The sequence below is a fragment of the Elephas maximus genome, chromosome 1 (genome assembly GCF_024166365.1).
Source record: "Elephas maximus indicus isolate mEleMax1 chromosome 1, mEleMax1 primary haplotype, whole genome shotgun sequence".
NCBI classification, from domain to species: Eukaryota; Metazoa; Chordata; class Mammalia; order Proboscidea; family Elephantidae; genus Elephas; species Elephas maximus.
Window position 1 is genome coordinate 56,392,967 of NC_064819.1, and position 72,089 is coordinate 56,465,055.

The following is a 72,089-nucleotide window of genomic DNA, read 5'->3' on the forward strand; positions in this document are numbered from 1 at the left end:
TCAAGTCTAAGAATCACTTCTCCCCAGCTCTGTGATGGCAGTGCATCAATCAAGAATGCTTGTGTTGGTTGGGGTCCTCTGAGAAGCAGACACCAAGATAGAACTAGCCATGAAAGACATTTATTGGAGGAAATACCTGTGAAGGATAAAGGAAGAGGGTAAAGGAGTAGATAGGGAGATCCCTTAGACCCTGATGCAGGTCTGACACCTGTGAAGGAGAAGAGAAAGGAAAGAGGTTTGGACTGGAGAGTCTCAGATTCCACTGCAGTTGCAAGAAAGTTTCAGCCAGTAAATGGGAGTCTTTGAGTCAAAGTCGCCTGTGGGAGAAGCCTGATATCTCTGAATAGTGGCATCTGTGCTTATCCATTGGGGATGAGCAGTTTTCAGGAAGAGTGGTCTTTGAGAATGTGGAGGTTGAACTAGAGGACAGCAGCTGGGACTGTCATCCAGTTATGTTCCCAGTAGCAGATGTGTGTAGCACACAGCTGCACAATGCTTTCTTTCTTCCTTTTTTTTTTTTTAATTGTGCTTTAAGTGAAAGTTTACGATTCGAGTCAGTTTCTTATACAAAAACTTAAACACACATTGTTATGTGACCCTAGTTGCTCTCCCTACAATGTGATGGCACATTGCTTCTCTCCACCCTGTATTTCCCATGTCTGTTCAACCAGCTCCTGTCCCTCTCTGCCTCCAGACAGGAGCTGCCCACATAGTCTCATGTTTCTACTTGAGCTAAGAAACACTCTCCTCACCAGTATCGTTTTATGTCTTATAGCCCAGTCTAATCTTTGTCTGAAGAGTTGACTTTGGGAATGGTTTTAGTTTGGGGCTAAAAGAGAGTCTGGGGGCCATGACCTCTGGGGTCCCTCCAATCTCAGTCAGACCATTAAGTCTGGCCTTTTTACTAGAATTGGAGGTCTGCATCCCACTGTTCTCTTGCTCCATCAAGGATTCTTTGTTGTGTTCCCTGTCAGGGCAGTCATTGGTGGTAGCTGGGCACCATCTAGATCTGCCAGTCTCAGGCTGATGGTGTCTCTGGTTTATGTGGCCCTTTCTGTCTCTTTGGCTCCTATTTTCCTTGTGTTCTTCATTCTCCTTTGCTCCAGGTGACTTGAGACCAATTGATGCATCTTAGATGTCCACTTGCCAGCTTTTAAGACCCCAGATGCCATTCACCAAACTGGGATTCAGAAAGTTTTCTTAATATGCTTTGTTATGCCAAATGACCTAGACGCTTCCTGAAACCATGGTCCCTAGACCCCCACCCCTGCTACTCTGTCCCTTGAAGTGTTTGGTTGTATTCGGGAAACTTCAAAGCTTTTGGGTTAGTCCAGTTGTGGGACTTCCCCTGCATTGTGTGTTGTCTTTCCTTTCACCTAAAATAATTCTTGTCTACTCTCTAATTAGTGAATACCTCTCTCCCTCCCTCCCCACCCTCATAACCATCAGAGAATGTTTTCTTCTGTGTTTGAATGTTTTCTTGCATTGTTATAATAGTAGTCTCATACAATATTTGTCCTTTTGTGACTGACTAATTTCACTTAGTGTAATGCCTTCCAGATTCCTTCATGTTATGAGGTATTTCACAGATTCATCGTTGTTCTTTATCATTACGTAGTATTCCATTGTGTGAATATACCATAATTTGTTTATCCATTCATCCATTGATGGGCACCTTGGTTTGTTTCCCTCTTTTTGCTATTGTAAACTGTGCTGCAATGAACGTGGGTGTGCATATATCTGTTTGTGTAAGGGCTTTTATTTCTCTAGGATATATTCCAAGGAGTGGGATTGCTGTATCGTATGGTAGTTCTATTTCTACCTTTTTAAGGAAGCAACAAATCGATTTCCAAAGTGGCTGTACCATTTTACATTCCCACCAGCAGTGTATAAGTGTTCCGTTCTCTCCACAACTTCTCGAACATTTATTATTATATGTTTTTGGATTAATGCCAGCCTTGTTGGGGTGAGATGAAATCTCATTGTAGTTTTGATTTGCATTTCTCTAATGGCTAATGATTTTGAGTATTTCCTCATGTATCTGCTAGCCACCTGAGTGTCTTCTTTGGTGAAATGCCTATTCATATCTTTGCCCATTTTTAATCAGGTTATTTTTTTGTTTGTTGAGGTTTTGCAGTATCTTGTAGATCTGAGATTAGATGCTGATTGGATTTGTCATAGCGAAAATTTTTTTTTTCCCAGTCTGTAGATTGCTTTTTTTTTTTTTTTTACTCTTTTGGTGAAGTCTTTGGATGAGCATAAGTGTTTGACTTTTCGGAGCTTCCAGTTATCTAGTTTCTCTTCTGGTGTTTGTGTATTGTTAGTAATGTTTTGTATACTGTTTATGCCATGTATTAGGGCTCCTAGCATTGTCCCTATTTCTTCTTCCATGATCTTTATCTTTTTAGATTTTATATTTAGGTCTTGATTCATTTTGAGTTAGTTTTTGTGCATGGTGTGAGGTATGGATCTTGTTTCATTTTTTTGCAGATGGATATCCAATTTTGCCAGCACCATTTGTTAAAGAGACTGTCTTTTCACCATTTAACAGACTTTGGGTATTTGTCAAATTTTTTTTTTTTTTTTTTTTCATAGGTGGATGAATTTAAGTCTGGATTCTCAATTCTGTTCCATTGGTCTATGTATCTGTTGTTGTACCAGAGCCAGGCTGTTTTGACTACCTGGGGCAGTATAATAGGTTCTAAAATCAGGTAGTGTTATTTCTCCCACTTTGTTCCTCTTTTTCAGTAATGCTTTACTTACCCAGGGCCTCTTCCCTTTCCATATGAAGTTGGTAATTTGTTTCTCCATCTCATTAAAAAATGCCATTGGAATTGGATCAGGATTGCATTGTATCTATAGATCCCTTTGGGTAGAATACACTTTTTCACAATGTTGAGTCTTCTTGTCCATGGGCAAGGTATGTTTTTCCATACACAATGCTTTTAACTGCAAACAACAGAAAATTCAAGTAATAATCATATAAATCAAGAGTTGACAATCTTTTCCTACAAAGAGGCAGCTGGTAAATCTTTATGCCTTTGTGGGCCATACAACCCTATTGCACAAGAGCCACCATAGGTATTATGTAAACATGGACGTGTGACTGTCTTCCAATAGCACTTTATCTACAAAAACAGGCAGGAGGCTAGCCTTGATCAGTGGGCCATAGTTTGCCAACACCTAGTTTAAATGAATAAGATGATATTTTTCTTACATGCCATGAGGTCTAGAAGTAAGAGATTGCTGGCGGTGCTTCAGTGGTACAAAATGACAAGACTTTCTCCATCCTTTTGCTCATTTATCCTCAGAATTTTTTTTTTTTTTAAAGATAAGAATGAGGAGGAAGGAGTAGCTCAAGGGACTACTTCTCTGAGGCCTGCCTGTTATATAAGGAAGCAAAATATTTTTAAGAAATCCCCAACATTAATTAATTAATTTTTATAGATTGAGTCGTATCCCCCAAAAGATATGTTGAAGTCCTAACCTCTAGTGCCTGAGAACATGACCTTATGTGGAAATAGAGTCTTTGTAGATGTTATCAGTTAAGTTAACATAAGGTAATACTGAATAAAACCCCAAACCAAACCTGCTGTCGTGGAGTCGATTCCAACTCACAGCGATCCTATAGGACAGAGTAGAACTGCCCCATAGGGCTTCCAAGGAGTGTCTGGTAAATTCAAACTGCTAACCTTTTGGTTAGCAACCATAGGGTAGGGTGGCTCCTAATCACATCTGAGTGGTGTCCTTATAAAAGAGGAGAAGAGATAGATGCAGAGAGAAGAAAGCTGTATGACAAACGAGTTATTTTGTATCTGCAAACCAAAAGAAACTTAAGGCTACCAGAAACTAGGAGAGACAAGAAAGGATATACCCCTTGAGACTTCCGAGGGAGCATGGCCCTGCCTACACCCTGAATCCAGACTTTCGGCCTCCAGAACTGTGAGGCAATACATTTCTTATAAACTACCAAATTTGTGGTACTTGATTAGGTAGCCCTAGGAAACTAACACATTAACTACGTAAATATTTACTGAGCACCTATTGTATGCCAAGACTCTGGTGGTGTAGTGATTAAGAGCTACAGCTGCTAACCAAAAGGTGGGCAGTTTGAATCCACCAGGTGCTCCTTGGAAACTCTATGGGGCAGTTCTACTCTGTCCTATAGGGCCGCTATGAGTCAGAATTGGCAAGACAGCAATGGGTTTGGGTTTTTTTTATTTTTATTTTTATTTTTATTGAGCACCTATTGTGTGCCAAAACCTTGGTGCTGTCGTGGTTAAGAGCCATGGCTGCTGATCAAAAAGTAGGCAGTTCGAATCTACCAGGCACTCCTTGGAAACTCCATGGGGCAGTTCTACTCTGTCTTATAGGGTTGCTATGAGTAGGAATCAACTCGATGGCAATGGGTTTGGTTTTTGGTTTTTGGTTTTGGTTATTGTATGCCAGGAAAATATTCTAGGTGTCCCTGGAGTTAACACAGCAGAATGAAGTCCTTGTCCTAATAGAGCTGATATTCTAGTGAGGGAAGACAGACAATAACCAAGATAAATAAGTAAAACAGGCAGTACAAGATGATGACAGATGCTATAGACAAAATAAAGCCAGGAAGAAGGTAGGATGTTCCAGCCGGAAGGGGTGGGGAGAGGCTGTATTTCAATAAGGTGAGTCAGAAAAGCTTCACCAAGACTGTGACATTTGAATAAAGCCAAGAAGGTGTTAAGCGAACAAACTATGTAAACAAATTAGGGAAGAACTTTCCAGAGAGAGGGAGGCTATCAATTGCAAAGGGCTGATGCAAGGAGATCAGTGTGGCTAGGGCAGAGTGAACAGGCGGTAGAGGATAAGTAAGACCAGAGCTCCTGGAGGTAACGGGCCAGGTTGTGTAGAGCATTCTGGGCTTCTGTGATGAGTTTGTCTTCTACTCTGATTGCAATGAGAAGCTGTGGGATCGTTGTAAATAGAGGAAGAACGTGGTTTGATTTGCATTTTAACAGAACCACTCTTAGTGTTGGGTTGAGACTGTACTGAAGTGGGTGTGGGTAGAATGGAAGCAAGGAGGCCCTTTAGGAGATTGGGGATATTGGTGGCTCAGTGGTAGAATTCTCACCTTCCATGTGGGAGACCTGGGTTCAATGCTCAGCCAGTTCACCTCATGCACAGCCACTACCCATCTGTCGATGGAGGCTTTCATGGTGCAGTGATGCTGAACAGCTTTCAGCAGAGCTTCCAGACTAAGACTAGGAGAAAGGCCTGGAGATCTACTTCTGAAAATCAGCTAATGAAACTTCTATGGATCACAAAGGTTCAATCTGCAACCAATCATGGGGATGGTGCTGGACTGGGCAGTATTTTTTTCCATTATACATGTGGTCATCGTAAGTCATGGGCCAACTTGACAGCAGCTAACAACAAACAAGAGATACTGGTGACTTGGACCAGGATAGCAGCAGCAGGGGTAATGAGAAGTGGTTGAGCTAGCAGAATCCTAGGATTGACTGGGTATGGAATGTGAGAAAAAGAAGAGTTTGGGGGCCTGTACCCCTGGAACAATAGAGTTGCCATTTACTTATAAGGCAAAGATCAAAACAGGGCAGATTTACCCAGGAGGCCAAGAGGGCAGATTTGGACATGCCAGGTTAAGGTTCTTAATAGCTACTTAAATGAAGATGTTGAGCTGACAATTGGCTATATGTCTTGATTTAGACCAGAAGTCCAGGCCGTAGGTATACATTTGGGAATCCTTTGCATATGCTCATAGAACATCACCTAGAACTTTGTCACATGGCCAGGCTGCCCCTAGGTGCAAAGCAGGCAGAGACACCAAATGTTTGCCTCTTCAGCTTCCGTAGAGAAAGGCAACAAGAAAGAGGGGGTTGACAGTGTTTGTTAGGTCATTCAGCCTGCAACGTCTATACTTAATTTCTCCTCCTTCTTCACTGGTAGAATAAGGAGAATGAAACCTACTTTACATGATTATGGTGAAAATTACACGAGGTAAGCTATAGAAAGCTCCTGGCATATAATAAAACCAAAACCAAACCTTCTGCTGTTAAGGCGATTCCGACCCCATGTGTTACAGAATAGAATTGCTCCACAGGGTTTTCTTGGCTGTAATCTTTATGGAAGCAGATTGCCGGAACTTTCTTCCATGGCATTGCTGGGTGGGTTCAAAGTGCCAACGTTTAGGCTAGTAGCTGAGAGCAAACTTTTCACGCTACCCAGAGCCTGGCACATAGTAGGTTTTCAAAAATATGAGTTCCCCTTCCTTCCCTTTTGGTCATGGGAAGTCATTAAGTCAGTCTAAAAATACTTCTCTGTGCACTTCATCATTTAACAAAACAGTGACAATGCTATTTTTACCATCACTACTGTGTCGGAAGACAGGGCCTTTTTCTTTTTCCCTGAAGTCACAGCTTTTCCAAAGCTGGCCTGATCAAACCAAGTGATTTTCTTCTCAGTCATTCTTTCTTCTCACGTTCACATTTCAGTCTCAGTGAGTAATAATGGTGGAAGGATTTACAGATTCCTGGTAATCATTAACAATCCCAAGCGAGGTTTAGCTCTCCTCCAGCTGCACCCCCCAGTGGGGACTTCATTGCAGACTACTTGGGAAGGGTGGTCACAAAGTCCAGAGAAGCCCAAAGTCAAACTGAAGGTGTCTGGTTAAAGGCCAGGTGGAGGAGCAAAGTCAAAGAGAACCAAGTGGCCATCAGCAGAAATATAACTCTAAAGAAGTTATTCTCCAGAAAAAAGAGACCCCACTCCCAAATCTGGCAGGCAGCTATGTGGAAGCACCCTTAACCCTTTCCCAGCCTTATCAGTTGACTTGATGTTTACTTTCCACTCTTCCCTCCCAATGCCTGGAGAAGACATGTGTGTGTTTATACCTGTCCAGGGTGGCCATTAGCCTTGACTCTTAGAGAATATTATTTTATCATTCATTGTAATGTAATATCCTTAAGCCATTTAAAATGCATTTGTGTTTCTAGACTTGGTGGTAGCCCTGTATGTACATATGATATACATGTGTGTGTATGTATGTCTGTAATATCACACATATATTAAACACACACACACACTTACACACACATATACACATAAACACACATACACACACATATACATATATAAACACTACGTACACATATACACAATACACACATACATATATACATGTATATACAACTACATATGCATAGACACATATATACACATACATACACACATGCTAAAACCAAAAAAAAAAACATTGCCATGGAGTTGCTTCTGACTCATAACAATTCTATAGGATATAGTAGAACTGCCCCCATAGGGCTTCCAAGGAGTGGCTGGTGGATTCAAACTGCTGGCCTCTAGGTTAGCAGCCATAACTCTAACCACTGTGCCACCAGGGCTCCACACATGCACCACACATACAGAATTCTGAGATGCTGTCCAATTTGTGCTTGAAGCTTCCTCCTCTCGGTAGAAATACCAGACCCCAAAGTGCCCCAGGTGGCTTCCCTGTAACTGCCGGTCTTATGTTCCTCTGCTCTGCCAGAGGCTTGTTGTTGGGATTAGTTAATGTTTGCAAAATGCTTTGAAGGACAGGCTACCTTAACCTGCTCACCTGGCGTGCCTGTTAAGTAAGAGAGAAACGGAGGCGCTCTGCTCCTGGGGGAAACTTCACCTGTGGGCCTATCAGCAGAATCTCAAAGCAAAGAAGCCTCTTCTTGGTCCGGGGGACAGAATGGGGCCTCGTGTTTTTGTTTCCTGAAATTCCTTTAGCAACCAGCAGTAGGGACCCAGTAGGGGTTTCTTACAGGACAGGCTTCTGTCTAGGATGAAGAAGCAGGGATCCAGCCAAAATCCAGGAAGAGACTCACACTCCTGGGTTAAAGATAAACTGACAAGGTATTTTAAGACCTAGCGGTTGGTCCAGTGGGAACAAGAGATAAATTACAGGCCTGGGGATTAAGGTAACTTCATCTCTTACTAGTTTCCTTAGGAAACTATAAATGACATGAAAATTGGCAACAGTTGTAGACTTGAAAAGAGATTGTCAAGAAAATCTTGACTTTCCTTTTTTAAAAGTGAAATCATCCCAGAGGACTGAGAGAGAATGATAGTTCTAAATGAATAAGTAAGAATGAGTAAGTCAGTCAGTCAGTCTTTGCTGTGTAGTCAAAATCAAGGGCGTTGTATTCTTTATTATCATCCATACTTGACTCATTTGGGTGACTTCTCGGCTTGTCCGTTACAGATTGGTCAATTTTTTTAAGCAAGTGAAACAATTTTATTTATTTTTTATTGTGCTTTAGGTGAAAGTTTATAGAGCAAATTAGCTTCTCCTTAAACAGTTAATACACAATTGTTTTGTGACATTGGTTACTAGTCCAGCAATGTGTCAGCACTCTCCCCTTCTCTGCCCCAGGTTCCCTGTGTCCATTCCTCCAGTTTTCCTGTCCCTTCCTGCCTTCTTGGCTTTGATTTTGGGCTGGCGTGCCCATTAATCTCCCATGCATGACTTGAACTATGAAGCCCGTTCCTCATGTGTGTTATTATTGGCCCTATCCAAAAAAACCAAACCCATCGCCATCGAGTCAATTCCAACTCGTAGTGACCCTACAGCGACACTATAGAACAGAGTAGAACTGCCCCATAGAGTTTCCAAGGAGTGCCTGGTGGATTCAAACTGCAGACCTTTTGGTTACCAGCAGTAGCACTTAACTACTACACCATCAGGGTTTCCTGTTGGCCCTATAGACCTCTGGCTACCATGAGACCGAGTCAACTTGGTGGCAACTGGTTAACTGGTTGGAGGGAGATGGAGGTCAAGGGAACGTTAGGAGATAAAGGACTTTACAGCATGTTTGCACACCAGTGGAATTACCCAACAGAGGAGGAGGAATGATGGTATGAGAGGGAGGGCTCATTCCTGGAGGGATGTCTTTCAGGTAACAAGTGAGGATGTAATGCATGAGTGTTGGCCTCAGTTAGCAGTGAAGACAGCTTATCCATACCAACCGGAGAGAAGCACCGATGCCTGCATCTGGATAGATGTCATGTGGGAGAATGTGAAATTTTTCTTCTAATTTTTCCTTCACCTTCTTCTCCTTTTTCCTCTTCTTCTAACTGAAATAGGAAACCAGTTATCCGGTTGATGGTTCAGTGGTAGAATTCTCATCTTCCATGCAGGAGACTCTGGTTGATTCCTGGTCAATGTGCCCCATGCGCAGCCATCACCCATCTGTCAGCGGAGGTTTGCATGTTACCATGATGCTGAGCAGGTTTCAGTGGCGCTTCCAGACTAAGATGGGCTAAGAAGAAAGTCTTGGAGATGTGCTTCCGAAAAACAGCCAGTGAAAACCCTAAGGACCACAACAGTCCAATTTCCAGCTGCTCATGGGGGTGGTGCAGGACTGGGCAGCGTTTTGTTCTGCTGTGTATGGAGTCAACAGCAGCTAACAATGACAACAAGGGGGAGGGATTGAAAGTTTCAGGAGAGAGAAAGTGAAAAACAGTCATCCCGAAGAGTGGGCTTGGGGTGAACCCTGGGCATATAGAATGACTACCTGGCAACGGTAGGTCTATTTGAGGTCTGTGGTCATGAGTTTAAAGTGAGACCAGGCAGCATATTAACGTGTTATTCTTCAGTCTCTTTCAGCTGCCCGGGTGCAGGTGTGGAATTGGCCAGGACTTGCACTTCACCAGTTGGACTCGTGGTTGTGTGTCATGTATGCATGTACAGAATAATGCTCCCAAAGAATATGCTGCTTCCCTGGTATTAGTCAATTCAGATTAGGTTTCTATATCCCTATTTTCAAAGGCATTTATATTTTGTGAAGTGACATATATTCACATCTTCTTCAGTCCATTTGATTCATCAACTCTGTTTTAACCTGGAACTTAACTAAGCATTTTCATGTCCCTTGAAACATGGTGCCCTTACTTAGTGCCTAAACCCTAGAAGAAAGTCCCTAGGTGGCTTGAACGGTTTGCACTTGACTACTAACCTAAAGGCTGGCAGTTGGAACCCACCCAGCAGCACCAGGAAAGAAAGGTCTGGCGATCTGCTTCCATAAAGATTAAATTACAGCCACGAAAACCCTATGGAGCACAGTTCTACTCTGACACACATGGGGTCATCCCTGCGTCTGAATTGATTCAGTGGTAATGGGTTTGGTGTTTTGGTTTAAATCCTAGAATGGGCAGCTCCCACCTGGAAATCTGTTTATCCTGATGACTCAGTAGTTTGTTGCAAAGCTAAGAGGGTAAATGCAGCTATTTCTGGGGCTTACACTATCTGATCTATGCCAGGGTTTTGCTTGTTTTATACTCACAATCGGAACTTCTTGTTTGTACCACAAGGTTGAGGACGTCCTTAAAGGCAGATAAGTGTCACCCAAATTTCCTTTCCTGTCCCTTCCTAAGTGTTGACTTACATGATTACCCCAGCTGCATGACTGTCTTATGACTGTCTTTACCAGGAACAGCACCATTGGAAAGAGGCCTCAAGAGCTTACCGCCCCATCACAGAGGAAATGAACCAGCTTTATTCTCTTGAAAATCTTTTGCAACCTCCTGTGGTGAGTGGAGGGGTTGCTCTGTGCATTCTCAGTTCTCCCTGGGTGCTGGGCCACTCTTGAGCAATTGGAAGCTGACTGTGCCTGTGGTCACTAAATCATCCTGGACATGGGGCTTGTGTTGCGTTCCCCAACGTACACATTGTTCGCTGAGTACTTCTTCTGATGCACAGGTGCAGAAGTTACCCAGGGGGCTTCCCCACGGGCCCGTACCATGCACATCTTTGGCTTGATCACATCCTGTACCTTCTTCACACCTCCCCTCCCCAAGTCTCCCCTGATAATGCCAGGGAAGGGACATTCTGTTCCGAGCTCATTAGTTAAGAATGTGGCCAGACTGCCCTGAAGGGGATTTTCTCTGGTGTGGGTTCTCCCCAGCTTTGGAGGAAATCTGAAAATCATGCTGTCTTTGCACTGAATCCAGCTCAGGATTGCATTTCTTCACCTGGGTCCAGCCACTGGTAGATGACTCTTTATAACCAGCAGCAGCAGCAGCGGCTATCATTGAGTCCGTTCCAATTCACGGCAACCTCACGTGTGTCAGAGTTGAACTGTGCTCCATAGGGTTTCAATAGCCGATTTTTTGCCAGTAGATAGCTAGGCCTTTCTTCTGAGGCACCCCTGGGTAGACTCAAACCTCCAACCTTTTAGCTAGCAGCTGAGAACATTAACAGTTAGTACCACCCGGGGACTCCACCATCTCTTACAAATCTAGTGAATTCGCAAACACGCTAAACTTAATAGCTAGCCATCACATGGAACAGTTGGATTGCCCTCTGGAATAGTTGGCCTTGAATTCATTCTTTCAAATGCTTCAGGGTTTGGCTCCATCTTTCTAATGTGCTGAGTCAGAGGAGGGTAACGTTCCTGGCTGCCTAAAGCTTCTCTGTGGGAATCTTTGGGAAATCTAAAGGGTAAAATATTCAATTAACAAATATTTACTGAGTGCCTGCTCTGTGCCGAATGCTGATCTTTAAACAAATGATTCTCAAATTCTGCTGCGTTTTAGAATCCTCTGAGGAGCTTTAAAGCATTTGAATTCCAAAGTTATAGCCTCTATCAATAAAATCTCTGGGGATGGAATCCAGGCATCAGGATTTTTTTGGAAAAAAAACCCAGTGCCGCCGAGTCGATTCCAACTCATAGCGACCCTATAGGACAGAGTAGAACTGCCCCATAGAGTTTCCAAGGAGCACCTGGCGGATTCGAACTGCCGACCCTTTGGTTAGCAGCCCTAGCACTTAACCTCAGGAATTCCAATGTACAGTCAAGGTTGGAATCAGGGCTTTTGACATGCTCCTCAAGCTTTAATGTGAACATGAGTCACCTGGGGAGCTTGTCAAAATGCAGATTTTGACTTACTAGGTATAGCGTGGGACCTGAGAATCTGCATTTCTGTAAAACTCCCAGGAAATGCTAATGCCGCTGGTCTGTAGAACATACCTTACGTACCAAAAAAAAAAAAAAAAAACCCCATTGCTGCTGAGTTGATTCTGATTCATAGAGACCCTATAGAACAAAGTAGAACTGCTTCATAGGGTTTCCAAGGCTGCAATCTTTATGCAAGCAGACTGCTAAGTCTTTCTCCCGTGGGGCGGCTGGTGGGTTCGAACCGTGGACCCTCAGTTAACAGCTGAGTGCTTCACTGCTGCGCCACCAGGGCTCCTTCAGCTAGAAAAGGCTAAGATAGATAGTTTGTTTTTTAATTCCAGGAAAATTTTAAGCCAGAGGAAAACAAAACAAAACAAATGGTAATAAAGACCTTTGGGGATAAAACTAAAGTACATACAGTACATTTTTCAGAACCCATTAAAGATCTGGCCACTCACTTCACAAATTCAGAGGCCTCACCACCTACTTGGTGGATTTGAACTGCCTACCTTTTGATTAGCAGCCAAGCTCTTAACCACTGCACCACCAGGGCTCCATACCTTGAGTGTAGCAAACCATAAAGGTCTTTTAATCCTTGATGCCACCACCTGTCTGTTTGTTGTCCTGTGGTGGCTTGTATGTTGCTAAGATGCTGGAAGCTATGCCACCAGTGTTTCAAATACCAGCAGGGTCACCCATAGTGGACAGATTTCAGCAGAACTTTCAGATTAAGACAGGCTAGGAAGAAAGGCCTAGTGGTTTACTTCTGAAAATTAGCCAATGAAAACCTGAGGAGATCACAAAGAAAATTGTCTGACTTGCTTGCTTTGGAGACATCATCAGGAGGGATCAATTGGTAGAGGAGGACATCACGTTTGGTGAAATAGAGGGCCAGTGAGGATGAAAGAATCTCTCAGTGAAATGGATTGGCACAGTAGCCATAATGATGGACTCAAACATGGTGGATATTGTGACAATGACACAGGACCCAGCAACATTGGCCATAAGGTCACTGTGAGTCAAAGTCAACTTGGAGCAGCTATCTCTAATCCTTGATATGTTGAATTTTCCTGCCCCAAAGCCTTCATACATGCCCTTCATTTTCCCTGAAACCACTTCCAGGAACTCCCCAGTAATAATGCCTTCTCATTGTTCCATCCTCCAGGTGTCTCTTGACCACCTGGTATAAAGTAATCTCCACCCTTTTTCTCTATAATTCTCTATCACGATACTCTGTTTGCTTACTTTCTAGAATCATCCCAACTAATGAGTTGTTGTTCATTTCCTTGTTCTCTCAATGGTCTCTCCCACTAGTGTAAGGGCTGAGAGGTCAGGAGCCATGTTTATCTTGTTCTAGCTAAGTTATACTTAGCACCTAGCAGAATGTCTCACACATAGAAGAATGTGATAGATATTTGTTGAAAGAATGATAATAGGGGAACCCGGCCAGTTTGATCCCTTTTTTTTTAATTTCAGGTGAGACAAGAAGCAGAAGTGAGAATGATCCAAAAGCTTCCATGAGATAGAAGACAGTATCGTAGAGCATGTCTTACCTGGCTCTTTCCTAAAATGAACTTTGACCGAAGAAGTCATATCTAGCTCAAGAAACTCAGGTCCTTTCCTAAAAATAGAGCTTGGGGACGAACACTAAGAAAATCTACTTCATTGCTCAGGAAAGTGACTCTATTCCCACAAATGGATGAATCATTAGTTCACTGGTATTATCTTTTCAGGCACTGCAGTTCACTGAGATAGTACCCAAGGTAAATAATCAACAGAGAAATGCCACAAATGTCTCAGAAATTTGGAGCTGGTTCATTACTAACCTAATACTGTATCAGAGGCCTTACTATGCCAAGGGCAGCATCTGGTCTGCTGTCAAATCTGGGACTTGGATGGCAAACACACCAAGAATCAATCTTAACTCTTCATTTTAAGTTTAATTCATGAGAACACAAACCTAAGAAAATAGCATGGATTTTCCATGGTTGGTGCAGAGGATCATAGCTAAAACCAAGGCTGTGTGTTCTCCTGATAAAGGAAAATGGAGAGGTCAGCAGAGGTGGTCTCGTGGGGGCTAAGAGAAAAGGTACAACATTTAAAAGCCCAGAATGGGACAAAAGGTGGTGCAATTGTTCCCCCTAGTTTTGAGAAAACTAAGGCTCAGAAGGGCTAATTGACTGCCTGAAGTTACCCAGCAACCTGGGGCTTGGGAAGTAGGGTAGAAGAGTAAGACCAGAGCACCATGTATCCCCCATCCAAAGCCTCCATCTACTCAGAACTCAGGGTCCCTGTTTCTAAATTCAGTACAATTGATTTATGTATCAGGTCGCCTTTAATTTGTCTAAATGGGGTCTGACAGAGTTTTAAGCCTGTTTCAGGCATATACATTCTGAGGGTAATGAATTTCTGTGTTTCCATAAGTGTTTATTTGTTTTATTCAGTTTGAAGAATATGCTATTACCACTGAGCTTCTCCTTGGAGCTGAGAAAGTCTATGTCTTAGGCTGGGTTCTCTAAAGAAGCAAAACCAGTGAAGTGCATATGCCATAAATATATATAGAGAGAGAGAGATTTATCTCAAGGAAATGGCTGGCATGGTTGTAGAGGCTGGCAAGTCCCAAGTCCATGGGTCAGACGTCAGGGTGGAGACTTCTCCTGGCTTGGGTAGCTGCAGGGGCTGCGAACACAAGATCAGCAGGTCAGATGGCAGGCCACTGGCAGGCTGATGAATCCCAAGATCGGCATGCAATACAGCAGGTCCCTGGCTCAAGCCCCAAGAACTGGAGTTCAGATGATGATGAGCTGGATGCAGGATCCAGAGCAAGTGCTCTAGCTTTGCCAGAACATCCATATATATATATTGGATGCAGGCGACACCCCTGAGGAAACTGTCTTTAGAACTGATTGGCTGATCACATCAAATCACATCATGTAGGATGACTACATCATTGCACGACTACCAAACCACTGAAGATCATGGTCCAGCCAAGTTGACACACAACCTTAGCCATCACAGACTACAAAGCTGTGCACGTCAGTATGTGTGTAATAGTGATGCCACCTTTTCCAAATTATAAAACAGTAAACAGGGAAATGGCCAGAAGGCCTTGGCATGGTATTTAGGGACAGGACATATAAACTTGGTGGCACTGTTTGAACCAGTGCCATGGCATTTAACCTGATTAAATGTGTAAAATGGAACTTTTAGTGAGATTATCCATCTCGCATTCACATTCCCAAGGTCTGGAAATAACTTATGATGCCTAGACCTGAAATATTCTGTGTGAATAAAGCCTCTAAAAATCTTTAAAGCAGAAAGATCAATCAGTTTAAGTTGACGAGTACCGAGGGAAGTGTCATTATTTATTTTTCTGCTTATTCAGTTCTAATCCTGGGAGACAAAGATGAAATCCAAGCTTTTGGGGGCTCCAGTATAATCTTGGAGGACAAGGAGTTGGATCTGCTTACAATATCTCCCATTGCAAGTGAAGCTGAAAACACTATCTTGAGAGATCTCAGAAGTCACAGAATCTAAGCACAGGATTCTATCTGGCTAATCTTCTCAACTGACGTAGCTATTCCTTGGAGAGTATTCCCATGTGCTCAGTGAAGAATGGAGAGCTCAAATCTTTGGGAAAAGTTGTTCTTCATTGGTTTTAATTTTAAAAACCTGGAGTATATGAAGAAGAACATGGCATCAGAATTGGAGGAAGACTCATTAACAACCTGCAATATGCAGATAACACATCTTTGCTTGTGGAAAGCAAAGAGGACTTAAAGCAGTTACCGATGAAGATCAGAGACTAAAGCTTTCAGTATGGATTATATCTCAACATAAAAAAAAAAAAATCCTCACAAATAGACCAATGCGCCACTTCATAAATGGAGAGGATATTGAAGTTGTCAAGGATTTCATTTTACTTGGATCCACAGTCAATGCCCACGGAAGCAGCAGTCAAGAAATCAAAGGATGTATTGCAGTGGGCGAATCTACTGCAAAAGATCTCTTTAAAGTGTTAAAAAGCAAAAACGTCACTTTGAGGACTAAGTTGCACCTGACCCAAGCCATGGTATATTCATTCACTTCATATGCGTGCGAAAGCTGGACAGTGAATATGGAATACCAGAGAAGAATTGATGCTCTTGAATTATAGTGTTGACAAAGAATATTGAGTATACCAAGGACTGCCAGAAAAATGAACGAACCTGTCTTGGAAGAAGTACAGCCAGAATGCTCCTTAGATGGGAGGATGGTGAAACTTCATATCATGTACTTTGGACATATTATCAGGAGGGACCAGTCCCTGGAGAAGGACATCATGCTTAGTAAAGTAGAAGGTCAGCAAAAAAGAAGACCGTAACGAGATGGATTGACACAGTGGCTGTGCCATTTCAACATTTTTGACACAGTACCTGTGTCAGTGGGCTCAAACACAGCAACGATTGTGAGGATGGGACAGAACTGAGCAGTGTTTCATTCTGTTGTGCTTAGGGTTGCTATGAGTTGGAACTGACTCAATGGCACATGACAACAACAACAACGACAATTGTAAAATAGGTCTTCCTTAATTTGAATCTAGGCAGCACAAGCAATTTGTGATTGGCCACTAGTCTAAAGGTTGGTGATTCAAACCTACCCAGCAGCACCACAGAAGAAACACCAGGTGATACACTTCTGTAAATATTACAACCAAGAAAACGTTACGGAAAACAGGTCTACTGTGTAACACTTGGGGTCTCAATGAGTCAGAATTGACTTGATGGAAACGTTTTTTTTACTGTCACTCTAACCTGTACATATTTTTGCTTAGTTTTCTCTTCTAAAGCAGTATTTATAAAATTAATCCTTCTTCTGGCCATTTTAGATTCTTTATAGAAATAAACAGTTTAGATTTAAGCTTAAAAAACAAACAAACTTTGCCAACAGTTTGCAGACACTTGGACATAGATATTAAGATCTCATTTAGTGTTATCTTTGATACTTGGAATACAAGTGACTTTTTTTTATTGTGGTAAGTGTATATACAACAAGACATGTGCCATGTCAACATTCTTGTAGAATTCAGCAACATTGATTATGTTCATTACGTTGTGTTGCCATCACCACTATCCCTTTTTGTGTGACCATCACCACTATCCCTTTCTAAAATTACCCATCTCCTTAAACAGAAGCTCACAGCCTCCAATCACTCCCCCTTTTCCCCCTCCCCTTCATCCCTGGTAACCACTAATAAACTTTTTTTTTTTAATTGTCTTTAGGTGAAAGTTTCCAGAATAAATTAGTTTCTCATTCAAAAATTTGTAACATTTTTTTTCTTGACATTGGTTGCAGTCCCTGCAATGTGTTAGCACTCTCTGACCTTTTCCATTCTGGGTTCCCTGTTTCCATTCGTTCAGTGTTCCTGTCCCTTCTTGCTTACTTGTCTTTGCTTTTGGGCAGGTGTTACCCATTTGGTCTCGTACATTTGATTGAACTAAGAAGCACATTGCTCACGTGTGTTATTGTTTGCTTTATAGGCCTGTTGAATCTTTGGCTGAAAGGTGAACTTTGGGAGTGGCTTCAGTTCTGAGTTAGCAGGGTGTCCGGGGCCCATAGCTTCAGCTGTTCCTCCAGTCTCTGTCAGACCAGTAAGCCTGGTCTTTTGCGAATTTGAATTTTTTTCTACATCTTTCTCCACTCTGTCTAGAACCCTCTATTGTGATCCCGTCAGAGTAGTTGGTTTTGGTAGCCAGACGCCAACTAGTTCTTCTTGGCTCAGCCTGGCGGAGGCTGCGGTTCATGTGGTCCATTAGTCCTTTGGACTACTATTTCCCTTGTATCTTTGGCTTTCTTCATTTCGCTTTGCTCTAGACCAGATGAAACCAATAGATGTATCTTCGATGGCTGCTAGCAAGCTTTTAAGACCCCAGATGTTATTCTCTAAAGTAGAATGCAGAACATTTTCTTTAGGAATTCTGAAGCCATTGACCTACAAGCCCCCCAAGACCATGGTTCCCAGTTATGCCCCCTTTGTCCTCTGTTGTTTATAAGAATATATATGTTTTACGTACAAATATATATGTAAAAATATCCACAGCCTAATCTATATGTATAGGAGCCCTGGTGGCACAGTGGTTAAGAGCTAGTCTACTAACCAAAAGGTCGGCAGTTCGGATCCACCAACCTCTCCTTGGAAAACCTATGGGGCAATTCTATTCTGTTCTATAGGGTCATTATGAGTCAGAATCGACTCGACAGCAGTGGGTTTGGTTTTGGTTTAACCTATACATGTACATGGGATACTCATATGCACCATTCTTCCCCTATACAGCGTACACATATGCCTATGTGTCTGCTTGTAAGTTATTATTTGTTTTTACAGGGCTGTATATGTTACAGTATTTACTTTGGTTGCCTCTTTTTATTTATCTATTTATTTTTCCTTGTGTTTCTCTAAGTGTCTTCCTTCGCCTTGGTGAAGTTTTGCTGACTTCCCCTATATTGTATATTGTCTTTCCCTTCACCAAGCCTAACACTCATCTATTATTAATTAGTGATTTCCCCTCCTCACCCTTCCCCTCCCTTGTAACCATCAAAGATTGTTTCTTTCTCTGTGTAAACCTTTTTCTGGAGTCTTTATAATAGTGGTCTCATGCAATATTTGTCCTTTTGTGATTGATTTATTTCACTCAGCATAGTGCCCTCCAGATTCATCCACGTCATGAGATGTTTCACAAATTCATCATTGTTCTTTACTGCTGCATACCGTTATGGATTTAACTGTGTTCCCCAAAATATGTGTCAACTTGTCAACTCAAAATGGATCAAAGACCTAAATATGAAATCTAAAATGATAAAGATCATGGAAGAAAAAATAGGGACAACATTAGGAGCCCTAATACATGGCATAAACAGTATAGAAAACGTTATAAAGAACGTAGAGGAAAAACTAGATAACTGGGAGCTCCTAAAAATCAAACACTTAGGCTCATCCAAAGACTTCACCAAAAGAGTAAAAAGACTACCTACCGACTGGGAAAAAGTTTTTAGCTATGACATTTTTGATCAGCGCCTGATCTCAAAAATCTACATAGTACTGCAAAAACTCAACTGCAAAAAGAAAATAGATATGAATAGACACTTCACTAAAGAAGACATTCAGGTAGCTAACAGGTATATGAGGAAATGTTCACAGTCATTAGACATTAGAGAAATGCAGAGCAAAACTACAGTGAGATTTCATCTCACTCCAACAAGGCTGGCGTTAATCCAAAAACACAAAATAATAAATGTGTTAGAGAAGCTGTGGAGAGATTAAAACACTTCTACACTGCTGATGGGAATGTCAAATAGTACAATCACTTTGGAAATCGATTTGCTTCCTTAAAAAGGTAGAAATAGAACTACCATACGATCCAGCAATCCCACTCCTTGGATTATATCCTAGAGAAATAAGAGCCTTTACACAAACAGGTATATGCACACCCATGTTTATTGCAGCACTGTTTACAATAGCAAAAACATGGCAGCAACCAAGGTGCCCATCAACGGATGAATGGATAAATAAATTATGGTATATTCACACAATGGAATACTATCAGTAAAGAACAGTGAGGAATCTGTGAAACATTTCATAACATGGAGGAACCTGGAAGGCATTATGCTGAGTGAAATTAGTCAGTTGCAAAAGGACAAATATTGTATAAGACCACTATTATAAGAACTTGAGAAACAGTTTAAACTGAGAAGAAAACATTCTTTTGTGGCTACGAGAGGGGGGAGGGAGGGAAGGTGGAAGAGGGGTATTCACTAATTAGATAGTAGATACGAACAACTTTAGGTGAAGGGAAAGACAGCGCACAGTACAGGGGAGGTCAGCATAATTGGACTAAGCCAAAAGCAAAGAAGTTTTCTGAATAAACTGAATGCTTCGAAGGCCAGAGTAGCAGGGACAGGGGTCTGGGGACCATGGTTTCAGGGGACATCTAAGTCAATTGGCATAATAAAATCTATTAGCAAAACATTCTGCATCCCACTTTGAAGAGTGGTGTCTGGGGTCTTAAACGCTAGCAAGCAGCCATCTAAGATGCATCAATTGGTCTCAACCCACCTGGATCAAAGGAGAATGAAGAACACCAAGGACACAAGGTGATTACGAGCCCAAGAGACAGAAAGGGCCACATGAACCAGTGACTACATCATCCTGAGACCAGAAGAACTAGATGGTGCCCGGCTACAACCGATGAGGGCCCTAACAGGGAACACAAAAGAGAACCCCTGAAGGAGCAGGAGATCAGTGGGATGCAGACCCCAAATTCTCATAAGACCAGACTCAATGGTCTGACTGAGACTGGAAGGATCCCGGTGTTCATGGCCCCCAGACCTTCCTTTGGCCCAGGACAGGAACCATTCCTGAAGCCAACTCTTCAGACATGGATTGGACTGGACAATGGGTTGGAGAGGGATGCTGGTGAGGAGTGAGCTTCTTGGATCAGGTGGACACTTGAGACTATGTTTGCATCTCCTGCCTGGAGGGGAGATGAGAGGGTAGAGGGGGTTAGAAGCTGGCGAAAAGGAGACAAAAAAAGAGAATGGAGGGAGAGAGCAGGCTGTCTCATTAGGGGGAGAGTAATTGGGAATGTGTAGCAAGGTGTACATGGGTTTTTGTGTGAGAGACTGACTTGATTTGTAAACTTTCACTTAAAGCACAATAAAAACTGTTTAAAAAAAAAAAGATTAGGTTGTGTTTTAAGTCATTCTTTTGAGATATAAAAGACAGAAGCAAGCAGAGACACATGGGGACCTCATACCACCAAGAAAGTAGTGCCAGAAGTAGAGTCTGCCCTTTGGACCCAGAATTTCTGTGCTGCGAATCTCCTAGACCAGGGGAAAATTGATGACAAGGACATTCTTCTGGAGCCAACAGAGACAGAAAGACTTCCCCTGGAGTTGATGCCCTGAATTTGGACTTCTAGCCTACTAGACTGTGAGAGCATAAACTTCTGTTTGTTGAAGCCATCCGCTTGTGGTATTTCTGTTATAGCAGCACTAGATAACTAAGATGCATATTATTTCATAGTGTTATGTACCATAATTTGCTTATCTATTCATCTGTTCATGAGTACTTAAGTTGTTTCTATCTTTTTGGTATTGTGAGTAATGATTCAATGAACATGGGTGTGCATATGTCTCTTTGTGCGATGGCTCTTATTTCTCTAGGATATATTCCTAGGAGTGGGATTGCTGGATCATGTGATATTTTTATGTCTAGCTTTTTAAGGTGGTGCTATATCGTTTTCCATAGTGGTTGTATGTTCCCACCAGCACTGCATTAGAGCTCTAATATCCCCACAACCTTGTCAGCATTTATTTTTCTGAAATTTTGGTCAGTGCCATTATTGCAGGGGTGAGATGGTATCTCATTGTGGTTTTGATTTGTATCTCTTTTTTTTTTTAATAGGTAATGGAAACCATGGTGGTGTAGTGGTTAAGTGCTGCGGCTGCTAACCAAAGTGTGGGCAGTTCGAATCCTCCAGGTGCTCCTTGGAAGTTCTATGGGGCGGTTCTACTCTGTCCTACAGGATCGCTATGAGTCGGAATCGACTCGACAGCACTGGATGGGAACAGGTAATGACTGTGAGCATCTTTTCATGTATTTGTTGGTCGTCCAAATGTCCTCTTTGATGAAGTGTCTGTTCATGTCCTTTGCTCATTTCGTGATTGAATTGCTTGTCTTTTTATTGTTGAATTGCTGAAGTTTTCTGTATATTATAGAGATTAAACCTTTATCAGATATGTCATTGCCAAAGATTTTTTCCCAGCCTGTACGTTCTCTTTTTACTGTCTTGGAAAAGTTTTTTCATGAGCGTAAGTATTTAATTTTTAGGAAGTCCCAGTTATCTAGTTTATCTCTGGAGTTTGCACATTTTTAGTTATGCTTCACGTTCCATTTATGCCATAAATTAGGGTCCCTAGTGTTGGAGCTCAAGTACCTTCTTAAGCACAGTGGTTAAGAGCTAGGCTATTAACCAAAAGATCAGCAGTTCAAATTCACCAGCTGCTCCTTGGAACCCTATGGGGCAATTCTCATCTGTCCTATAGGGTTGCTATGAGTTAGAGTTGATTCAATGGCAATGGGTTTGGTTTGGTTTTTAGTGTTGACCTTATGTTTTCTTTCATGAACTTTGTAGTTTTAGCTTTTAAATTCAGATCTTTTATCCATTTTGAGTTAGTTTTTTGTATGGGGTAAAATATGGATCCTGTACCATTTTTCTGCAAATGGAAATATAATTTTGCCAATATCATTTGTTGAAGAGACTATCTCTTCGTCACTTGATGGACTTTGATCCTTTGTTGAAGATCAGGTGTCCATAGGTGGATGGGTTTGTTTCTGGGTTCTCAATTCTGTTGCATTGGTCTATGTGCCTATCGCTGTACCAGTTCCAGGCTGTTTTGACTACCATGGCTGTATAGTAGGGTCTGAGATCAGGTAGAGTGAGGTCTCCTACTTTGTTCTTTTTCAGTAATGTTTTACTTTTTCCTTTATGTATAAAGTTAATGATTAACTTTTTCATCTCATTAAAGAATGTTGCTAGAATTAGGATTGAGATTGCTTTGTATCTATAGATTGTTTTGGGTAGTATTGACATTTTTATTTTCCTGTCCATGAGCATGGTATGTTTTTCCATTTATGAAAGTCTTTTTTGGTTTCTAGTAGTAGTGTTTTGTAGTTTTCTTTGATGTTTCTAGTTAGGTTTATTCCTAAGTGTTTATCTTTTGGGGGCCTGTTGTAAATGGTATTGTTCTTCTGATTTCCTTTTTGGAGTTCTCTTTGTTAGTGTAGAGGAATCCAGCTGATTTTTGTATGTTGATCTTATACCCTGCCACTTTGCTGAATCCTTCTATTAGTTCCAGTAGCTTTCTTGTGGATTCTTTGGAATTTTCTATGTATAGGATCACATTGTCTGTGAGTGGGGATAGTTTTACTTCTTCTTTACCAGTTTGGATGCTGTTTATTTCCCTTTCTTGTACAATGTTGAATAAGAGTGGCAATAAAGGGCATCTTTGTCTGGCTCCCATTCTCAGGGGGAATGCTTTCAGTCTCTCTCCACTGAGAATAATGTTGGCTGTTGGTTTTGTGTATGTGCCCTTAATTATGTTGAGGGATTTCCCTTCTACTCCTATTTTGGTGAGAATTTTTATCAGGAATGGGTGTTGGACTTTATCAAATGCCTTTTCTATGTTGATTGAAATGATCATGTGATTCTTTTCCTTTGTTTTATTTATGTGGTGGATTATGTTGATTGATTTTCTAATGTTGAACCATCCTTACATACCTGGTATGAATCCCACTTGGTCATGATGCATTATTTTTTTGGTACGCTATTGAACTCTATTGGCTAGAATTTTTCTGAGAATTGAGAATGTTTGTGTCAATGTTCATGACGGATATTGGTCTATAATTTTCTTCTTTTGTCATGTCTTTGCCTGGCTTTGTTATAAGAGTTATACTGGCTTCAAAGATTTAATTTGGGAGTATTACTTCCTTTTCTATGTTTGGAATAATTTGAGTAGTATTGGTGTGAACTCTTCTCTGCATGTTGGGTAGAATTCTCCAATGAAACCATCACAGGCCACGACATTTTTTTGTTAGTAACTTTTTAATGACCTCTTCAATTTCTTCCGTTGTTATGTGTCTGTTCAGATTTTATACCTCAGTTTGTGTTAGTTTAAGTAGGTACTGTGTTTCTAGGAATTTATTTTCTCCAGGTTTTCAAATTTGTTGGAGTATAATCTTTCATAGTATTTTGTCATGATCCTTTTTGTTTCATTTGGTTCTGTTGTGATGTCACCCATCTCATTTCTTACTTGGGTCATTTGCATTTTCTTTTGTCAGTTTGGCAAGTGGTATGTCAACTTTATTCATCCTTTTTTCAAAGAACCAGCTTCTAATCTTGTTGATTGTTTCAACTGTTTTTCTGTTTTGTTTATTTCTGCGCTAATCTTTATTATTTTCTTTCTTCAGGCAGCGGTAGGCTTTTGCTGCTCTTTTTCTATTTGTTCAAATTGTAAGGTTAATGTATTAATTGTGGCCTTTCTTCTTTTTTGATATGTGTATTTATTGCTATAAATTGACTTCTGTGCACTGCTTTTGCTGTGTCCCAAATGTATTGGTATGTTGCATCTTCATTCTCTTTTGAGTCTAGGATTTTTTTTTTTTCTTCTATTACGCAGTGGCTTTTAAGCCTGGCATTGTTCAGTGTCCAAGCATTTGATTTTTTCCTTGTTCTTCTTATTAATGATTTCTAATTTTATAGTGTTGTGATCTGAGACGATGCTGTGTATTTTGATATTTTTTAATTTATTGAGGCTTGCTTTTTGGCCTAAGATATGATCTGTTCTAGAGAATGATCCGTGTGTGCTGGAGAAGAATGTATACTGCACTGTTGTAGGGTGAAGTGTTCTGCATATGTCTATGATGTCAAATCGGTTGATCGTGTTATTCAGATCTTCTGTATCTTTGTTGAATTTCTTTCTAGTCCTGTCCATTGTCAAAAGTGGTATGTTAAAATTTCCTACTGTTATTGTAGAACTGTCTATTTCTCTTTTCATTTCTGTTAGGGTTTGTTTTATGTATCTTGGAGCTCTGTCTTTGGGTGTGTAGATGTTTGTTATGGTTATGTCTCACGGTGGATTGATCCCTTAATCATTGTATAAGGTCTTTCCTTGTGTATTATGATAGAGTTTGATTGAAAGTCTATTTTATCAGAGATTCATATTGCCACTCCTGCTGTTTTTTGATTACTGTTTGCTTGATGTATTTTTTTCCATCCTTTGATTTTTAACCTCTTTATGCCTTTTAATCTAAGGTGTATTTTTGTAGGCAACATATCGATGGATCTTTTTAAAAAAAAGTTTATTGTGTTTTAAATGAAAGTTTAGACTGCAAATTCGTTTCTTACTCAAAAAAATTATACACAACTTGTTTTGTGACATTGGTTGCAATCCCACAATGCATCAATGCTCACCCTTTTTCCCTTTACAGTCTGGGATCCCCATGTCCATTCATTCTGTTTTCCTTTCCCTTCCTGCTTTCTTATTTTTGATTTGGGGCAGGTGTTGCCCATGTGGTCTTGTATGCTTGATAGAGCTAAGGAGCACATTCCTCACTTGTGTTATTATTTGTTTTATAGGCCTGTCTAATCTTTGGCTGAAAGGTGAACTTCGGGAGTGGCTTCAGTTCTGAGTTACCAGGGTGTCTGGGGACCCTAGTCTCAGGTGTTCCTCTGGTCCCTGTCATACCAGAAAGTCTTGTCTTTTTTTTGTCAGTTTGAATTTTGTGCTACATTTTTCTCCTGCTCTGTCCAGAATCCTCTATTATGATCCCTGTCAGAGCAGTCAGTGGTGGTAGCTAGACACCAACTAATTCTTCTGGGCTCAGGCTGATAGAAGCTGTGATTCATGTGGTCCATTAGTCCTTTGGACTACTATTTTCCTTGTGTCTTTGGTTTTATTCATTTTCCCTTGCTCTGAACATGATGGGACCAATAGATGTATTTTAGATGGCTGCTTGCAAGCTTTTAAGACCCCAGACATTACTCATCATAGTAGGACATAGGACATTTTCTTTATGAACTATGTAATGCCAATTGATCTCGATGTTCCCCAAGACCATGGTCCCCAGCCCTCAGCCCCAGTAACTCAGGCCCTTGGTCAAATTGTGCTGACTTCCCCTATATTGTGTGTTGTCTTTCCCTTCACCAAAATTAACACTTGTCTGCTATATAGTTAGTGATTTTCCCTCCCCTTCTCTTATATGCATCAAAGTTTTTTTTTTTTTTTCTGTGTGTAAACTCTTCTGAATTTTTAAATAGTGGTCTCATACAATACTTGCCCTTTTGTGATTGACTTATTTACTCAGCATAATGCTCTCCAGATTCATCCATGTTCTGAGATGTTTCATGATGCATTGTTGTTCTTTATCGTTGCATGGTATTCCATTGTGTGTGTGTACCATAATTTTTTATCCATTCACCTGTTGATGGGCACTTAGATTGTTTCCATCTTTTTGCTATTATGAACAACGTTGCAATGAACATGGGTGTGCATATGTCTATTCATGTGATAGCTCTTATTTCTTTAGGATATATTCCTAGCAGTGGGATAGCTGGATAGTAGGGTATTTCTATATCTAGCTTTTTACGGAGGTGCCATATTGGTTTCCATAGTGGTTATACTTTTTCACATTCCCACCAGCAGTGCATAAGTGTTCCAACTTCCCTGCAACCTGGGTCATGTTTTTTTAAATCCATTCTGCCACTCTCTGTTTCTTGACTGGTGCATTTAACCTGTTTATATTCCATATGATTATTGATAGATATGAATTTACTGCTGTCATTTTGGTATGCTTTTTTTTAGTGGTGTTGATAGTTTCTTTGTTCTACTCAGTTTTCTGTGCTGGGTTCTCTTTGTTCATGGATTGCCTTTTCATTTCCTTCATATTTTTTATTCTGTGTTTACCGAATCCTTTTTATTTTCTTCTTTATTTTGGTGTCTTAGGTTTGTTAATTTCATTTGTGGTTAATGTGAGGTTTACCTTTATCATCCTATGTTTAAAACAGCCTGTTATTTTTAGATATTGCCTTGACTTCCTCTCCATATGGAAGTTCTGTAACTAATACCATTCACCTCCCTTTCTGTTTTGAAGTTGTAATCTATTTCAGATTTACATCTCTGATTCCCTGTTTTTGGTTCTGTAGCTTTATTTTACTTTTGAGATTTCTCTATCGAGATTGGCATCTTGGCGTTGTGGCTGTGTGGCTTACTCTCAGGTTGTTCTCTGCTGCCATTGGTTCTCTATCTGAACGACTCCATTTGATATTTCTTGTAAGGATGGCCTTGTTTTTTACAAATTCCCTTAAATGCTTTTAATCTGAGAATGTCCTAATTTTGCCATTGTATTTGAGAGGCAGTTATGCTAGGCATATAATTCTTGGTTGGCAATTCTTTTCTTTCAGGGTTTCATATATGTCATCCCATGATCTTAGCCTTATTGTAGTCCCTTTGTAGGTGATATTTCATTTTTCCCAAGCTGCTTTCAGAATTATTTATCTTTGTACTTGGGAAGTTTGATTATGATATGTCTTGATGACTTCCCCTTGAGGTCAGTCCTGCATGGGGTTTGTTGAACTTCTTGTATGGATATCTTTTCATGTTTTGTGATACTGGGGAAGTTTTCCTCCAGCAAATTTTTAAAAACTATCTCTGTGATTTTTTTTTTTAGTCTCTTGTTATTTTTTTTTTGCTATGGGATTCCCATCATGCGTAAATTATTCCTGTTCATACTGTCCCATATAACTCTTAGGCTTTCTTCATTTTTTTTTCATTCTTTTTTCTGATTGTTTCTCAAACAAATTGGTATCAAGGGATTTGTTCTCTATTTTGCTAATTCTTTCTTCCATTGTTTCAATTCTACTTCTATGTCCTTCCATTGAGTTATCTATTTCTGATAATGTATTGTTAATCTTCTGGATTTCTAGTTGCTGTTTTTATATGATTTCCAGTTGCCTATTTTATTTGCCATTTTGTTCTTGTATTGTTTTCCTGAATTCATCTACCGTTTTGTCTGTGTTTTCCTTGATCTCTTTGAGGGCCCTATATATTTGTCCTTTGAATTCCTTATTAGGCAGTTCTATTACCATCTCTTCCTCAGGAAGGTTTTCTGCCCCTTTATTTTGGTCATTTTGTTGAGCCATCTTGTCTTGTTTCTTTGTGTAATTTGATATTGCCTGCTGTCTCTGAGGCTTTATTTATGATTTTATTTTGTTTCATTTTGATTTATCAGTGTGTGTGGGTCAGACACGCTTCAATGATTGCTTATCTGGCAGCACAGGGGTGTTCACTTCCTTCCTGCAGTTGGACAGGGCAATGGCAGGCAGGTCGAGCTCCCTTCACTGTTCACCATACTTGTGAGGCAGCTGAGGATGTACTGGGTGGGCACTGTCTGGCAGTATGAGAATGCTCACAGTCATTCACCAGGTGGGTGAGTGCTGGGCAAGAAGGAAGGTAGGCACCTGGGGGGCACTGAGGCACTCCTTCCTTCAGGGGTGCAGACGTTGTCTCCAGTGGGTGCAGGGTGAGTGGGCAGGGGTCACGCAAGTGCTCTCTCCAGTGGAGGAGAGGCTAGATAGGTGACCAGAGAGGGGGAGAGAGAGAAAAGAAAAGAAGGTGGGGCTTCATCTATTGTTCCATGCTCGCCACCCTCCCTACCAGTTAGGTGCCACTGCTGGAGAGTTGCCCTGTCTATGGGTCCTGAGTCTCTCCCTGCTCTGTGTACACCGGGATCATTTAAGTTCTCATGCTCCTTACTGTACTTTCCCTCCTTAGCTCCAGTTCATATCCTGCTCACCTTGATTCACTCTGGGTATATCAGCACACTTTCTCTGTCTGCTATTGGGTGTTCCATGATGTTGTCTTCCTGTGCTCCTCACCCAGAGTTGCTGCTAGCTTGTCTCAAAATGGCCCCACTGTGCTGGGTTGTCTGATAGGATGCCTCCATTTCATATCTCTCCCTGTTCACTGCAGTTTGGTTTCTTTTTCCATTCAATGTTTGATCTAATTCTGTATCCTTTCATTTGTCATCTATGTCTGTTTCATTTTGTTTCTCAGGTCTTTGCTGTAGAAGGACAGTGTGGGACATCTGACTAGACTGCCATCTTGAATCACTAATAAACTTTTTTTCTCTATGCATTTGTCTACTTTAGATATTTCGTATAAGTTGGATCATACGATATTTATCCCTTTGTGTCTAGCTTATTCACTCAGCATAATGTTTTTAAGGTTCATCCATGTTGTAGCATGTATCTGATTCTAGACCTACCTTGTGCTAGCTGCCCTTCCATTCATTCATTTTTTCATCATTCATTTGTTTATTCACACAATATTCTGGATATTTGTCTGAAATATACAGAGTGCAGGAGGACTGTTATCTCCATTATAGCTTCAACAAAGCAGGCTCATTTTTGTTTGCTTCTGTATTAGCAGCTTTCTCAGATAGTCCTCATCTGTTTTTTCCTGAGTCCACCTCCTGCTGGCTGTGTCTGGGAAGACATCTGTCAGAAGGTTCATGTTAGAGATCTTCTAATAGATTTTTAAACTCTCTTGAAAGAGTGTGCTACTAGAACCAATTATTGATGCCGTGAAGAACAGATAACCACTATAAAGAAGCATAGACAAGGAACTAGAGTTGAAAAGTGATAGTGGATTGTTTTGTGCAGTAGCATCTTTCCCTTCTCTTTTTTTTTTCCCAGATATTGTGGAGGGGATTCCTGATACTCACAGTGGATGGGCAGCGTGACTTCAAGGTGTGCTTCAATTCTTAGAGTCTGTGATTTTAGCAGTCCCTGTACCTTTAGAAAGGAGCCCTGGTGGTGTAGTGGTTAAGTGCTTAGGTGCAAATTGAAAGGTTATTTGTTGGAACCCACAAGCCACTCTTTGGGAGAAAGATGTAGCAGTCTGCTTCTGTAAAGATTACAGCCTTGGAAACGCTATGGGGCAGTTCTACTCTGTCCTATAGGGTCCCTATGTGTTGGAATTAACTAGACAGCAAAGAGTTTAGTTTTGGTTTTGGGTGCCTTTAGACATCTCCCCCCCACCCCGCCCCAGTTATTTGGCCTTATTTTCAATAAATGAAATGCCTTTCTCTCTGTTGCACTTTTAAATAAAGTAAGCAGCTGACTCTTTGCCTCATGGAGCCACCCATGTATGACCTAGACAGGGAAATTGGCCTTTACTGTGTGCCAGCATAGCTGTAATAGCTTCACATGTATTTATTCTTGCTACCAGTATCCCATTTTATAGACGAGAAAACTGAGGCACAGAGATGTTAAGTAACTTGCCCATGGAAACATCAATACCAAACCCTGACTCCAGAGTTGTATTCTTGAGGGTGCCACTGAACCATCACTGATGGGTCAGTTGCAGTCATAGCTGAGGTCATGGGAGGAACCAAGGGCTTGATCACTACAGGAACTTCTAGAATCCACTCGGGCAGAGAAAAGGAGCATCCAAAGAGCCTCAAGACGGTGAAGAATTTGAGCTTATTTACAGTGGAAAATCAGGATTGCTGTGATTTCTGCCCCCCACCCCCTCACCCCTCCTCTACCCTTCCAAACTACCTCTATCCAACAGTTCATAATAAAAAGGAGACCAGCTGTAAACAACAAACCTTCAACTCTCAAACTTTAGAACCTTGATGGGAGATTTATAGCCCATTCTCTTTAGAAGGCCTGTTTTCCTTCCTTTTTTTAACTGGCCCATGAATGACTCTTATCTACTTTCTTTATTTTTTTACATTATACTCCAATTGCCCAGAATAATTTCAATAAGTGATTGGAAACTGAAGTGGAAACATAGTAATAAATGTTTTTAAACTGTCCTTTGAGGTAGCGACTTTGGCATTTTCCTTATTACGGAAGTGTCTGGATTGCACAAGGGTCCCTTTGTATAACCAACCTCCATAAACCGATGAGGCAAACAGAGGTTTCTCCCGGGCACAGTAGCACTGACTTGCTTCAGCAGTCTGACGTGTTAATCTCTTTCACCAGTTTGGTTATTAAAGACTTGAAAATGGGCATGGAAATACCCTAATGTTTCACCTGTTTTATTAAGACAGAATTCTAAGAACTCAATGGAGAATCCTCAAGTGACTATATAAAAAAAAATATATATATATATATATATTTATTTATGATGGTACTGGGAGAATGCCTATTCTGTATCTCTCTCTATGCAATCAAATGGAGCAGTAATGGAAAAAAGGAGCAGTGGTTCTTCATTCGTTTCTCTTTCTCTCTTTCTTCTTCCACCCAATTAAGCACCAAATTCTACCCATCTTTACTCCTAAATATTCTCCAGTTGATTCACTCTGCATCCCCACTGCCACTACCTTCATTCAGGCCACCATTGCCTTTTGCCCAAATTACTACTGTAGCCTTCTAACTGGACTCCCTTCTTCCATCTCCCCACTTCTAGTCCATTAATGCACTCTGCTAGGGTGATCCTCTTGGGAAAACATATCATCAATGGATCTCTTCTCCTGTGTCATTCCACTGTCTGTTTTTCTCACCTCCCGAACCATATTTCCTTCTTTTGTTTCGTCTAGGTTTACTTAAAAAAATTTTTTATTGTGTAAATATATAAATAAATATACATATATGTTGTTAATTGCCGTTGAGTTCATTACAACCCATGGCAACCCCATGAATGCAGAATAGAACTGCTCCGTAGTGTTGTCAAGGCTGTGACTTTTCAGAAGCAGATTGCCAGGCCTTTCTTATGAGGTGGCTTCTTGAACTAGCAGGTTCAAACTGCCAGCATTTTGGCTAGTAGTTGACACTTAACTGTTTGTGCCATCCAGATACACACACACACATATACCATAAAATTTGCCATTTTAAATGTATTTAAGCGTACATTTTAGGTCATCATTAATAACATTCACAATACTGTGCTACCTTGACCACTATCTACTTCTCAAAATGTTCATCATCCCAAATAGAAACCCTGTATCCATTAAGCAATAATTCCCTGTTTCCCCTTCTCCTCCACCAACCACTGACAAGCTCCAATCTACCTTCAGTCTCTATGAATTTGCCTATTCTAGACACTCGATTTTAGGACATGATTTTCTCTCTTCCTGGAGCACTAGCCTTTCTTTTCGGGCATGTCAATCGAAGTCCATCAGGAAAATGAAAACCACTGTAGTTCCAACAGAAGAAATTTAATAGAGAAAATTGAGTACATAGGTGATGGAAGAATGGAGAAGGAAAACATGGTGGAGGGAGGAGTGTGACCAAAAACAAGAAATAACTACCATCCCTAGGATTGGAGGGATAAAGAGAGTAGGTGGTGTCATTTGATTCCAGATACGAGGTAGAGGCTAAAATCAAAGCAGTGCTGCCCAATGGCAGCTGAGACCACAGAGAGGGGATATCTGTGAGACCTGGAGCCATGGAGCAGATGGAGCCATTACTCAGGACCCTACTGAAACAAAAGTGAAGAGGGGGAGGAATATCCTAGGTTTTCTCCTCCTCTCACCATCCAGACTGCCACGGTACTTCCCATTGGCTGAATTTATATCTAACTAATATTCCAGCTCATAGCAACCCTATAGGACAGGGTAGAATTGCCCGATAGGGTTTCCAAGGAGTGGCTGGTGAACTCAAACTGCTGACCTTTTGGTTTTCAGCCAAGCTCTTAACCACTGTGCCTCCAGGGCTCCCAGAAAATAAAAGGCTTGGGAAATATAATTTTCTTGATACACGCTAAGCAGAGAAGGGTAGGAGACATGATCTGCATACCCAATTGTAGTGAGTTCAAGGGGCTGATCAAGGAAAAAGACATGATCAAGGAATAGCAGTTTTGCATAATAAGCTATTTATTGGGGTCAACACATTGACAGCCCCATGCAAAGGGTGCGGGTCCCCACAGCAGGAGGTCTTCCAGAGGCAAGTGGTACAGGGAATTGCCTGAAAGGGAAGAGGGCAAGGAGACTCCTAGGGAAAGAGGAGGAGGGTCTTAGGTGTGCCTAGATGATGTCCATCTGCAGCAAGGTGGGGGTTCTCTGGGTCAGGGAGTTCTGAAAGACAGCAGCACTTGGGGTACTTATAACTAAGGGTTTTATCTTACCCCATAAATTTTTTTTTTTTTTTTTTTATGGCTAGCAGATGTTGGGCACAGTTTCATGGATTATGTAAAATAAGCAGGTTCTAAGTGGCTAAAAATAGGCTTATCTGGGTTATTTTAAAAACAATTGGTTGTACAGAAATTTGAGTTTGGTGCTGGCAGGCTTTTTGAACTGATCACCCAGCTTGTTATGAAAAAAAAAACAACCTGTGGCCAATACAGAGTCCATCTTTGACTCATTTATGTAATACCAATTAGTTCCATCTTTTCAGAATTCCACTTAAATGTGACTTCCTCTGAAATGCTTTCTTTGGTGTTGCCATGTTGTGGTTGTGTACCGTCAAGTCGATTCTGACTCATAGCGACCCTATAGGACAGAGTAGAACTGCCTCATAGAGATTCCAAGGACCAGCTGGTGGATTCAAACTGCTAACCTTTTAGTTAGCAGCCTGAGCTCTTAACCACTTCTCCACCAGGGCTCCATAGTAGCCAATTTTTAAATTTACTGCATTTTACTATAGATGCTAATTAAATTAGCATCCTCTGAGATAACCTGTAAGGTCTCTGAGAATATCCATGGCCCCTACCACTTAGTTTTTAGTGTGGTAATAAATATTTGTTGGATGAGAAACCGATCTTGGTAATTGCACTCCATAAAAGTTGTAGCAATTTACATTCCCCAAAGCAATAAAAATGCTTGTTTCCAACATTTTCACAAATAGTGTATAAGCGAGGTGTTGAACTCTTGTGTACCTGATAGTTGAAAATGATATTTCAGTGAGGTTTTTATTTACATTTCTCTTATTGTGAGTGAAGGTGAGCATGCTTTCATATGCTTAAGAATCTGCAGTGACTGATTGTTTATAATATATTTTATCATTTATAATAATGCAATAAAATACATCAGTTATGGTTGTTGGTCTGGGTCATATTGCAAGTTCTTTATGTATTAAGGGAATTAGCATTTTGCTTGTGGTTTGAGTTGCACATACTTACAAGGCAAATTGTTTCAAATTTGTCGATACTTTCTTTTATGTTTTTGAATAAAACAAAATCAATATGGGCTTTGATTTATAATTAGAAAGATCTTTCTCATCCTAAGAAAAAATTTTTTTTTTTTTTAATAAGGGTGATATAAAAATATTCTTTTCTTGTTTCTATCAGTATTTTATAGCTTTCTTTTTCTTTTCTATTTACATTTAAATCTGTGATCAATCTGGAATTTATTTTGATGTACGGTATGTCGTGGGGAAAAAAATCACAAAGTTTAGTAAAGCAAAAAGAAAGTTTTATTCAGCATATATTCAAAAAAGCAAAAGTTGAGAAGTGAACAAGCATGCTGTCAGAGCCAATATCTCCCTAAATCTAAGGAAATATTACAGAATAGGCAAGAACAGGAAAACAGACAAGCATGCTGCCACAGCCGTGTCTGCCTGAGTCCAAGGAAATGTTACGGAGTCATCAGTATATATTAACACTACAAAATGGGCAAAACCATTGAAAGCTTCACCTTCTCACAGACTGGCTAGAAACTGATCTAACATTTTGAATTGTCCCTCTCAATAATCATTGGTACAGGTTTTAGTAACGAAAGTCAGGAGGGTCTTCGTTGGTCCAATAAATTTCTACTCACTATATGTTAATAGAAAAAGATAAGAGTAGAAAGTCTTTTGTGTTCTAGCTTCTGTGAAATGTTCCCTAAAAGGTATTTCCCAAGATTATCTTAGCTATTGTCTTTATACCTCAGAGCCCAGTTGATGTGTCTTCAGGAGTCCTTGTGAGTCCGTCTCCAGCTGGGTCACATTCTCTATGCTCAAGAACAGGGAAAAATGATTCCAGTATTTTCAAAATCAGGTAAAAGGCATGGATCAAACTTTACTTTTTCCATAAGTGTCTCTCTCATTGTCCCAGTACCACTTACTTAAAAATCCATATATTTTATTACAAATTTGAAATGGTAATTTTATCACATACTAAATGTGGAGATCTATTTGGGTCTACCTCTATACTTCCTATTATGTCCCATATGATTTAATGCTCATAATGATGAATCTTGATTGCAGTATTCAGATGTTCTGGCTTAATGACTACTGAAAATGTAAAAAAAAAAAAAAAAACCCATTTCCATCAAGTCAATTCCAACTCATAAAAAAAAAAATAGTGACTGAAAATGTATGACAAATAAATAATAGCAATGACAGAGTTTATTTTTAGTGATTCTAAACTTAACCATGAGGAGATCTATAAAATTAAATAAGTAGGATTTCTACTTCCAGGCTGGATATCATAGGTCGTTGCAGGATAATGCTTTTATTGTAACATAAACCAGGAAAAAAAAAAATTATTTTAAAAAATTATATATTTAAAGGGACCAGAGAGTTGTAAAAGCAAGAACGCACTGATTTTCAAAGACGGAAACATTTTTCTGAGGGGGTACTGAAGATATTTAACCATTTTTTATTACCCTAAGTGCATTTGTTAATTCTGGGCATAGGTTAAGGATTGGGCTCACTCAGGTGGAGAAACTCTGCTGAGAAAAAGATAAACCAGCAAAGCTGTAACAATCATGCAGGGCTGTTGTGACAGACTGGAAACCCACAGGGGCATAAACGCACAGCTAGATGTATAAAAATTTTGATTGCAGTATTGCAGCATTTTTTTCAGTTCTGGTACTGCATGGAAGACTGTTGAACTAAAATGAAAGATTCTAATAGGCAGGTAAAATTGGTCAGTCTCGTGCTTGGGAAACAGAACTGCTGGGGCAGGCACCTACCTCAGTATACAGCCTCTCATCCCCCTCAAGATATTTTTCAAATTTTGAAGATACATGGGTGGGAGTCTGGAGGGCTAGGCTGGAATCTTGTAGGAGAGAGTTGGATCTCTCAATCTTTCAGTACTGAGGACATGGAGAGTCCTCAGGCTTTCAGTCAAAAGGCTGGAGGTCTATGCCCTAGAAACAGAGGCAAATAAGAAGAAACTGAGTCTCACTGCACTGCAATGCAGCAGTAAGTCAGCTTGATTTCTGGCTGAATTGAGTTGATCAAAACATTATTTCATCTGCCTACCAGAGGAAAGGAGAAATACTCTCTGTTGGAAAGTAACATCTTCTAGAGTGACGACTATTCTTTCATATACAACATCTGCAAAAAGTAAAAAACTACTAATATTTCAAAGACGCAAATTTGGACTGGTAATCAATAGAATAATCAGACAATAGATGTAGACCCACATATGATCAACATATTGGAGTTTGCAGACAAGGGATTTAATAAAACTACTATGATTATGCTAAAGAAAATAGATCAATAAAGACAAAGCAAATAAAAGTATACATAACTTATAAGTTAAGCCTATAAAATATAAGTTTGTAAAACATAAGTGAAACCTATGAAAAGGAATCAAGTGGATATTTTAAAATTAAAAAATAAAATATGTGAAATTAAGAACTCAGTGAATGGGTTAAACAACAGTGTGAACACAACATAAAACAGATTTATGATATTTAGTGAAAAAAAAAAAGGAAGAGAATTTGAGTTATGTGGGATACTTTAAAAAAACACCTTAAAAGATAATCCTAGAAGGAGAGAGAATGAGGCCGAAGTAGTATTTGAAAAAAAGTGGTCAAGAATTTTCTAAAAGAAATGAAAGATACTAACCCACAACTTAGCAAATTCTAAACAGGATAAATACAAAGACAAGCTTAACTAGGCAAATTATAGTCAAATTGCTTAAAATAAAAATCTTAAAGCTGCCAGAGTGGGAAAAAAACATTGTCTTCAAAGGAACAAGGAAAAGGAAGAGCGAATTTTTATCACAACAGGACAATGGATGCCCAAAGGCAACTGAATAACATTTACCGACACTTTCTACCTTGAAAGAAAACAACAGCTAATCTAGAACTCTATATGGAGTAAACATATCCTTCAGAAATGAAGGTGAAATACATATGTTTTCAGACAAAGACAGAGTGAAGAAATTAATCAACAACAGATTACACTAAAGGAAAAACTAAAGAGTATTGCACATAACTCTTTGGACCAAAGATAAATGATTCTGCATGGAAACTTGGAATTGTTGCAGGAAATAAAGAATAACAGTGGGAAAACATATGGAAATATAAACAAATCTGACTGTACAAAACAATAGTTTAAATGTGTGGTAGAATTTAAATTATATGTAGAACTAAAAATACAGGACAAAAATAATGCAATAGTTATAGGGAATACAAAGAGTTTAAAGATTTCTAGTGGCTTCTAGTAGTATAAGTAATAATTTATGTTATACTGTCAGAAGTCAGGAATGCCTAATTAATCACTAAAAGAATAATAAACTAATTAAAATGAACGAGTTAATAGAAGGAAAAATTGAACATTAAAAAAATTGATTAAAAGAAGGCAAGAAAAGAAGAAAAAAAGAGGAACATATATAAACCAAGTAGAAAATGACAAGGTTTTCAACATAAGCTCAAATACAACCATAAATATATAAACTATAAATGGGCTATATACTCCTAATAAAAGTAAAATATTGTCAGAATAAATAAGAAAAACACAACAAAACTAATCCGTATACTGCTTATAAGAGAAACACTCTGTAATGTATAAATAAAGGTTAAAATAAAAGAATAGCAAAAAATATACGGGCATATCTTGTTTTACAGTGCTTCACTTTATTGTGCTTCTCAGATATTGCCCCCCACTAGTCTGTCAGTTTGTCGTACTGTGGGGGCTTGCATGTTACTGTGATGCTGGGAGCTATGCCACCGGTATTCAAATACCAGGAGGGTCACCCATGGCAGACAAGTTTCAGCTGAGCTTCCAGACTAAGAGAGACTAGGAAGAAGGACCCAGCAGTCTACATGTGAAAAGAATTAGCCCTTGAAAATCTTATGAATAGCAGCGGATCATTGTCTGATATAGTGCCGAAGATGAGCCCCCCCAGGTTGGAAAGCATTCAAAAGATGACTGGGGAAGAGCTGCCTCCTCAAAGTAGAGTCGACCTTAATGACATGGATGGAGTAAAGCATTTGGGACCTTTATTTGGTGATGTGGCATGACTCAAAATGAGAAGAAACAGCTTAATAATATGAACCTGGAATGTATGAAGTTTGAATCTAGGAAATTTGGAAATCATCAAAAATGAAATGGCACACATAAACATTGATATCTTAGGCATTAGTGAGCTGAAATGGACTGGTATGGGCCGTTTTGAATCAGACAATCATATGGTCTACTTTGCCAGGAATGACAACTTGAAGAGGAAGGGTGTTGCATTCATCATCGAAAAAGACATTTCAAGACCTATCCTGAAGTACAACGCTGTCAGTGATAGGATAATATCCATAGGCCTACAATGAAAACCAATTAACACGATTATAATTCATATTTATGCACCAACCACTAGGCCAAAGATGAAGAAATAGAAGATTTTTTATCAGTTTCTGCAGTCTGAAATTGATCGATCATGCAATCAGGATGCATTGATAATTATTGGTGATTGGAATGCAAAAGTTGGAAACAAAGATGAAGAATCAGTAGTTGGAAAATATACCCTTGGTGATAGAAACAATACCGGAGATCGAATGATAGACTTTTTCAAGACCAACAACTTCTTCATTCAAATACCCTTTTTCACCAACATAAATGGCAACTATATACATGGACCTCGCCACATGGAATACACAGGAATCAAATCAACTACATCCGTGGAAAGAGCTCAATATCATCAGTCAGAACAAGGCCAGGGACTGACTGTGGAACAGACCATCAATTGCTTCTATGCAAGTTCAAGTCAAAACCGAAGAAAATCAGAGCAAGTCCACTAGAGCCAAAGTATGACCTGAATTTAGAGACCATCTAAAGAATAGGTTTGATGTGTTCAACACTAATAACTGAAGACTATACAAGTTGTGGAATGATATTAAGGACATCATACATGAGGAAAGAGGTCATTAAAAAGACAGGAAAGAAAGAAAATACCAAAATGGATGTCAGAAGAGACTCTGTAACTTGCTCTTGAACATCAAGTAACTAAGGCAAAAGGAAGAAATAATGAAGTAAAAGAGCTGAACAGAACATTTCAAAGGGTGGCTTGAGAAGACAAAGTATTATAGTGACATGTGCAAAGACCTGGAGGTAGAAAACCAAAAGGGAAGAACACGCTCAGCATTTCTCAAGCTGAAAGTGAATTTATACTAATGTAAGACAAGATATACATATATATGCATATATACATATATATATTTTATTGTGCTTTATTATTGTTGTTGTTGTTAAGTGCTGTTGATCAGGTTCATACTCATAGCAACCCTACGTACCACAAAATGGAACATTGCCTGGTTGTTCTGCACCATCCTCACAATGGATGTTATGCCTGATCCCATTGTTGCGGCTACTGTGACAATCCATCTTGTTCACTCACCCTGTACTTTACCAAGCATGATGTCCTTCTCTAGGGACTGATCCCTCTTGACAACATGTCCAAAGTATGTAAGATGTGGTCTTGCCATCCTTGCTTCTAAGGAGCATTCCGGCTGTACTTCTCCCAAGACAGATTTCTTCATTCTTTTGGCAGTCCATGGTATATTCGATATTCTTCGTCAACACCACCATTCAAAGGCATCAGTTTTTCTGTCTTCCTTATTTTCTCCAGCCTTCACATGCATATGATGCAATTGAAAATACCATGGCTTGGGTCAGGCAAACCTTAGTCTTCGAGGTGACGTCTTTGCTTTTCAACACTTTAAAGAGGTCCTTTGCAGCAGATTTGCACAATGCAGTGCATCTTCTGATTTCTTTTTTTAATTTTTATTGTGCTTTAAGTGAAAGTTTACAAATCAAGTCCGTTTCTCACACAAAAACTTATATACACCTTGTTACATACTCCCAATTGCTCTCCCCCTAATGAGACATCCTGCTCCTTCCCTCCACTCTCTCTTTTCATGTTCATTTCGCCAGCTTCTAACCCCCTCTACCCTCTCATCTCCCCTCCAGGCAGGAGATGCCAACATAGTCTCAAGTGTCCACCTGATCCAAGAAGCTCACTCCTCACCAGCATCCCTCTCCAGCCCATTGTCCAGTCCAATCCATGTCTGAAGAGCTGGCTTTGGGAATGGTTCCTGTCCTGGGCCAACAGAAGGTCTGTGGGCCATGACCACCAAGGTCCTTCTAGTCTCAGTCAGGCCATTAAGTATGGTCTTTTCGTGAGAATTTGGGGTCTGCATCCCACTGCTCTCCAGTTCCTTCAGGGGCTCTCTGTTGTGTTCCCTGTCAGGGCAGCCATCAGTTATAGCCAGGCACCGTCTAGTTCTTCTGGTCCCAGGCTGATGTAGTCGCTGGTTTATGTGGCCCTTTCTGTCTCTTGGGGCTCATAATTACCTTGTGTTCTTGGTGTTCTTCACTCTCCTTTGGTCCAGGCAGGTTGAGACCAAATGATGCATCTTAGATGGCCGCTTGCTAGCATTTAAGACCCCAGACGCCACTTTTCAAAGTGGGATGCAGAATGTTTTCTTAATAGATTTTAGTATGCCAATTGACTTAGATATCCCCTGAAACCATGGTCCCGAAACCCCCGCCCCTGCTATGCTGGCCTTCGAAGCATTCAGTTTATTCAGGAAACTTCTTTGCTTTTGGTTTAGTACAGTTGTGCTGACCTCCCCTGTATTGTGTGCTGTCTTTCCCTTCACCTAAAGTAGTTCTTATGTACTATCCAATTAGTGAATACCATGCTCCCACCCTCTCTTCCTCCTCCCTCTCATAACTGTCAAAGAATATTTTTTTCTCTGTTTAAACTATTTCTCAAGCTCTTATAAGAGTGGTCTTATACAGTATTTGTCCTTTTTTTTTTTTTGGATTTTATTTTGATGTGTAGGATAGTTTGTCTCCTTTGTGGTCACCTTATTATTTATCCCTATTTTTCTAAATTTAAACCTAACTTTTATTTCTTTGTATCACCTTGTCTTCCTCTCCATACAGAAGATCTATGACTACATTTCTTAGTCCCTCTTTGTTGTTTTAATGCTGTCTTCTTTTACATAATAACATTGTTATTGCCCTGTTTTGAGGGTTGTTTTTTTTTTTTTTTAACCTTGATTTATTTTTTTGACTTCCCTGTCTGGGTTGACTTCTCATTGCTTTGCCCAATGTTCTAGTCTTGGGTTCATATCTGATATCATTGATTTTCTAACCAAAGAACTCCCTTTAGTATTTCTTGTAGGTTTGGTTTGGTTTTTATGAATTCCCTAAACATCTCTTTATCTAGAAAATGTCCTAATTTCGCCTTCATATTTAAGAGACAGTTTTGCTGGATATAAGATCCTTGGCTGGCAATTTTTTTCCTTCAATTTTTTATATAAGTCAACCCATTGCCTTCTTGCCTGCGTGGTTTCTGCCGAGTAGTCCCAGCTTTTTCTTATTGGCTCTCCTTTGTAGGTGACTTTTTGTTTAACCCTTAACCCTAGCTGCTCTTAAAATTCTCTCATCTTTGGTTTTGGCAAGTTTGATTATAATAAGTCTTGGTGACTGACTTTTTTTTTTTAATAATTTTTATTGAGCTTTAAGTGAACATTTACAAATCAAGTCAGTCTGTCACATATAAGCTTATATACACCTTACTCCATACTCCCACTTACTCTCCCCCTAATGAGTCAGGCGTTCCAGTCTCTCATTTTGTGACAATTTTGCCAGTTTCTAATCCTCTCTACCCTCCTATCTCCCCTCCAGACAGGAGATGCCAACACAGTCTCAAGTGTCCATCTGATACAAGTAGCTCACTCTTCGTCAGCATCTCTCTCCAACCCATTGTCCAGTCCCTTCCGTTTTGTGATGAGTTGTCTTCAGGAATGGTTCCTGTCCTGAGCCAACAGAAGGTTTGGGGACCAGGACCGCTGGGATTCCTCTAGTCTCAGTCAGATCATTAAGTCTGGTCTTTTTATCATAATTTGGGGTCTGCATCCCACTGTTCTGCTCCCTCAGGGGTTCTTTGTTGTGCTCCCTGTCAGGGCAGTCTTCCGTTGTGGCCGGGCACTATCTAGTTCTTCTGGTCTCAGGATGATGTAATTCTCTGGTTCACGTGGCCCTTTCTGTCTCTTGGGCTCGTAGTTATCGTGTGACCTTGGTGTTCTTCATTCTCCTTTGATCCTGGTGGGTTGAGACCAATTGATGCATCTTAGATGGCCGCTTGTTAGCATTTAAGACCCCAGACACCACATTACAAAGTGGGATGCAGAATGTTTTCATGATAGAATTATTTTGCCAATTGACTTAGAAGTCTCCTTAAGCCATAGTCCCCAAACCCCCACCCTTGCTCCGCTGACCTTTGAAGCATTCAGTTTATCCTGGAAACTTCTTTGCTTTTGGTCCAGTCCAGTTGAGCTGACCTTCCATGTATTGAGTATTGTCCTTCCCTTCACTAAAGTAGTTCTTATCTGCTAACTAATCAGTAAATAACCCTCTCCCACCCTCTCTCCCTCCCCCCTCGTAACCACAAATGTATGTGTTCTTCTCAGTTTATACTATTTCTCAAGATCTTAAAATAGTGGTCTTATACAATATTTGTCCTTTTGCCTCTGACTAATTTCGCTCAGCATAATGCCTTCCAGGTTCCTCCATGTTATGAAATGTTTCACAGATTCCTCACTGTTCTTTATCGATGCGTAGTATTCCATTGTGTGAATATACCAGAATTTATTTAACCATTCATCTGTTGATTGACACTTTGGTTGCTTCCAGCTTTTTGCTATTGTCAACAGAGCAGCAATAAACATGGGTGTGCACATAACTGTTTGTGTGAAGGCTCTTATTTCTCTAGGGTATATTCCGAGGAGTGGGATTTCTGGGTTGTATGGTAGTTCTATTTCTAACTGTTTAAGATAACGCCAGATAGATTTCCAAAGTGGTTGTACCATTTTACATTCCCACCAGCAGTGTATAAGAGTTCCAATCTCTCCACAGCCTCTCCAATATTTATTATTTTGTGTTTTTTGGATTAATGCCAGCCTTGTTGGAGTGAGATGGAATCTCCTTGTAGTTTTGATTTGCATTTCTCTAATGGCTAATGATCGTGAACATTTCTTTATGTATCTGTTAGCTGCCTGAATATCTTCTTTAGTGAAGTGTGTGTTCATATCCTTTGCCCACTTCTTGATTGGGTTGTTTGTCTTTTTGTGGTTGAGTTTTAACAGAATCATATAGATTTTAGAGATCAGGCGCTGGTCGGAGATGTCATAGCTGAAAATGCTTTCCCAATCGTAGATGGTCTTTTTACTCTTTTGGTGAACTCTTTAGATGAGCATATGTGTTTGATTTTTAGGAGCTCCCAGTTATCTGGTTTCTCTTCGTCATTTTGGGTAATGTTTCGTATTCTGTTTATGCCTTGTATTAGGGCTCCTAACGTTGTCCCTATTTTTTCTTCCATGATCTTTATCGTTTTAGTCTTTATGTTTAGGTCTTTGATCCACTTGGAGTTAGTTTTTGTGCATGGTGTGAGGTATGGGTCCTGTTTCATTTTCTGGCAAATGGATATCCAGTTATGCCAGCACCATTTGTTAAAAAGACTATCTTTTCCCCAATTAAGTGAGACTGGGCCTTTGTCAAATATCAGCTGCTCATATGTGGATGGATTTATATCTGGGTTCTCAATTCTGTTCCATTGGTCTATGTGCCTGTTGTTGTACCAGTACCAGGCTGTTTTGACTACTGTGGCTGTATAATAGGTTCTAAAATCAGGTAGAGTGAGGCCTCCCACTTTCTTCTTCTTTTTCAGTAATGCTTTGTTTATCCGAGGCTTCTTTCCCTTCCATATGAAGTTGGTGATTTGTTTCTCCATAACATTAAAAAATGTCATTGGAATTTGGATCGGAAGTGCATTGTATGTATAGATGGCTTTTGGTAAAATAGACATTTTTACTATGTTAAGTCTTCCTATCCATGAGCAAGGTATATTTTTCCACTTAAGTAGGTCCTTTTTACTTTCTTGTAGTAGTACTTTGTAGTTTTCTTTGTATAGGTCTTTTACATCCTTGGTAAGATTTATTCCTAAGTATTTTATCTTCTTGGGGGCTACTGTGAACAGTATTGAGTTGGTGATTTCCTCTTCCATGTTCTTTTTGTTGATGTAGAGGAATCCAAGTGATTTTTGTATGTTTATCTTATAACCTGAGACTCTGCCAAACTCTTCTATCAGTTTCAGTAGTTTTCTGGAGGATTCCTTAGGGTTTTCTGTGTATAAGATCATGTCATCTGTAAATAGAGATAATATTACTTCCTCCGTGCCAATCCGGATGCCCTTTATTTCTTTGTCTAGCCTAATTGCTCTGGCTAGGACCTCTAGCACATAGCACAATGTTGAATAAGAGCTGTGATAATGGGCATCCTTGTCTGGTTCCCGTTCTCAAGGGAAATGCTTTCGGGCTCTCTCCATTTAGAGTGATGTTGGCTGTTGGCTTTGTATAGATGCCCTTTATTATGTTGAGGAATTTTCCTTCAATTCCTTTTTTTGCTGAGAGTTTTTATCATAAATGGGTGTTGGACTTTGTCAAATGCCTTTTCTGCATCAATTGATAAGATCATGTGGTTTTTGTCTTTTGTTTTATTTATATGGTGGATTACATTAATGGTTTTTCTAATATTAAAACAGCCTTGCATACCTGGTATAAATCCCACTTGGTCGTGGTGGATTATTTTTTTGATATGTTGTTGAATTCTATGGGCTAGAATTTTGTTGAAAATTTTTGCATCTATGTTCATGAGGGATATATGTCTGTAATTTTCTTTTTTTGTGATGTCTTTACTTGGTTTTGGAATCAGGGATATGGTGGCTTCATAGAATGAGTTAGGCAGTATTCCGTCATTTTCTATGCTTTGAAATACCTTTAGTAGCAGTGGTGTTAACTCTTCTCTGAAAGTTTGGTAGAACCTGCAGTAAAGCCATCCGGGCCAGGGCTTTTTTTTTTGAGAGTTTTTTGATTACCTTTTCAATCTCTTTTTTTGTTATGGGTCTATTTAGTTGTTCTACTTCTGATTGTGTTAGTTTAGGTAGGTAGTGTTTTTCTAGGAATTCATCCATTTCTTTTAGGTTTGCAAATTTGTTAGAGTACACTTTTTTGTAATAATCTGATATGATTCTTTTAATTTCAGTTGGGTCTGTTGTGATGTGACCCATCTCGTTTCTCATTCGGGTTATTTGTTTCCTTTCCTATATTTCTTTAGTCAGTCTGGCCAATGGTTTATCAATTTTGTTAATTTTTTCAAAGAATCAGCTTTTGGCTTTGTTAAATTTTTTCAATTGTTTTTCTGTTCTCTAATTCATTTAGTTCAGCTCTAATTTTTATAATTTGTTTTCTTCTGGTGCCTGATGGATTCTTTTGTTGCTCACTTTCTATTTGTTCAAGTTGTAGGGACAGTTCTCTGATTTCGGCTCTTTATTTTTTTTGTATGTGGCATTTATTGATATAAATTGACCTCTGAGCACTGCTTTTGCTCTGTTCCAGAGGTTTTGATAGGAAGTATTTTCATTCTTGTTGCATTCTATGAATTTCTTTATTCCCTCCTTAATGTCTTCTATAACCCAGTCTTTTTTCAGCAGGGTATTGTTCAGTTTCCAAGTATTTGATTTCTTTTCTCTAATTTTTCTGTTATTGATTTCCACTTTTATGGCCTTGTGGTCTGAGAAGATGCTTTGTAATATTTCAGTGTTTTGGATTCTGCAAAGGTTTGTTTTATGACCTAATATGTAGGCTATTCTAGAGAATATTCCATGTGTGCTAGAAAAAAAAGTATACTTTGCAGCAGTTGGGTGGAGTGTTCTGTATAAGTCAATGAGGTCAAGTTGGTTGATTGTTGTAATTAGGTCTTCCGTGTCTCTGTTGAGCTTCTTACTGGATGTCCTGTCCTTCTCCGAAAGTGGTGTGTTGAAGTCTCCTAGTATAATTGTGGAGGTGTCTATCTCACTTTTCAGTTCTGATGAAGTTTGTTTTATGTATCTTGCAGCCCTGTCATTGGGTGCATAAATATTTAATATGGTTATATCTTCCTGGTCAATTGTCCCTTTTATCATTATGTAGTGTCCTTCTTTATCCTTTGTGGTGGATTTAATTTAAAGTCTAGTTTGTCAGAAATTAATATTGCTACTCCTGCTCTTTTTTACTTATTGTTTGCTTGATATATTCTTTTCCATCCTTTGAGTTTTAGTTTGTTTGTGTCTCTAAGTCTAAGGTGTGTCTCTTGTAGGCAGCATATAGACGGATCGTGTTTCTTTATCCAGTCTGAGACTGTCTCTTTATTGGTGCATTTAGTCCATTTACATTCAGTGTAATTATAGATAAGTATGTGTTTAGTGCTGTTATTTTGATGCCTTTTTATGTGTGTTGTTGACAATTTCATTTTTCCACTTACTTTTTTGTGCTGAGACGTTTTTCTTTGTAAATTGTGTGTTCCTCTTTTTCATAGTATTTGACTTTATGTTTGCTGAGTTGTTTTGTTTTTCTTGGTTTTTATTTTGAATTGTGGAGTTGTTATACCTCTTTGTGGTTACCTTAATATTTGCCCCTATTTTTCTAAGTAAAAACCCAACTTGTATTGTCCTATATTGCGTTGTATCCCTCTCCATATGACAGTTCTATGCCATCTGTATTTAGTCCCTGTTTTTTATTATTGTGATCTTTTACATATTGACTTCAATGATTCCCTGTTTTGAGCATTTTTTTTTAAATGAATCTTAATTTGTTTGTTTGTGTGATTTCCCTATTTGAGTTGATATCAGGATGTTCTGTTCTGTGACCTTGTGTTTGCTGGTATCTGATATTATTGGTTTTCTGACCAAACAATTTCCTTTAATATTTCTTGTAGCTTTGGTTTGGTTTTTGCAAATTCTCTAAGCTCGTGTTTATTTGTAAATGTCTTAATTTTGCCTTCATATTTCAGAGAGAGTTTTGCTGGATATATGATCCTTGGCTGGCAGTTTTTCTCCTTCAGTGCTCTAAATATGTCATCCCATTGCCTTCTTGCCTACATGGTTTCCACTGAGTAGTCTGAACTTATTCTTATTGCTTCTCCTTTATAGGAGACCTTTCTTTTATCCCTGGTGGCTTTTAAAATTTTCTCTTTATCTTTGGTTTTGGCAAGTTTGATGATAATATGTCTTGGTGATTTTCTTTTTGGATCAATCTTAAATGGGGTTCGATGAGCATCTTGGATAGCTATCCTTTCATCTTTCATGATGTCAGGGAAGTTTTCTGCCAACAGATCTTCAACTATTCTCTCTGTGTTTTCTGATATCCACCCCACCTCCCCGTTCTGGGACTCCAATCACACGCAAGTTATTCTTCTTGATAGAGTCCCACATGATTCTTAGGGTTTCTTCATTTTTTTTAATTCTTTTATCTGATTTTTTTCCAGCTATATTGGTGTCAATTCCCTGGTCCTCCAGAGCTCCCACTCTGCATTCTAATTGCTTGAGTCTGCTCCTCTGACTTCCTATTGCATTGTCTAATTCTGTAATTTTATTGTTAATCTTTTGGATTTCTGAATGCTGTCTTTCTATGGATTTTTGCAGCTTATTAATTTTTCCACTATGTTCTTGAATAATCTTTTTGATTTCTTCAACTGCTTTATCAGTGTGTTCCTTGGCTTTTTCTGTAGATGGCCTTATTTCATTTCTGAAGTCATCCCTGATGTCTTGAAGCATTCCGAAAATTAGTTTTTTATATTCTTTATCTGGCAATTCCAGGATCATATCTTCATTTGGGAAAGATTTTGATTCTTTAGTTTGGGAAGTTGTAGAAGCAATCATGATCTGCTTCTTTATGTGGACTGCTATCTCCGAGCCATCACTAAGATATTGTAGTGATTTATTCTATATTTGCTCACTGAGTCTTATCTTGTTTAGTTTTCTTTCAATATACGTAGATGGGCTACTAGATTGCTCTGTCTTGAATGTTGTAGCCCTTGACTCAATTATGTCCTATTATCAGCTGGTTTGGGCTGTTACCAGATGTATAAGCCTGAGTCCATTCACTATTCTTGAATAGAATCTGATTTTGGGTCATCAGGTGTGTAGAGCAGACTGTCACCTATCCACCTAGAGAGGTAGTTGTGATAGTTGTGTGCACCAGATTCTAGTGGCAGCAGGGGTTCACACTCCAGGGGGGCCAGGTTACTGACAGGCTTCCCCAAGTGTCAGTGAGGTAGGTGTGTCTCTATTCCTAAAACACCTTGGTGGGTGGGCTCTGCAGCTGTACCTTAGGCCCCCAATGCAAGTACCTTTACAGATTGATAGTTGTCACCCTCCTTAGACCCCTAAGGCAGGAGGCTAGGTGGTCGGGGGGGAGCTTCAGCCCTCAGTTCTCTGTTATGGGTCAGTGAGGGCTCTGTTGAATACGCAGAGATATCACACCTGGGAAACTTGTCTTTCCAGTAATCGCTAAAACAATTGCAGTCAGATCCCTATCAGAATTGCCTTTGCATTATAATAGCCACCTTTTTCCCTGTAGGGATGAAAGCCCAAGACTGTGGATCACATATGCTTGGCTGGAGCTGGTTCTGTGTTTTTAGTCCAATTAGGGAAGGATTTTTGGTCCCTGAGTTTTTTGTAGCTGCTTCTCTCAGGCCAGGAGAATGGGTTAGGAAAAGACCAAAAAGAAAGAAAAACCACAAGCAGTTCACTCTCTGGCTCAGGAAATTCCAATGTTAATGAAGCCACCTGGGAAGGGGAGGGGAGGGTTCAGACAAATAGGAGAGAGTAGCGCCCTGAATATAAACAAAGTTACTTATCTTGCTTGGGATGACTGTTTTATCTGAGATTCCCGAGGGGCACGTCGACTGCGTGCGCTGGCTGGGTAAAGATTGCCCCCGAGGGTCAGGCCCGAGTCCCGTGCTTGCGCTGTCTCAGAAGCCGTGGTTAGTTCCTCCGCTCCCAGTCCAAAGCGCAGCACCAAGGTTCCCCAGCTGGGACGCCGCACTCCCGGCTCCAAAACCAGTCGCTGCCTCCTGGTGACTTCTCCTCCTGCCCGCTGCCTGCGTGCACTGGCTGGGCTTTCCCTGAGGTCAGTTCAGGGGGCTAGGGCTGCGCCCCATGTTTGCGCCATCTCAGGATGCCGTGCTCAGCTCCCCTGCACCCAGTCCAAAGCCCGGCGCCAAGGTTTCCTGACTGGGATGCTGGCTCCAGCCTCCTAAAACAGTCACTGCTTCCCCTTGGTTGTTCACTCTCAGTCACTGTCACTCAGGTCAACTCTTTAGATCTGTGTTTGATGGTCAGGGTTCGTAGATTGTCATGTATGTGATCGATTCACTTGTTTTTCCGAGTCTTTGTTGCAAGAGGGATCCGAGGTAGCTTCTACCTAGTCAGCCATCTTGGCCCCGCCTCCGGTGACTTTCTTTTAACATCTACCTTATGTGGACTTTGATGAGCACCCTGGGTAGATATCTTCTCATCTTTCATGACATCAGGGAAGTTTTCTGCCAACAAATCATCAACAATTTTCTCTGTATTTTCTGTTATCCCTCCCTGTTCTGGTACTCCAACTGCTCGTAGGTTAATTCTCTTGATAGAGTCCCACATGATTCTTAAGGTTTCTTCATTTTTTTTTTAATTCTTTTATCTGATCTTTCTTCAAATATATTATTGCCAAGTGATTTATCTTTGAGTTCAGAAATTCTAGCTTCTACTTGCTCAATTCTGCTCCTCTGACTTTCTATTGAGTTGTCTACTTCTGTAATTTTATTGTTAATCTTCTGGATTTCTGATTACTGTCTGTCTATGGATTTTTCCAGTGTATTAAGTTTTTCATTATGTTCCTGAATAATCTTTTCAACTTCTTCAGTTGCTTTATCTGCGTGTTCCTTGGCTTGTTCTGCGTATTGTCTCATTTCTTTCCTGATGTCTTGAAGCGTTCTGTATATTAATCTTTTGTATTTTGCCTCTGGTAATTCCAGGAATGCACTTTCTTCTAGGAGATCCCTTGTTTCTTTGTTTTGAGAGCTTTTTGAGATTATCATGGTCTGTTTCTTTATGTGACTTGATATTGACTGTTGACTCCAAGCCATCTATAAGTTATTGTATTCGTTTATTTTATGTTTCCTTACGATGTCATAGCTTCTTGCTTTGTTGTGTTTTAATATGCCCAAACGGGTTGCTTTAGTGAGCTAGCTTGATAATTTTCACCTTTGGAGCTTTGACGTCCTGTTCCCAGGTGGTTAGAGCTGTTATCAGGTATATCAGTCTAGCAGTCCATTCAGTTTTCTTGTATGATTTCACCTCAGGTGTCCAGGTAGCTGATCATCAAGTGTGTGGTACAAGCTCTGTTCTACAGTCTTAGAGGGGCAGAGGTGATTGGTATAGGTACCAGTAACTGGTTGCAGCAGAGTGTCACACTCTGAACTGGGCAAGGCATTGAGAATCATCCCCCATGTGTCTCTGAGGAAAGTGTGTCCCTGTTCCCTAGAGAGTGCAGGTGGGTGGGTTCCACAGACGGACCATGGGCACCCAATGTTTTTGGTTGTAAGAACTGGGAGGTACCAGTTATCCTTGGACCCCTGTTGCACTTGGCTGGGTGACCTGAGTGGAACCACCAGTCCTTAGACCCCTGATGTGGGTAGGTGAGGACCCTGTTTAATAGGCAAAGCAATGTCAAACGTCAAACACCCACCTCTCTGCCACACAGCTGAAACAGTTGGAGTCTGCCAACAAGGGCCTATTCTCCTGGAAAAGGCCCACACAGGTCCATGCAGAGGGGAAAGATACTCAAAGTCCACAGACAGTTTATGCCTGGACAGGAGCCACTTCTGCCCTGAGCTCCCCCAGTTAGTGCAGCTGGCAAATTATCTTTTCCCCCAATTGCAAATTTATTCCTTCTCCAAGGCCAGGATGATGGCTCTAGGTGCTTAACAGGGCCTATCTCAGGCCCAGGGAACTCAGCCGCTGAAGCCAACTTGGGGGCTGGGGGATACAGTAAAATATACACAAGTACTTAGCTTTTGCCGAGAGTGCTGTTCTTCTCTGGTTCCGGAGTTGCCACTTGGCTGTGTGGCTGGCTGCTTCTCCCTGAGGAAACCGCGGCTGAACACTAGTATCAGCCTGCCACTGTGGCTCCCAAGAATGGTGCCTGAGGGCTCCCCACGATTCAGGTCCAGTAACTCCTCTCCGCTTCTGAACTGTCTCTTCCTCCTCCTGCCCCTCAGTTCATTTTCTAAGCTTGCCTTTGATGCTCAGGGCTCCTAGCTTGTCATAAATATACTCTTTTAACTTGTTTTTTTGGGTCTTTGTTGTAAAGAGGGCTTGCTGGAAGCGTCTGTCTATTCTGCCATCTTGGCTCCACCTCCTGTCTTTTGATTTCTTGATTGCTGCGTCCATAGGTATTCATTGTGGATCTAAGTAAAATGAAATCCTTGATAATTCTAGTCTTTCCTTTGTTTATGATGATGTGGTTTATTGGCCCAGTTGTGAGGATTTTTGTTTTCTTTATGTTGAGGTGGAATCCATATTGAAGGCTATAGTCTTTGATCTTCATTTGTAAGCACTTCAAGTCCTCTCCACTTTCAGCAAGCAAGGTTGTGTCATCTGCATAACACAGGTAGTTAATCAGTCTTCCTCCTATCCCGATGCCCCATTCTTCATATATTCCAGCTTCTCGGATTATTTGCTCAGCATACAGATTAAGTAGGTATGGTGAAAGGATACAACCCTGACGCACACCTTTCCTGATTTTAAGCCATTCCGTATCCCCTTGTTCTGTCTGAAGAACTGTCTCTTGATATTTGTACAGGTTCCTCATGAGCATAAGTGTTCTGGAATTCCCATTCTTTTCAATGTTACCCATAATTTCTTATAATCCACACAGTCTAATGCCTTTGCGTAGTCAATAAAACATGAGTAAATATCCTTCTAGTGTTCTATGCTTTCAGCCAGGATCCATGTGACATCAGCAATGATATCCCTGGTTCCATGTCATTTTCTGAATCCAGCCTGAACTTCTGGCAGTTCCTTGTCTATGTACTGCTACAGCCACTTTTGAATGATCTTCAACAAAATTTTGCTTGCATGTGATGCTAATGGTATTGTTTGATAATTTCTGCATTTGATTGTATCACCTTAACTGGGAATTGGCATAAATATGGATCTCTTCCAGTCATTTGGCCAGGGAGCTGTCTTCCAAATTTCTGGGCATAGACAAGTGAGCACTTTCAGCACTGCGTCTGTTTGTCAAAACATCTCAATCGATATTCCATCAATTCCTGGAAACTTGTTTTTTGCTAATGCCTTCAGTGCTGCTTGGACTTCCTCTCTCAGCACCATTGGTTCCTGATCATATGAAATGGCTGAGCATCAACTATTTCTTTTTGGTATAATGACTCTGTGTATTCCTTCCATCTTCTTTTGATGCTTCCTGCATCGTTTAATATTTTCCTCATAGAATCCTTCACTATTGTAACTCGAGGTTCGAATTTTGTCTTCAGTTCCTTCGGCGTGAGAAACACTGTGTGTGTTCTTCCCTTTTGGTTTTCTATCTCCAGCTCTTTGCACATGTCATTATAATACTTTACTTTGTCTTCTCGAGCTGCCCTTTGAAATCTTCTGTTCAGTTCTTTTAGTTCATCATTTCTTCCTTTTGCTTTGGCTACTCGAAGTTCGAGAACTAGTTTCAGACTCTCCTCTGATATCCATCTTGGTCTTTTCTTTCTTTTCTGTCTTTTCAGTGACCTCTTGTTTTCTCCATGGATGATGTCCTTGATGTCATTCTACAACTCGCCTTGTCTTTTGTCATTAGTGTTCAACGCATTAAATCTATTCTCGAGATAGTCTCTAAATTGAGGTGGGATGTATTCAAGCTCATATTTTGGCTCTCGTGGACTTGCTCTGATTTTCTTCAGTTTCAGCTTGAACTTGAATGAGCAATCGATGGTCTGTTCCACAGTTGGCCCCTGGCCTTGTTCTGACTGATGATACTGAGATTTTCCTTCATCTCTTTCCACAGATGCAGTCAATTTGATTCCTGCGTATCCCATCTGGAGAGGTCCATTGTATAGTCGTTGTTTTTGTTGGTGAAAAAAGGTATTTGCAACGAAGAAGTTGTTGGTCTTGAAAAAATCTATCGTTTGATCTCTGATTTTGTTTCTATCACCAAGTCCTTATTTTCCAACTACTGATTCTTCATCTTTGTTTCCAACTTTCACATTCCATTCACCAGTAATTATCAATGCATCCTGATTGCATGTTCGATCAATTTCAGACTGCAGAAACTGATAAAAATTTCAATTTCTTCATCTTTGTCTTAGTGTTTGGTCCATAAATTTGAATTATAATCATGTTAACTGGTTTTCCTTGTAGACCTATGGATATTATCCTATCACTGACAGCGTTGTACTTCAGGATAGATCTTGAAATGTCCTTTTTGATGATGAATGCAACACCCTTCCTCTTCAAGTTATCATTCCTGGCATAGTAGACCATATGGTTGTCCAATTTAAAATGGCCGATACCAATCCATTTCAGCTCGTTAAAGCCTAGGATTTTTGGGATGAATGATAATGATGATACAACACAGCAAACTTGGGGCAGTTATTGGAGGGAAAGTAATATTCTGAAGTGCATATATTGGAAGAGAAGAAGGTCTGGAAATCAGTGATTAATGTTTACATCTCAAGAAACTATAAAAAATAACAGCAAACTCAATCTTGGGAAAATAAGGAAAAAAGTAGCAAAGACAATGACAAATATGAATGAAATAGAAAAGAAATATACAATTGAAAAAATCAACAAAGCCAAAAATTGTTTTTTGGGAGTTAAAAAGATATAAGAATTGCTAACCCCCTATCAAGAATGATCAAGTGAAAGAGGTAGAAAACCCAGATTACAACAATCAGGAATAAATAGGGTCTTTATTTTTTAGTACAGATCCTATGGATAGCCAAAATATAATAAGAAAATGTTATGTACAACTATATTTCAATAGTTTGATAATTTGTGTGAAATATGGATAAATCCTCAAAAAATAAAGCTCATCGAAGAATAACTAGATAATCTGAGTAGTTCTATATTTATTAAAAATTGAATTTGTTGTTAAAAATATCTCACAAGAAAGCCATAGGCCCAGATGGGTACTAAATACAAATACTAAAGGAAGAAATAATATTGATCTTGCACAAACTATTCCAGACAGAAAGTAGAAAAAGCAGAGTAAGAAAAAGTTCCTTAGAACATGAAAAGTTCTAATGGTAAAAGAATAAAATGCATATATAAATAGGATTTCATCAAAATTAAAAAATTTCTGTTCAACACAAGATACATTTTTAAAGTGAATAGTAAGCAACAGGCGAGGAGAAAATATTGACAACACACGTACCTGACAGAAGCCTTGTATTTTGACCATTTTTTCCCATTTTACACACTGTTGCATTTCAAAAACTCAAAACTGATCACATGTCTTCATTACAAAAAACACTTTGATGTGCCTTCCTTACTTAAAAGTCTGAGTCTGAAGTCCTGAATATGACATGGAAGGTCCTTCAAGGTCTAGATCTTCCTTTCTTCTCACATTATGCATCAGACATACTGGATTGGTTGACGTTCCAAGAATGTGCCTTTGCTCATGCTGACCGATCTGCTTGGCAGTTCCTTCTTGGCCTTGTTCACCTGGCAAAAATATAATTGTTTTTCAAGACACACCTCAAATATCAACTTCTCTGTGTATCCTTTCCTGACATACTTCAAAATCATGTAGAATTTATGTTCCCACTTACATTCATCCCTTCAATAAATATTCATGGACACTTAACATATACCAGGGAGTAGTCTGTTACTATGAGTCAGAATTGACTCAATGGCAGTGGTTTTTAGTGGAGCCTGTTACTAAAGATGTAGCACTGAGCAAAACAAAGTCCCTGCTCTCTCGGAATTTTTATGCTGTAGTAGAGAAATAAAGACAATAAATACAAACACTTGAATATATACTTTGTCATTTTGTAATTAAGGCTAGGGAATAAAATGAAGCAAGTTAAAGAGGCTTGGGATTACTAGGAAAGGATGCTATTTCATATAGGATAGTCAAGGAAAGTCTCATTGATAAGGTGATGTTTCAGCAGAAGCCTGAATGGAGTAAGGGAGCAAGACATGTGGGTATCCAAGAGAATACCATGCTAGACATGGAGACCAACAATTTCAAAAGCCCACTGATACATCTGTTGTTGTTGTTGTTAGGTGCCGTCAAGTCAGTTCCGACTCATAGCGACCCTTGCACAACAGAACGAAATACCTCCTGGTCCTGCTCCATCCTAACAATCATTGTTATGCTTGAGCCCATTGTTGTAGCCACTGTGTCAATCCACCTCATTGAGGGCCTTCCTCTTTTCCACTGACCCTGTACTTTGCCAAGCATGATGTCCTTCTCCAGGGACTGATCCCTCCTGACAACATGTCCAAAGTATGTAAGATGCAGTCTCACCATCCTTGCCTCTAAGGAGCATTCTGGCCACACTTCTTCCAAGACAGATTTATTTGTTCTTCTGGCAGTCCATGATATAGTCAATATTCTTCGCCAACATCATAATTCAAAGGCATCAATTCTTCTTCAGTCTTCCTTATTCATTGTCCAGCTTTCACATGCATATGATGTGATTGAAAATACCATGGCTTGGGTCAGGCACACCTTAGTCTTCAGGGTGACATCTTTGCTCTTCAACATTTTGAACAGGTCCTTTGCAGCAGATTTGCCCAATGCAATGCGTCTTTTGATTTCTTGACTGCTGCTTCCATGGCTGTTGATTGTGAATCCAAGTAAAATGAAATCCTTGACAACTTCAATCTTTTCTCCGTTTATTGTGATGTTGCTCATTGGTCCAGTTGTGAGGAGTTTTCTTTATGTTGAGGTTCAATCCCTACTGAAGGCTGTGGTCTTTGATCTTCATGAGTAAGTGCTTCAAGTCCTCTTCACTTTCAATATGCAAGGTTGTGTCACCTGCATAACTCAGGTTGTTAATGAGTCTTCCTCCAATCCTGATCCCCAGTTCTTCTTCACATAGTCCAGCTTCTTGGATTATTTGTTCAGCATACAGATTAAATAGGTATGGTGAAAGAATACAACCTTGACGCACACCTTTCGTGACTTTAAACCAATCAGTATCCCCTTGTTCTGTCCCAACAGCTCCCTCTTGATCTATGTACAGGTTCCTCATGAGCACAATTAAGTGTTTGGGAATTCCCATTCTTTGCAGTGTTATCCGTAGTTTGTTATGATCCACACAGTCGAATGTCTTTGCATAGTCGATAAAACACAGGTAAACATTCTTCTGGTATTCTCTGCTTTCAAGCAGGATCCATCTGATATCAGCAATGATAGCCCTGGTTCCACATCCTCTTCTGAAACCAGCCTGAATTTCTGGCAGTTCCCTGTCGATATACTGCTGCAGCTGCTTTTGAATGATCTTCAGCAAAATTTTGCTTGCGTTTGATAGTAATGATATTGTTCTATAATTTCCACATTCATTTGGATCACCTTTCTTGTGAATAGGCATATATATGGATCTCTTCCAGTCAGCTGGCCAGGAAGCTCTTCCATATTTCTTGGCATAGACGAGTGAGCACCTCCAGTGCTGCATCCGTTTGTTGAAACATCTCAACTGATATTCCATCAATTCCTGGAGCCTTGTTTTTCACCAATGCCTTCAGAGCAGCTTGGACTTCTTCCTTCAGTACCATTGGTTCCTGATCATATGCTACCTCTTGAAATGGTTGAACATTGGCTAATTCTTTTTGGTATAATGACTGTGTATTCCTTCCATCTTCTTTTGTTGCTTCCTGCATCATTTAATATTTTTCCCATGGAATCCTTCACTATTGCAACTCGAGGCTTGAATTTTTTCTTCAGTTCTTTCATCTTGAGAAACACTGATCGTGTTCTTCCCTTTTGGTTTCCCATTTCCAGCTCTTTGCATATGACATTATAATAGTTTACTTTGTCTTCTCAAGCTGCCCTTTGAAATCTTCTGTTCAATTCTTTTACTTTATCAATTCTTCATTTTGCTTTAGCTGCTCGACTTTCAAGAGCAAGTTTCAGAGTCTCCTCTGGCTTCCATCTTGGTCTTTCCTTTCTTTCCTGTCTTTTCAATGACCTCTTGCTTTCTTCATATATGATGTCCTTGATGTCATTCCACAATTTACCTGGCCTTCGGTCACCAGTGTTCAATGTGGTTCAATGTGGTTGCACTTTAAAGGAATAACAAGGAGGCCAGTGCGGTGGAAAGATGTGATCAATGGGCAGAATCATAGGAAATGAGACCGGAGATATGGGGATTTTTTAAGGAATCTGGATTTTACTCTGGGAGTGATGGGGAGTTTTGGGGGTGTTTTGAGGAGAAGGTTGACATGGTCTGACTTATATTTTAAAAGGGCTGCTCAGATTATGTTGAGAATGAGACCGGAGATATGGGGATTTTTTAAGGAATCTGGATTTTACTCTGGGAGTGATGGGGAGTTTTGGGGGTGTTTTGAGGAGAAGGTTGACATGGTCTGACTTATATTTTAAAAGGGCTGCTCAGATTATGTTGAGAGTAGGCCATAGCTGGGAAAGGACAGAGGCAAAGAGACCAGATAAAATGCCGTTGCAGTGATCCCAGAAAGAAATGGTGGTAATTCAGACTGGGGTGGTCAACAATGGGAGTGGTGAGCATTGCTTACTTTCAGGATATATTCTGAAAATAGAGCTAACAGATATTTTGAAAGATTGGATGTGAGGGAGAAAGGAAAACCCACAAAACACATATACATGAAAGAGAGAGAGGAGTTCAGAACTATGTCAAGATTTTTGCTTGAACACCTGGGAGGTTGGAGTTACTATCTCTTGCCATGTGGAAACCAGCAGGAGAAGAAAGTTTTGCCAGAGGGTGAAGATGAGGAGCTCTGTTCTGGACACACTGAATTTGAGCTGTACATATTTGGAGATCCCATAGTTCAGGTCTGGAATTTGAGCTGGAATTCTGGGACGAAGATCCATACTTCTTTATAATAACACCTGTGATAGTCTATTGGATTTATTTGTTTGCATATGTATACCCCTAAACTGATGCCTTTGAATTATGGTGTTGGCAAGGAATATTGAATATACCACAGACTGCCAGAAGAACAAACAAATCTGTCTTTGAAAAACTACAGCCAACATACTCCTTAGAAACGAGGCTGGCGAGGCTTTGTCTCACATATGTTCATCATGTAATCAGGAGGTACCAGTCCCTGGAGAAGGACATCATGCTTGGTAAAGTAGGGGGTCAGGGCAAAAGAGGAAGATCCTCAGTGAGATGGATTGACACAGTGGCTGTAACCATGGGCTTAAACATAGCAACGATTGTGAGGATGGTTCTGTTGTACAAATGGTCACTATGAGTTGAATCGACTCAATGACACCTAACAACAACATATATACTGTAAGCTTTTTGAGACGAGTAAATGTGACTGATTCTCTGTATTTATAGTAATTAGACCAATGCTTAATAAACTTTTATTGAGTAAAATGAATGCATTTATGGCTCTCATCTGCCCTCCTCTTCCATTTTTCCTATGCATACGTATTCCTCTCTCAAAATTCTCCTTGAGGGGAAGAACCATGCTGAACACTTCTATGTAGGTCTACCATCTTGCACACATTGTAAGTACTCAGTATGTACTTGTCGAATTAATTATCTTATACTATATTCAAATTGATTTATATCTATATTTAGGATATACTATTTTGGATTGGAAACCCTGGTGGCGTAGTGGTTAAGTGCTATGGCTGCTAACCAAAGGGTCGGCAGTTTGAATCCACCAGGCACTCCTTGGAAACTCTGTGGGGCAGTTCTGCTCTGTCTTATAGGGTCGTTATGAGTCAGAATCGACTTGAAGGCACTGGGTTTGGTTTTTTTGGTTTTGTTTTGGATTAACAAGCACAACTAAATTTTTGAGGTGGGTTTCCATGTAGACCACACCTCCTCCCAATTCCTGGGTACATTTAAGTGTCAAGCAAAATTGGACATAAGTGGAAAGAAAATGGAGAGTGTTATTCAAAAGCCAAAAACAATTGACTTTAGCAAGCTCAAATAATTTTTTTTTTAATTGTGGTAAAATATGTGTAATAAGACATTTGCCATTTCAACCATTTTTAAATGTATAATTCAGTGACATTAATTACATTCACCATGTTGAGCATGCTCAAATATTATCTGTAATATTACATTCCTCCATTACATATTGTTTTATAGTTATCTGTAATATTAATACATTCCTCCATTACATATTGTTTTATAGTTTGCAGAGACCTTTTGTGTCATTATCTCCCATAATCCTTATAACCACTCGGTTACTGAAGCCCAAGGAGGACGTGACTTGCCAAATAGCACACAGCTACTAGACTCAAATCTAGTTTTTGTGATTCTAATTCCAAGGCTCTTTTCTTTACACTGCATTATCTTCCTGGTAGTCTCTATTTTTACTACCAAAACCTGAATTTTTGAAGTGCTATTCTTCTACTGAAGACTGTTGTAACATGTTTCCCACATCTGTATCCATTGATGACGGTTTAGAACAATATAGCTGTGATGGTTAAGATTGTGTGTCAACTTGGCTAGGCCAGGATTCTCAGTGTTTTGGCAGTTGTATAATGTTGTGATCACTTCTCTGCTGAAATTTGATATGTGATCACTCCCATGATGGAATCTGCTGCTGTTTCTTACCGTCTGCGCCTTCTCTGGTGTTAACTGTTCTCACTTTCTTCTGAGCAGAGCTCGTCCCAATTTCTGTCTTAGTCATCTAGCGCTGCTATAACAGAAATACCACAAGTGGGTGGCTTTAACAAAGAGAAATTTATTTCCTCACAGTAAGGAAGCCTAAAATTTCAAATTCAGGGTGCCAATTCCAGGGGAAGGCTTAGTTTCTCTGTTGGCCTTCTCATCAACCTTCCCCCAGACTAGGAGCTTCTCTGTGCAGGAACCCAGGTCCAAAGGATGCATTCTGCTCCTGGCACTGCTTTCTTGGTGGTATGAGGTCCCCCTGTCTCTCTTCTGGCTTCTCTCTTTCATATCTCAGGAGATTGCCTCAAGACACAATCCAATCTTGTGGATTGGCTCCTGCCTCACTAATACAACTGCCACCCATCCTGCCTCATTAACATCATAGAGGCAGGGTTTACAACTTATAGGAAAATCACACAATACTGGGAATCATGGCCCAGCCAAACTGATACACATATTTTGGGGGGGACATAATTCAATCCATGACAATAGTAAATATGTATGACAAAATATGGAGGTGATTAGTTGCCTAGAAAAGAGAATATGGGACTCCACTTCCCTGTGAAAAAGCTGGAAAAGTTACTGATTTGCAAAGCAGGTTGCAAGAATTCAACATGGCAGCTTCAGCACGCAGGTCCAGACCCCTGCCAGATGAATGAGACAACATTGCAGGCCCATAATTGGTGATTTCTGTCTTCATAATTTCAGTAGCCATTTTCAGGCAAGGCCTGGAATAGGACCTATAAACTTCTGCTTGCTAAGTCACATTTTCCAAAATGTAAAGCTGATGTCATTGTTTTCTTCTTTTCAGATCAGTTAGTCTCTTTTTTCCTTTCTTTTCCAGTGATCCCCACCCAAAGTTCCTTGGCATTTCTTCTGTCAATATTTCCACTGATGTACTTAGGATAGGATACAGTAAAAGAGGTGGGGTTGACACAATGGTCTCTATTCTTCTCTAGGACACTTGTCATTTTAGACACAACATTGAGAGTATTTTCCATTTCTCTTAAATTAGCTGTAGTTCCAGGCAGACTTCAAAAGGGACTGTTTGGATTGTTTACAAGATGTGGACAACATAGTGTCCATATAGAATGTGTAATGTGAGTGTTGAAATGTGCAGGCCTTCCTCCCTCTCTCCAAGGGGGTCTTCATGAGTGTTTCTACTCCTTCCAGTGAGGACACAAAGGGATCTATGCGTAAAGCAAAACCAGCCTTCCTCACATCTGGAATTCTTCCACAGTCTGTTTGCACAAAGCTGCAGAAGGAAAACCAATGTACCGTGGCTCTGCAGTCTCACAACCTCACGCAGGTTGCAGACTCTTGCCCTGGGAGAAAGGTCGAGTTGCCCACTGCTGCTGCCATTATTGTAGTTGTTAGCAGCTGTCAAGGTGGCCCCCAACTCATGGCGACCCCATGCACAGTGAAATAAAATGCTGTCTGATCCTGCTCCATCCCCATGATTGGTTGAGGATCAGACCATTGTGATCCATAGAGTTTTCATTGGCTGATTTTCAGAAGTAGATCACCAGACCTTTCTTCCTAATTGGTCTTAATCTGGAAGCTCCACTGGAACCTGTTCAGCCTCATAGCAACATATAAGTCTCCAGTGATAGACAGATGGGTAGCAGCTGCACATGAGGGCATTGCATCCAAGTCTCCTGCATGGGAGGCGAAAATTCTACCTCTGAATAACCACTGCTCTTGCTGCAGCCTAGTTCCCAACAACTCAGCTGTTGGTGAGTTTTCCACGACTGATGTAGCCTGTCCTTGTGCTGCTCACCAGGCTGGTCTGAGCTGTGGACATGACACCTGGATCATTCAGGAACCAGGTCTCTAACTGTGGTTGCACATCCACCCAGCCTCCATCTCCTCTTCTCTTCCCAGTTTCCTGTGAGTGTGCCCAAATTTGGCAGTAAAATTACAAGTCTGAATGATGTCATCTTCTTGATCATCGTTGTCACCCTTCTGTCTGATGACTGCCTCGCTGGCTCTTTTCACCAGTTTGTTCAGGTCATGGCCATTCCTCAGGTGTTGGGGTTAAATAAAAAAACCAGCATAATGAAGAAATCTTTGCATTTTCATCAAAGGGCCTCATTCAATAGTGCCTTCTCCTGAAGGTTTGGTTGTTGAGGTCAGAACTTTAATGGTGTCTGTTGTAAAGTCTCAGCAGGTGCACAGAGTTTTGGTTAGAATGATATGGGCTGTTACTCACATGGGTATTACCACGTCCAACCTGGATCCTCTGTAGCCACAAGCTGCTCTTTACCTAGGCCAGACAGCATGGAATATTGTGAGACACAACCTTGCTTACTGAAAGCGAAGAGGACTTAAAGTGCTTAAGGATGAAGATCAAAGACCACAGTCTTCAGTATGGATTACACCTCAACATAAAGAAAGCAAAAATCCTGACAGCTGGGCCAATAAGCAACATCATGATAAACGGAGAAAAGATTGAAGTCATTAAGGATTTCATTTTGCTTGGATCCACCATCAATCCACATGGAAGCAGCAGTCAAGAAATCAAACAATGTATTGCAGTGAGCAAATTTGCTGCAAAAGATCTCTTTAAAGTATAAAAAGCAAAGATGTCACTCTGTGGGCTAAGGTACACCTGACCCAAGCCATGATGTATTCTTTTGCCTCATATGCATGCAAAAGCTGAACAATGAAAAAGGAAGACTGAAGAAGATTGATGATTTTGATTTATGGTGTTGGGGAAGAATATTGAATATATACCATGGCTTGCCTGAAGAAAGAAAAAATCTATCTTGGAAGAAGTACAGCCAGAATGCTCCTTAGAAGCAAGGGCAGTGAGACTTCGTCTCATGTACTTGGGACTGATTATCAAGAGAGACCAGTCCCTGGTGAAGGACATCATGCTTGGTAAAGTAGAGGGTCAGAGAAAAAGTGGAAGACCCTCAAAAGGATGGATGACACAGTGGTTGCTATGGTGGGTCAAACATAGCAACAATAATGAGAACGGTGCAGAACTGGGGAGTGTTTCATTCTGTTGTACGCGGGGCTGCTATGAGTCAGAACTGACTGGACAGTACCTAACAACAACAATATGATGGGGTGGAACCCCCAAGAAAAGAAGTCATCTTACAAATAATAGTAGAAATAGAGACACAGCATTAGGGCAACATCGACTTGTGAAGGTTGGAACAATTTTTCTCTTAGAAAGTAATTTGCTCATTTTTTGAAAGGAGGGAGAACTGAAGGAGTGATTGAAGAGCAGGGTTTTATTAGTAGAAAATGAAGAAATTTTGAAAAACTGTAATCAGAGTTATTGCTGAACATCACAGAAAATGCTCACATTGGTATTATGGCCCAATCTAACTCTGGCTTAAAAGGTACTGGAGGAAAAAAGAACTCATGGGGACGATGGTGTCTCTAAGTTATTTCCTTTGCTAGTAACACACTTTTATCAGTAAGGAAGGCTTCAGGAAAGAGGTCATGGTCCAATTATCTTTATGTGCACACACATCTCAGAGAACATTCCTGAAGCCACTCATTTCCAGAGAAGAAAAGAGATACTATAAAAATGAACAAAATAGTCACTTTCCTTCTGCCCTGTGGAGACTTTTTTACAGCCTCTTGTTCTTTAGTAGGTCTTATGGTATTAAAAACATCATGTCTGTCCCTTAAAACCTTATAAAATACAAGTGGGGAGACAATATACAATCTAGTGAAATCATTAACATAGAATAGAAATTTTCAAACAGGTGATGCAGGTGGTAAATTCTAATGGGGTCCAAACAGTGGAAAGGCTTCTGGTGGAAGTAGAATTTGAACAATATATTGAGAAATGAGTGGCATTTCAGTGAATGGGAAAGGTGCTAGGGTTTCCTAGCAGGGTGATGATAGGAGCAAAGACCTGGAGATGAAGGTACCTACAGTGTGTTCTGGCAATGAGATCAGTTTGACAGAGGAAGGAAAATAAAGAGTGGTACTGAGAATCATTAATATCGCACGCAAGCAAAATTTTGCTGAAGATCATTCAAAAGTGGCTGCAGCAGTATATCGACAGGGAACTGCCAGAAATTCAGGCCGGTTTCAGAAGAGGAGGTGGAACCAGGGATATCATTGCTGATGTCAGATGGATCCTGGCTGAAAGCAGAGAATACCAGAAGGATGTTTACCCGCGTTTTATTGACTACGCAAAGGCATTCGACTGTGTGGATCATAACAAACTATGGATAACACTGCAAAGAATGGGTATTCCAGAACGCTTAATTGTGCTCATGAGGAACCTTTACATAGATCGACAGGCAGTTGTTTGGACAGAACAAGGGGATACTGATTGGTTTAAAGTCACGAAAGGTGTGCATCAGGGTTGTATTCTTTCACCATACCTATTTAATCTGTATGCTGAACAAATAATCCAAGAAGCTGGACTATATGAAGAAGAACGGGGCATCAGGATTGGAGGAAGACTCATTAACAACCTGCGTTATGCAGGTGACACAACCTTGCATATTGAAAGTGAAGAGGACTTGAAGCACTTACTAATGAAGATCAAAGACCACAGCCTTCAGTATGGATTACACCTCAACATAAACAAAACTCCTCACAACTGGACCAATGAGCAACATCATGATAAACGGAGAAAAGATTGAAGTTGTCAAGGATTTCATTTTACTTGGATCCACAATCAACAGCCATGGAAGCAACAGTCAAGAAATCAAAAGATGCATTGCATTGGGCAAATCTGCTGCAAAAGACCTGTTCAAAGTGTTGAAGAGCAAAGATGTCACCCTGAAGACTAAGGTGCGCCTGACCCAAGCCATGGTATTTTCAATCACATCATATGCATGTGAAAGCTGGACAATGAATAAGGAAGACCGAAGAAGAGTTGACGCCTTTGAATTGTGGTGATGGTGAAGAATATTGAATATACCATGGACTGCCAGAAGAACAAATAAATCTGTCTTGGAAGAAGTGTGGCCAGAATGCTCCTTAGAGGCAAGGATGGCGAGAATGCATCTTACATACTTTGGACATGTTGTCAGGAAGGATCAATCCCTGGAGAAGGACATCGGGCTTGGCAGAGTACAGGGTCAGCAGAAAAGAGGAAGACCCTCAACAAGGTGGATTGGCACAGTGGCTGCAACAATGAGCTCAAGCATAAGAACAATTGTGAGGATGGCTCAGGACTGGGCAGTGTTTTGTTCTGTTGCGCATAGGGTCACTATGAGTCAGAACCGACTCGACGGCACCTAACTACAACAACAACAACTGAGAATCAAAATGGAAAGGTAGACTAGAGTCTTATTGGGGAGACCCAGGATGCCAAAAGGCCCCTGGATGGTGCAAATGGTTTGAACTGGACTATTAACCTAAAGGTTGGCAGTTCAAAACTACCCAGTGGAACTGTGGAAGAAAAGGTCTGGAGATCTGCTTCCAAAATGTCACGGCCTTGAAAACCGTATGAAGCAGCTCTACTCTGCACACCTGGGATCACCATGAACCGGAACTGACTTGACAGGAATAAGGTGTGATTTTTAGGGTGTCAAAACGGTAATGCAAATGGCTTGCGCTTGTCCACTAACCTAAGGGTTGGCAGTTTGAAACCACCCAGTGAAGCTGCAGAAGAAAGGCCTGGTAATGGGCCAAGAAAACCTTACAGAGTAGTTCTACTTTTTAATACATGGATCAGAACCATGGATCAGAACCATGAATCAGAATCAGAACCATGAATCAGAATTAGAACCATGAATCAGAATCGACTCAGTTGCAATGGGTTTAGTTTTTGTTTGTTTGTTTTCAGGATGCCAAAGGAAGGGGTTTAGACTTTATCCTATTGGCAATGTTGAACTGTGTCCAGTTATAGAATTTGTTCAGTTATCAGATGCTTAGGGACTCCAGATGAGATGGTAGAGATAAAAAATTAAGGACAGATATAAACACAAGTAAGCGCCATGGGAGTAGTAAGTGTCTGATAAATGTATGATCTAGAGTAAGGTAATTGGTTCAGTCTACATTGGCTTAGCTTGCTGAACCTGAGTCCTGCCTTTCTTGTTGGATATTTTCCGTTGTGCCCAGATAAAGAAAGAAAACAACGGCTGCATGTGTCAGGGCCCCAGGTGCTCAGCCCCATGAGCAGGCCATTCATCTCACTTGCAACTGTCCCTGGCTTCCTCATCAGAGCTGAAATCCTATCCGAGCAACTGGTCCCCAGGCAGCCTGAGCCGGGCATTTCCTTCAGCGCCACTAATTCCTACTGTTTTTCTAAAGGCTCCAAGTCTGTTGTGAGTCATTTCAAAAATTTCTAATCTATTTCCAGTGTCTTTAAAAATTATAGGGAAAAGTCACCATACTCCTTACCACTTAAAACACAGGCCACTTAAAACAGGCCATTAACATGGCCTCTCCTTCAATCAAAACTCATGATAGAAAATCACAGATTTCTTCATAGTTTAGTGGCTGTTAAAATGAAAATGAAGGCCACGTGGAACATTTTTTCATCATTTTTAGCCCCCTTTTGGGGAGCAGCAAAAGCTAATAAGTAAGCAATTTAATTTTTGGCAACACAGAGAATGATCACAGTGTTTTAAATATGGATTATAAAGCTTCGTGCTTTTTCCTAAGTCTATGATCACAGTCTTTCAACTTGCAAGTAAGAAGAAACTATTGGAGGTCTGCTGTATTGGCGGAGGAGCACTTAGCTCTCACTAGAAATTTAACTTGCTTTAAAAGTGAACTTCCAGAAAAGGAATCCATTCAGAATTTTAAATGTGAGGGTTGAACATGGGAGCTTTCTTTTGTTAAGAGAGCTTGATAATCTTTTTTGGTTGAGTTCTCAGCCCTACAGGTTTAGTAGAGGGTGTCATGTACTTGGATAGTAGCCATCCTAGAAAAATTTAAGCATGACAGGACTCGGTGTTAATGGCTTTGGTAGCTTAGAGAAATGAAAACTAAGAAACATGGTCTTGTGTGTGGTGAAAGGAGGTAAAGCTGCTTTCATATTTCCAGTGAAGTTGAACGTTTTCACTTAGGTTCTTTGGCCCACTCCAGCTGGCTCAGGGTGACCGTTCTAAAGCACACTCTCTCGGCTCCTAATTGGAGCCCTAGCCCCTACATCAAGGACCGTATAAGCAATCCTGTTTGTGACTGACCTTGTCTAAGAATCAGGTTTACATCAGTGTTACCTACTTGCAGGTGATTTTACCTGACTTTTTTCTTTGTTTTCAAAACATTTTCCCTGCCGTGACCTCAGATATCGGTCTTCCCAATAACATTTGACTAACCATCTTGAATTCCTGCCTTTCTTTCTTGCTCTGACCTTTGGTAACTACATACGCTGTTGGTCTTACCTTGATCACCTGGGCTCCTGACACCTGGCTCTCACTTGAGTTAAGCCAGCAGTATACTCCTATACAGTTGTCTAATGTGCTAGTCTTGACCTTGGCTTGAATTTCCTTGCTGAACTGCCATTCTCAGACAACAGACTAAAACAGACTAGCAAGAAAGGCTGGGGATCTACTTCTGAAAATTAGCCAGTGGAAACCCTTTGGATTACAACGGAATATTTTGTTGGAAGATGAGCCTCCTAGGTTGGAAGGCACTCAAAATACACAGTGACTGCAACAATGGACTCAAGAAAGAATTGTGAAGATAGCACAGGACAGGGCAAGGTTTGGTTCTGTTGTGCATGGACTCACCATGAGTCAGAGCCAACCCCACAGCAGCTAACAATGCAGTGTCTGTATCGTCAGGTACCATATAGCTGTAATACCTTATTAATGAGGCTCTGGAGTCACTTCCTTGGGAAATTTTTATCAGAAAGGCTAAATAAATACACTTGCTTAGATAACATGAGCCTAGGCTTGGACTCAGAGGAATCCTTACAATTCTACGGTCCTTATCAACACTTTGCCGCAAACCACACATCACTACGCGAGAACAGAGACTGTGGGTTACAAAGAATTTCTAACAACCTTGTCTCAGGTTCAAATTCAGGTCCCCCTCACAGAAGATGTGTCACGTATGTATAGATGTAGGTGTTAGAAACACTAAAAGAAATGTGGAATTGTAATGACATAAACTAAAGTAAGAAAGTAAGAACCATAAAAAGGATTTTTTTTTTTAAATTGTACTTTAGATGAAGGTTTACAGAGCAAACTAACTTCTCATTAAACAATTAATACACATATTGTTTTGTGACATTGGTTGCCAACCCCATGACATGTTAACCCTCTCCCCTTCTCAACCTTGGGTTCCCCATTACCAGCTTTCCTCTTCCCTCCTGCCTTCTAGTCCTTACCCCTGGGCTGGTGTGCCCCTTTAGTCTTATTTTGTTTTATGAGTCTGTCTAATCTTTGGATGAAGGGTAAACCTCAGGAGTGACTTCATCACTGAGTTAAAATGGTGTCTGGGGGCTGTATTCTCGGGTTTCTCTAGTCTCTGTCAAATCAGTAAGTCTGGTTTGTGTGTGTGTGTGTGTGTGTGATCTAGAATTTTGTTCTACATTTTTTTCCAGCTCTGTCCAGGACCCTCTATTGTGATCCCTGTCAGAGCAGTCAATGGTGGCAGCTGGGCACCATCTAGTTGTGCTGGACTCAGTCTGGTGGAGGCTGTGGTAGTTGTGGCCCATTAGTCCTTTGGAAAAGTAAGGACATTTATTTCTTCTCTAGCCTTTCATCTTTGGGGTAAGAAATCTAAATTGGCATCCCTGTCATTGGTTTGACCTTTAAGGAGATTTCTGAACACTTGAAGGCACTTTTTTTTTTTTAAATCATGTGGCTTGATTTTGTTCAAGAGTTCAAAAAAGACAAAAAAAATTAAAAAAATGCCTTGCCTAATTAAGCCTTACCATACACATCTGTGTGGAGGAGCTAGGGGCCAGCCTTCTATAGATGACTCTGTGGCCCAGAAACGTGCAAGATGAGCATATGTCTTGAAAACATAGAACGAGATGCATTGAGACCAGAAATCAAAGGGTCCTGGAAGCTCTTGCTTGGCTGCTCCCATTAACCCATTGTGGGATCTGCAAGACCCCTCAGAGGCGAGGTGAGGCGGGTAATGGGATTAGGTTGAAGGAAGCCCATGTCTTTCTCCACGGAGCTGCACGCAGGGCTGCCGGCCCATGCCCAGCCTTTCATACTGGATATCTTCCATTGTGTCCAGACAGAGAAAGTAACAATGGCTGCATGAATCAGGGCCCCAGTCGCTCGGTCCCATGAGCCATCTCCAGGCCATTCATCTCACTTCCAACTGTCTCGTGCTTTCCCAGCAAAGCTGAAATCCTACCTGACCAACTGGTCACCAGACAGCCTGAGCTGAGCATTTCCTTCAGCGCCACTAATTCCTAGTGTCTTGACAGGGATCCTGACCCAGAAATGCACCTCAATCGGTAAGAGGTTAAAACAACACAAACAAATAGGGGAAACAAACTGGGAGATAAAAAAATTCTTGAGCCCCCGGGAATGCAGAAAGTGTATTTGGAACACAATTCACGCTTGGGCAGCCAGCTCTGTTCATGCTGATAAGTCTTTTTGAGAAAAACAAATGAATTCATATCTGATAAACCAGCACATTGATAATACCAAATTCCTCTGGCCTTTCTAAGTCTCCTTCAGGGAGGGGGAACAGATAAGTTCTTGCTGTGCAAGGACTGAGGGAGGTAAGATTTACTGTAGATGTTACTTGTGGAATATTTTGGAATATTTTCAGTTTAACTAGTTTCACCAGGATTGTGCTGATAGGAGCCCCTTCCCCCCCAAATAATTAAGACATGCCTTCATGTCCCCATACCTGCTGTTAGAATGGCTAATAAAATCTATTTCAAGAGTGTCCATTGTTCCAATCACAAACAAGGGCAGCTTGGTTGATCACAGGAGAGTTTTCATGACTTTTTTAGTGTTTTCGAAGGGGTTATCGTTGTTAGTTGCCATCAAGTTGGCCCCTGGCTGATGGCGACCCTGCCACAACAGATCGAAAGGCTACCCAGTCCTGTACAATCCTCACGATAGATTATACATTCGGACTGTTGTGATACACAGGGTTTTCATTGGTTGATTTTTGGAAGTAGATCTCCAGGCCTTTTTTCCTATTCTGCCTTAGTTTGGAAGCTCTGCTGAAGCCTGTCCAACATCATAGCAACATGAAAGCATCCACTAACAGATGGATGGTGCTGTCCATAATATACACCTGCATATATGCATACACACATAAAAGTTATTCTCCTTGTAACCATCCTCAAACATTTAGGAACCCAGTGACCCCAAAGAAAAACAAAGTAAATAAATTGGAGACTGGCGCTGGATTCTAAATTCTATTTCTCCAGGTTACAGAGCAACTTCTCCTGAATTCTACATCTAGACTCAGGGCTGACTTACACCTGTTACTTAGTCTCTGTCATGTTAAATGATATAACATTAAAAGCCAAAAATCCCTGAATAATCTAGTGGCTGTAAGCAGGGCATATACAAAGTAGAAAGGGAGCCCAGTAGAGCAATTTTTAACTCATTCGGGGAAAGTTGGGTTATAGTATTATACAATAGATGATGTTTAAGCTGGATATTGAAAGACGAGTAGGGGACAGGCAAGTGAATTTGCTCTTTTCCAGATATGCTTAGCACAATGTTGGTATGCTTAAATGTTTACTTACGTATCTTTTCATTCATTTTTATATGTATAAAAATCCTAAGTACTGTAATGGATTGAATTGTGTGCCCCCAAAATATCTGTCAACTTGGCTAGGACATTAATTCCCAGTAGTGTGATTGTCCACCATTTTGTCATCTGATGTGATTTTCCTATGTGTTGTAAATCCCACCTCTGTGATGTTGATGAGGTGGGATAGGCAGCAGTTATGTTAATGAGGCAGGACTCAATCTACAAGATTAGGTTATATTTTAAACCAATTTCTTCTGAGATATGAAAGAGAAGCGAGCAGAGAGACAAGGGAGCCTCACACCACCAAGAAACAAGAGCCAGAAGAATAGCTCATCCTTTGGACCCAGGGTCCCTGTGCTGGGAAACTCCTTGACTGCAGAAGATTCATGAGAATGACCTTCCCCAGAAGCGACAGAGAGAGAAAGCCTTCCCCTGGAGTTAGCACGCTGAATTCGGACTCCTAGCCTCCTAAACTCTGAAAGAATAAATTTCGCTTTGTTAAAGCCATCCATTTGTGGTATTTCTGTTACAGTAGCACTAGATAACTAAGTACCTACATGTGAAAGTTAATAAAAGGAACTTGGTTCTTTCCATTACACAAGATGATGTAGTCACTTGAGTACTACAGACAGACAGACAGACGGACAGACAGTCATAACACAGCCTGATAAACACAATAAAGGACCAGGAGAGGAGGACAGTTGTTTTAGCAGCACACAGTAGGAGGACAAGCAAAACAGAGCTCTTACTTCCACTCTGCCTCTCCCTGTGCGCCCTCACTGAAAGGCAGGTAAGTGAGGATTTTCTTGCCATTATTTTTATAGAAATGTTTCAAGGTACTTCTTGGAGTCCCTTAGGAAAACTTTCTGATAGAACTTTGGTGAAAATATTTAGAATCAGGGCTAAATTCATCTTCCTGTCTCGATCCCTTAAACCAAAAACCCATTGCTGTCCAGTCGACCCCAACTTACGGCGACTCCGTGTGTACAGAGAACTACTCCCTAGGGTTTTTCAGGCTGTGACCTTTCAGGAGCAGATCGTTAGACCTTTTTCTGGGTGAGTTCCAACCACCTACCTTCTGGTTAGTAGTCAAGTGCTTAACCATTTGAGCCAACTGGGGACTTCTTTGTTCCCTTGAGGTCATATTAATGGGGTTTCCTTAAAATATGGATTAGATTTTGTTTTCAAACACCACACATGAACCTTGTCATGTAGCTTCCCTCACTTTTCATTGCTCTATGCTGCTGGTTCAAAGACAGTTCCCAGAGTACCAAAGATGTTCCATTGGTCTATGTTGGGATATGGCTGTTGCCTCTCTCCTCGCTGTAGCTGCTCCATATAGGGCTGGTGGCAGATGCCACTCTATGTCTCAGCTTCCCTTACTTTTATTTAAATAAGAAGTTTAGATGAAGTGAACTCTGAAGGTCCTTTGCAACTCTCTTACACTCAGGTTTTTGATAGTTTGCTAGAAAACGAGTCTTTGAAATCAATGGAGCTTTTGCATCATTAGAGGGCAGACTTCCCCTGGAGGAGGAAATGAAGGCGAGTTTTGAGAAGTTTAAGTATTTGATATAAAGCATTGGATTCCTCTCTTGGTGGACGAGCATCAGAGAGGGAAAGGATGGGGGAGAGTAGGGAAGATGGCGAAGGAATTACCCACTAACCCTATAGCAAATTTTCACTATTAATCAAGTGCTCAGCCTATAGCAGAGTTATGTCAAACTACAGGTAGTCATCCATTAGCGGGTCGTGACATCAGTTTGTTGAATCCTAAGTAGCATTAAAAAAATAAAATAGAACAGAAAATAGGGCATTTTATGTAGTTAGGAGAAATATGGGTTCATGAAATTTTCTGTCATATGCATGTGTATTGGGGGTATGTGTGTACTGAATCACAATATAAAATTTATTTCTTTGTGTAGAGGTCAAATATTTTGAGAAATATTGGACTATGGGATCACATGTTACTTTTAGGGTTAAATATTTAAAGTATCTATACAACAATGTGGAAATGGTAATTTAAGATCTGGTTGAGGCAGGGCTGAATTCACATACGGATAAATCACTGTAGTAAGTATCAAAGACCTAAGACTTCATTGAAGAAATAGAATACATT